At 42.4% G+C, this 70,882-nt stretch overlaps 4 protein-coding genes across 14 annotated transcripts in view; all 4 read left to right on the forward strand.

The window, feature by feature from the left end:
* Positions 1–3,660: 3,660 nt before the first annotated feature.
* Positions 3,661–18,107, forward strand: LOC120800402. The gene is made up of 19 exons (XM_040146484.1): positions 3,661–3,732; positions 3,835–3,909; positions 5,809–6,105; positions 6,184–6,417; positions 6,852–6,956; positions 8,983–9,201; positions 10,255–10,605; positions 11,188–11,445; positions 11,561–11,654; positions 12,677–12,693; positions 14,457–14,759; positions 14,839–15,072; positions 15,187–15,291; positions 15,649–15,870; positions 16,141–16,482; positions 17,283–17,540; positions 17,718–17,811; positions 17,936–17,986; positions 18,068–18,107. Exons 2-19 carry the CDS (start codon positions 3,855–3,857, stop codon positions 18,105–18,107), a joined length of 3,279 nt encoding a protein of 1,092 aa, XP_040002418.1. The 5' UTR covers positions 3,661–3,732; positions 3,835–3,854.
* A 6,826-nt stretch (positions 18,108–24,933) lies between these two features.
* On the forward strand, positions 24,934–35,345 carry akap8l (A kinase (PRKA) anchor protein 8-like). The gene is made up of 13 exons (XM_040146844.1): positions 24,934–25,079; positions 25,943–25,981; positions 26,472–26,700; positions 28,183–28,786; positions 29,357–29,471; positions 29,583–29,632; positions 30,260–30,290; positions 30,443–30,548; positions 30,910–31,051; positions 31,838–31,943; positions 32,039–32,169; positions 32,817–32,912; positions 34,062–35,345. Exons 1-13 carry the CDS (start codon positions 25,055–25,057, stop codon positions 34,470–34,472), a joined length of 2,085 nt encoding a protein of 694 aa, XP_040002778.1. The 5' UTR covers positions 24,934–25,054; the 3' UTR covers positions 34,473–35,345.
* A 1,881-nt stretch (positions 35,346–37,226) lies between these two features.
* Positions 37,227–55,017, forward strand: LOC120800044 (bromodomain-containing protein 4-like). Of its 4 annotated transcripts, none has more exons than XM_040145812.1 (21): positions 37,227–37,313; positions 41,613–41,853; positions 41,948–42,040; positions 42,989–43,126; positions 43,297–43,429; positions 44,750–45,087; positions 45,176–45,547; positions 46,245–46,373; positions 47,069–47,290; positions 47,465–47,688; positions 47,772–47,872; positions 47,975–48,232; positions 48,877–48,975; positions 49,074–49,466; positions 50,125–50,730; positions 51,631–51,731; positions 51,833–51,953; positions 52,310–52,443; positions 52,594–52,784; positions 54,604–54,847; positions 54,941–55,009. In XM_040145812.1, exons 2-21 carry the CDS (start codon positions 41,725–41,727, stop codon positions 55,007–55,009), a joined length of 4,095 nt encoding a protein of 1,364 aa, XP_040001746.1. In that variant the 5' UTR covers positions 37,227–37,313; positions 41,613–41,724. The 4 variants fall into 4 exon arrangements, with proteins under 4 accessions (XP_040001746.1, XP_040001747.1, XP_040001748.1 ...); XM_040145813.1 differs by having other exon boundaries at positions 37,236–37,313; positions 41,553–41,853; XM_040145814.1 differs by lacking the exon at positions 37,227–37,313 and adding an exon at positions 39,450–39,601.
* Positions 55,018–67,095: 12,078 nt separating this feature from the next.
* lpar2b (lysophosphatidic acid receptor 2b) overlaps positions 67,096–70,882 on the forward strand; it is a 19,141-nt gene continuing 15,354 nt past the window's right edge. For 5 of the 8 annotated variants that reach the window (XR_005708969.1, XR_005708970.1, XM_040146409.1 and 2 more), the window contains exon 1: positions 68,942–69,061. The gene's annotated coding sequence lies outside the window, so the exon portion shown is untranslated. Of the gene's footprint in view, positions 67,170–68,941; positions 69,062–70,339; positions 70,391–70,882 lie in introns of those variants that run through there. The other 3 variants (XM_040146406.1, XM_040146405.1, XM_040146407.1) reach the window with 3 other exon arrangements.

The raw sequence follows: 70,882 nt of genomic DNA on the forward strand, positions 1-70,882 counted from the left end.
CCGAAGAAGAATGATTCAGCAGAACACACGTTCGCACTTCCAGAAAGATAGCAGAGGCTCAAAACAGTCTGCTTTTGCGGGAGTGACTCGTCACAGGTAAGTCTTCAGAATAAAGGGTCGGTTCACCGAAATTAGATTAAACATATTTACTCGGGCTCAGGTTCGCTGTCATTTCCGCACGTGCGCCCGACAAACCGCATGTCGTTCCTCGTGGATCGAACAGACACACAAACACCACACAGTCTTGAGGGGAAAAGTGAGCACTCTTACTTTGGCAGCAACAGCTTGGACGTAAATGAGGTCCATTGTACTTTCTCCCGCTGTAGCAAACCTTACACTTGGGCGGAATTTTGGCAAAACGGTCCCTTAAATTTGCGTGATACCAGCGATGGCGGAAGTTCAGCCAGGGTGCGCTGTTTGTTGGTGGCTGATGTCACCACAGCTCTCCCGGGTAGACTGCTATGGTAACAACAGTGCTTCCCTTCCTTGACCAGCGGATGTCATGCATGTTTCCTGTTATTTCCTAAAACTGTTGGCTGTAAAGTGTTTTGATGAGTGGCAGTTGACCGCAAGTCTGTTTTAGCCAATAGGCAAAAGAAATGTTAGGCAATTTACTACTTAACTGACCTGCAGAACATATCTCAGGCCTGAAAGTGAAAGTGACAGAGAGTCCCACTCACCTGCAGCACCAGCCGTCCTCTGACTGACGACGCGACCTTCTTTTGGAGCGGTCGACCTCTGACCCCGCCAGGGAACCGCAACAGACGCCTGGTCAGCGGTCAGCATGCAGGAAGCTCCTCCTGTGCTGCTGAGACCCAGAACATCAGTGCTCCTGAAGAGGTTCTCACTGTTGAGCGGGGTGAGTGTGGCTTTTAAATTTCAATTCAATAAATGCATGTATTAAAATATGAAACGTACCACAGAATGGAGCCCAAGATTCGTAGTGCAGAAAAAAAGGTGGAAATCTTTACATAGAATTTTGGATATTTGGGGGAACACGCGGTCAAGATGCGTTCATCGCGGGAGCAATAGGACTTTCAATATGGGCTTTCAGAATGAAAGGAGTGGGGCGTTACATGCCTTCAAAGTAATCTGATTAATTAATTGTCAGAAAAGTAGAATCATTTCAGGTGTCCTGTATGCTGAACAGTAAGAGCAGTGTAAATCAGATTAAGATGGAGAGCCTTTAATTTAGCCGGCATGAATCCTCCACTTTTATTCTGAAGGGCCAGACGCTCACCGTACTGTGTGACGTATTGTCTCGCGTCAGGAAAGATTCCTCTGATACGTCATTAAGCAGTGCTCTCACTTCAGCATTGTGCACACAGGGATTAATAAACCACTACACACTGGTATTCACACATTTTTTAATTTTTAATTTAATTTTTTTTTTTTTTAAGTCCCCGCGTTGACATGTTTACATAATTATTGACGGTGGTCAGATTTACATCATTCATAAGCTCTTCATCTGACATTTATCGATTTTTTTTTTTACCCTCACGTTGCGTCGAACACACCGTCTTCCAACTGACCTTCTTAGGGCAAAATATCCTTCTGGTGAAGCAGTAGGAAGCTGTGACTTAACCCATCCTCTGATGACACTTCCTGTGCAATTAGTAGAAGGACAACATGGACTCAGTAGAGAGAGAGCAGGCAGTCAGTTCAGTCGTGAGCATTGTGCAGACTATGTGTGCATGATGTATTCTTTTTCTATTCCTTTGAAAACTGCCAAACCAGTAACACAAACCTCATATCCACCTCTTTCCTTCCCTAGGAAAATCTATTCTATCGATTAATGCAATAAGACTGGGAGTTTGCGCTGCTGATCCCAGTTCCCCTACTTCTCTTCCCCCAGTCGAATGACGTAAAAACCCTTCGCTTGTTTTGGTGCATTCACGTGTTCTGATGGAGGACATGGGTTTGCCTGTAACAACAACAATACGAGTTGTCCGACCGACAAAATACAGGAAGAAGAAAACTCACGACCTCAGACCACAGAACACACTGAAACATGGGAGGCTGAAGAGGTGAATACTAAATCTATGAGCTACAAACTGCTGTGTGTGTGTGTGTGTGTGTGTGTGTTTTCCTTGGTCATCCTCTCTGTTTTGCTGGCCTGCAGACTAAGATTTGACTAAGAACAGGCAGTAGTTTGCACACGTGTTAGCCATACCCCTATAAGTACACCATATAATATGTCAGGGCTAAGGTTTAGTAATGCCGTTGTGGAGCTTATCTCCCCCTGAGTGGCCACAGGAATAATAATGTAGCTTAAATATTGTGCTCTAAGGTTGACTGTATATCTGCTGTATGAATACTGTGTTAAAAATGTTTGGCTGGATTGCCAATGTGGACCAGATTAAAACAATAAAAAAGAAAAAAAAATTATTTTATTACGTCATTTTTTTGTATTATTGTTTTTGTTCCTGTTTCTTTTACAGTTGTGTGAAAGCTTTCTTTGTGTGTGAAGGAAAACGCTTTTTCATTCTCTCTCATCGAGTAGGCGAACGAATCGGGAGTTATGACTGGTTTCCTGGTCAGGGTAATTCCAACACATATAAAGTACATTGACATGTCAGTGTACAGCATAACTGTTTCCCCCTGGAGGGTCGGGTGAGCAAACGCCGCTGAATGTTTTAAATCTCTTCCCGAGAACTATTTGATTTCAAGGGCATGTTATTGATGCTTCATTGCCTTTTTTTTTTCTTTTTTTTTCTCCATTGGACAGATGCTTTTATACAAAGCGACGTACAAATGAGGTACAATCAAGCCACAGCAGATCAAGGAGAATTCATCGAGAATAAGCACCACAACACTCTTTTACATGACAAAAAAAAAACACACAAACAAAAGTAACATACAGATATCATCACATTTAGTCTTGTATAACACATGTTGAACACATTCATGTGCAGTTTTAATATTATAAGGAATGTGATATTCTGTTGATACGCGAGTTTAAATGGAGCAGCTGCAACAGTGGCCAGGAAATGAAATACACCATGTCCACATCTGGGGATGGGGGTGGAGGTCTGAAGTTTGAATCAGGAAATCAAGCAGTTGGGGTGTTTTCTAAAAAAATTTGACGTTAGAAATATATAAGTCTGAAATCATGTACACAGGTATGGAAAGTATAACTGTTTGTTTAATTTTTGTGCTGTTGTCAGTTAAGTATAATGTGCATTCAATAGCTCCTCATATTTCCATTTTTGTTGTACAAATTTATACCAGATCATTATCATCATCATTATTTTATGTGACTGATTCGGGTTCGATTTGTTTATTTCATCTATGGACTGAAAAGACCCTGAAAATTCACCCAAATGTGGTTGAATTACAGTCACTGAGGTTATGTCAAACTTTCCTTTTTACATTTTTTTTTTTCCTACCATAAACCAGCAACGCTTGCTTAACACATTCTGCAGAATTTTGGGGTTAAAAGTGCCACGTTTTTGCATTGAAAGCCAATACACTATGTAAAAATCTCAAAAATTGTCATCAAGTGTTTTGTAATAAAACATAATGATTCCTGCCTGTAGATAGTATCAAGATGTTAAATGTAAAAATGGTATATTAATCAGCTCTTAGATAATTAGATGACCGCTTAAAGAGGAAGGAAGTGAAGTTTTAATGTCATAGCTGCAGGCTGTCTATCCATTTCCCACACACCAACCAGTAGTCCATTCTTTCATCTTCAGCCTTTGAACCATAAAACCAGTGCTGTTGTGACAGGTGAGTTTTAGTTTAATTTCCTTTTTATTTAACTGACTGTAGTCATTCTGAAGACGTCAATACAAATACCGTTACTCAGTGGTGGTTTTTTTCTGATTACAGGTTTAGAGACTTAGACAGCCATGTGTCTGGCAGAAGCTGGGTGTTTTGTCCTGGTCTTCATCCTGCACATCTCAGGTATGAATGATTGTTCATTCCCTTTTATACCATGTGATATTGTTAACGTGATACTTGACATGCACTAATGAGCCAAAACATTATGACCACATCTGCGTAATATGCTGTTGGTCCTTTGCGTGCCACCAAAATAGCTCTGAAGGTGAAAGAGATTTCTGAAGGTGCCCTGTCGTATCAGGCACCAAGACATTGGCAGAAGATCTCTGAAATTAGGTTTGTCCTGTCGTTGTTTGTCCCTCCAGTGTCGGTAGGTACTCACCACTGCTGACTGGGCAGCAGCCCGCTAGCTTTGCCGTTTCATCTGGCCGTAACAATGTGGCCCTTGTCAGAGTCTCTCGGGTCTTTACACCTGCTCATTTCTTCCGCATCCACTTTGCTGACTACGAGAACTAACTGCCCCCCCCCCGTTTAAAATATCCCAGACCTTGACATCAGCCGTTGCTAAGAGATAATCAACATTATTCGCTTCATCTGTCAGTGGTCTCATCAGTGTTTGGTTGTTAAAGATGCACGCCACCAATTGCACACATAAACTTCAATTTATTCCTAAAAAGAAGTACTGCTCACCCTGAAATAAAACTGTGTATTGTCCTCTGTGGTTTTCTGGGGAGCATGAAATTTGAAACCAGACGTGAGCAGAGTAGCCGCTCCAGTGCTCCATGTTTGCCTACACGTGAGGTGTTTAGGCACAGTACTGAGCTTTAGGCCCAATAACACAGTCACTGTAGTTACAAAAGCAAAACACAGGAAAACAGAGTTGGAGCGTTAAAAATACACTGAGATTCACATTTAAGGGCGTGTAGCGCAAGTAAAACGGCAGCCGTTTCATGGCCTGTGTAGATAGCTTGATTGATTAAAATACGAGCGTATCCGTTTGGTCAGCCGCTGACTTAAAAACACTGCTGAAAAGCTCTCTGTGTAGACACGACATAGTAGTCTATAGCCATGCTAGTGGCTCTATGAAGCCGTAGCTACTTAGGCACAATATGGCTTTGAGCCGAGTGTTAATTTCGGCATGCTAACATGCTCACAATGAAAATGCTATGCGGATGCTAAAAGGGGGTTAGGTTTACCATTAGCGTCAATAATTTTGCAGGTATGTAGTCATAAATCGAAGTACCGGATAAAAAGAAATTTTGACCGGATGGTGGCACTGGATGAAAAGTGAAGGCATGAGGGGTCCCTCTGAGGGGACCATGAATGTCTGTACCAAATGTCATGGCAATCCACCCAATGGTGGTTGAGATATATCACTTAAAGACGCAAATGTCAACCTAAGGGTTGCACTAGAGAAGGAATCGGGGATCACCAAAGACATTAGGATTCATCCTCTGGGGACCTTGAATGCCTGTGTAAAATTTCGTTGCAATTCATCCAATAGGTGTTGTAATGTTTAACTCTGGACCAAACGGGGTTGTAGGTGTGGAGTTTGATAGATGTGGTATTTTTCAGGCAGGTAGGGACCAAAGAAAGACACCGGTGGGTTGCATTATGAGAAATGTATATGTAGGATTCTGCGCTTTTGTAGCATGACCGATACTAAAGAATAAAAGTCAGAACATCTCTGTCTCCTCTGCTTCGGTTTTGATCATTCTTTTTTTTTTTTTTAGTGTGTCTCGTGTGACTCTCCCAGTGGCATGGAAGCGCAATGCTGGATCACTGCAGTACCCCTTTAACTGTAATCTGTCAAGTGTGGTTCGGTTGTGGAAAAAAAAATAATACTAGTGATCTGCACACAGATTTATAAGAAATACAAAAAAAGTCAAGAAAAACTTCATGTCATCTCTCGAGGAAGTCACACAAACTGTTAGCAATATCTCACCCTTTCATTGCTACAAACAGTGATTTGATAGATATCAGTCCAGTTGTTCTGTTTGCTAATGAAAGCTTCTTTCAAAGGGGTTCATGGACAAGCCAATAGTATCTGTGCTTTAAAAGGCTCATCAGTGGAACTGCCCTGCACGGATATATATTCCTCTTCAAGCAAGAAATTGTACACTCTACACTTGAATAACTCCAGATACATTCTGAAAAACTTCAGTGGAGATGAAAATCGCACATTGTACAACATGTCTAAAGGGGGTAATTTAATCATCAACGATCTAAGAGAGAGCGATGAAAACACCTACTGCTGCGGAAGCATAGCTGACATCCCAGGACGCTGCTGGTTCCACAGAACTGAGCTCCAGGTTGCAGGTACAGCGGCTGACAGTTATTTCTTACTTTTGAATTACGTCGCTACATGAATTCTCAATTTGTTGCCCGTCACCTCAGACCTGCAGGTAAAGGTGATCCCCACCACAGAGGGGCAGACGGTGACGCTGATGTGTAGCACCGGCTGTCCTCTGACCGAAAACCCCGCAGCCTACATCTGGTACAAGAACGGAGAGTTTCTCTATCAGGACCGGTCTCCCTGGTACCAACATCTGGTCGGCAGTGATGAAGCGGTCACATATTCCTGTGCTATCAAAGGCTACGAGGATATCAGAGCCCCCGAAGTCTCAGTGGGTGAGTGCAAAGGATTAGCTCCTACTTATATGATTAAGGCGTCTGGGTAAATATGGTCTTTCAGTTGAAGCTTTCAGATATATCTTTCAGATATATATCTTAAAGGATGCATGATAGGATTTATTTTTTCATGTCTATCTTAATGCAACACACATGTCGTACGTACATAGCACAAGTTATCGGCCTATGTGATTATTCCCCCTGTCCATACCGGCCATGAAGTGTTGTCGGAGGGGGGCCCTGGATTACACCTGTACGCCAAGGTGAAAAGTTAAACCACTGGAAGTCAGAAAAGGCAAAACTTTCAGGGGGTGTTAAGTTACTCTAAATAACTCACTGCAACCTTAAATTGCGAGGCGTTTGAATTGCTGTGTCTAAGTTCACCACGAATGTCGTAAATGTAAAATCACGAATGTCATTTCTGTGTGTCTCAGATTCTCTCACATCGACCTGCTTTAACGTGACCTATGCCAGAGGGAGAATGTGCTCTTATAACCAGTTATCAGTGGACGAGCCCTGCTCCATCACATACCCCAGAGGTTAAGTTGCCCCGAACCTCCACAAGCACACACACACACACACACACACGCACAAATCTCCCATCACCACAACCTTTAAAGCATAACTACAACCTCCAAATCTGCTACAACTCCGTCTCCCAGTATATTTGAAAAGTTCCAGCAGAAGACAGGGAGGCAACCAACCCTAGGAGGTGCGGCCTTGTGGCTTTTGCAGTCTGTGACACAGGGCGGGTCAGTGGACAGTGGGGGACCCTGACCAACCACCGCTCAGTGTGGCACGGACAGCAACGTAACAGCTACGGGAGAAATTTCTTTCATATAGATACAACTAAACTGCAACAGCAAAGATGTTTTGCGGATTCACAATGAGGTAGTTTGGATGGATGGCAGGCATACACTGCCCATAAACTGTCACACCAGAGACCGGGGTTCGCATCCAGAGTCCTGTCTGCGGTTGGGGCCTCAGGCGACAGAGGCGCTGTGGTCAAGGTTAGGGAAATATGGTGGTTTGGGTTAAATGTAAGTACCTTTTCTCTATTAAATGAGACCACAGATTTTCACTAACCTTAACCAAGTGCCGTGAGAGCCGGAACATAACCATAGAAGAGTTTGATAAGGCTGTAGTCACCAGATGTGGATATTGTTCTGCAAGATCAGACATTTTCCTCATTACATTAATAGAAAACACAATCCGGTCACAATTATGTTTCCTACAAAATGTATTTGCTGTTGCAGTTTAGTTATATATGTAACTCAGAGTATTATTAGACACCTACAACTACTAGACGAGGATGGAGACACAGGAGCTTCGATAAAGAGGCCGCAACAGTTAGCGTGGGTTTCATTTTAATTTTAATTAAGAACAAGAGGTCAAGTCGTGAAAAGAAGAGAGGATAGACAGTCGGACCATGGCCAGGAAACCCAACCAGTATCCTACCTGTGCTAAAAGGATCGAACAAACCAAAGCCACTGAATCAAGAAAACACCGGAGAAATATGCCACCACCGAACAAATAACTTCAAAGGTGAGTCAACTCCCAGTACAGCGACCACACCCGTGGATGGAGGCCGCCCTAAGCTACAGAACCAGAAACAAAGAGAAACAGAGTTCAAATGCTAACCTATCTAAAAGCAACCTAAAAACGGAATCCTAAAAACAACAATACAATAAACAGTGTTAAAATAAGCCTAACCCTAATAAACAGCAGTTGCATTTGCAGTATTTCAGTTAAAAAATAATAATAAAACATAGCTTGCACCATGTGATAATGTTGCTTAGCTTATTGTCCTGTAAAAGTTATGGCAGACCCTCTTGGAAGTTTTTAATATAGGTTTAAAATACAAAACACATCAGGGTATTTGTTCCCCCACCTTTACCTTTCAAATTAAAACAATGTAAAACAAGAGGTTTGGCTTACCCAGGCCACTCCAGAGTGAAACACCTGTCCCCCCCCTTCAGACTAATCGTCAGTGTGCTGCTCTTCGATTGGCCACCGCCCTGGCACGGGTCCTGGTGCCGCTACATGTATAAAGGCAGTTTGGGAGGCAGGGTTGGTCAGACTCTCTGCTCCTCCAGTGGTAGGGGGGGGAGTCTGGTGGCGCTTTGACAGTCGCCGGAAGCACATCTGTGGCCCTTACTGCGTGGGTACCGGCGCTGGCGCTCGGCTGGCGGCTCCCTGGAGAATTCAGCTGAACCAAGCTGATTCTGAGCAGTAGGAGCAGCCTACACACCATGTCCTTTCTTGAAAAAAAATCACCTGTATCAACATCATATGCCAACGAGGACCCTTGTGATTATGTGTAAATTAGTTCCGAGTTGCTGTTTAAGTCCCTTAAATTCCTTTAAACGATATCATTCTTATGTTCACAAAGTTCCTTTATTGAAAAAAAAAATAAATACATAAAGCTTTACTTTGTTGCTAGCGGAGAGACAGCAGTTTCACACATTGTCTCTTAATAATCTTAAGAATTACTGTATTTGATTTATTAATATTTCTAATTTACCATGGCACAGTAACCTAAGTGTATTTATCATCTCCTTACAGAAGTGTATGTTCAAAGGACGCCTGTAGATGAGGAATATGTCAGACTGACCTGTACCCCCAGCTGTCCCCTAACTGACCCTCACGCTGCCTATAGATGGTACAGGGACGAACACCTTTACAAATTCACCGAGAGTCAAAACTTGACGGTTCCTAGAAATGTTGGGGAAAACTATTTATGTGCCGTAAGAGGCCACGAGGATCTGCACAGTGCCCAAGTCTGTGAGTATGAAGCAGCTAATGGTCCGATGTGACTTGTGAAACGGGAGCTTTTGTGTCACCAGCCCGCGTGCTTGAAAGGTAATGGTAAAGGTAATTTATATAACGTTTGAACATCACGCGGGAGCAACACAAACACCAGTACCACTTTCTAGGTGGGCAACCTTTGCATAGGGTTTATAAGCTTTGACTGATGCGTTTCCCAATGGCTGTGAAAAGTCCGTACTTCTGCTGATGGGTTGTAAGAAAGTGGAAAACTCTTGAGCCGTTATGTATGACTTTATTAACATTATTACAGTCCTGGAAAGTTAGAGCAATTACCCTTTATTAGCGACCGGCTTCATGACTATTTTTTACATTTATAACTGTCTTATTTACCAAATAGAAACCCGCGGCCGCATTATTACTGAAATATTGTATTAAAACACAGCATGTTTATTATTCATTATTCACATAAAATTTAGAATTCTTGCAAAATGCACCTAAGTATGAAAAGTAAACTTTTATTTAAATTATGTAGAATGGTCTCTTTATATGAGTGTTATATTTATAAATATTTTATAATGGCCTTATTTTCAAATATTATCATCATTACCATGAATTGCGGTGGATCTAATTTGGATTACTCTATATGTAATTTTGTGTAGTTTATTCTGTTACGCTGCATCAAATTTTAAAAGCTTATCATATACTTTGCAGGTAAATCTGTAAAAATAAACACAGAATAAAGCTGTCAAATAAATGTAGCGCAGGAAAAAGTATGATATTTCCATACGGAACGCAGCAGAGAGGAAATATGAACTGGCATAAAATGGAAATACTCAAAAATTACAAATATAAATACCTCAAGATCTTTACTGAAGTGCAGCACAAACAAATTCAACCTCATCTTCTCTATTGGTTATTACATGAATTTATGAATAATTTATCGTTGTGTTGTTGTTATTATTTTTAATATTATTGTTGTTGTTGTTGTTGTTGTTGTTGTTGTTGTTGTTATTGCAGGTTTAAGCACTGATTTAAAGTGAAACTCTAAGGCTTTCATCTATATTTCAGGTTCTGCGGGTAAGATCTGCCTGAGTTTGAAGTATGCCAGCAGGAGAATCTGTGCTCTGGAGGGTTCTTCAGTGAACATCTCAGTGGAATTGACGAATGCTGACATCCCCCAGCCCAACCTTAAATTTTGGTACAAGATAACGAGAAGAGCCAAGGAGATTAGTCAAGAGCTGATCGAGGCTGCGGGTCGTGTGGAGTATCGTGAAAGCATGAAGAATCGCCACATCCTGAGAATAAATGATCTGAAGAGGAATGACTCTGCGGAATACACGTTCGAACATAGAAGAAATCATAGGGGTTCCATAGTATGGAAACACTCTTATTTCCCTGGAGTGACTTTGGTTGTCTCGGGTAATTTTTCAGATTAAATGCTTGGATATCTTTTATGCTTTACTTCTCTCTTACCACCTACTAGCAGCAGCAACTCCACTCTATCTGTACACGAAAGGCTGGTTTTGACTTAATGTGGTAATTACCGCAGCACTTGGCCAACCTGATGTAACACTTGGTAAGATTTGCACCATTGGGGTTGCACACAAATTTGCGTGTCCCCTTAAACTCATTGCATGCGGTTCCACGGAGGCTTAGTCAAGGTTTGTTTGAAAACCAAGGAACAAAACTTGAGTAAAAGCATTTGGGTTTGTTCAGGCCACAATTTTGATTCCGCTCCACCTAAAACTGCTGAACCATTTGAGGACCCAGTTCGAGAATTTTGCCTACGTTGGTGTGAATGCCCCTCGTGCTTCTCAGGGCAATTGTCCACCCATCAGGCCAATCATCAAGTCCCAAAACACGTCATCACTATCACCATCAAAATATGACCCCTCACCTAGGAGCTGTCACCTTTCCAATTCAGCAAGTCAATATACCCAATAGGCACAGTCACGTTTCAAAGACAACATATCTCATTTACCCGATCTGACCGTCTTTCAGGCCTGAAAGTGACGATGACTCCCGCTGCGTCGGTGACGGAGGCCCAGGGGGTCACACTCACCTGCAGTACCAGCTGCCCTCTGACCGACAACACAACCTACACCTGGTACTTGAACGGTCAACCTCTGACCCTGCCAGGGAACCACAACAAACGCCTGGTTCTAGACCCGGTCAGCAGGCAGCAGGCGGGAAACTACTCCTGCGCTGTCAACACCCACAGCGACATCAGATCGCCTGAGGAGACTCTCACTGTTCAAGGTGGGTAAGGATTTTTGGTACTCCGTATGGAGACTTTTTGGAATTATCATATGCACATCCTTGTGTATGGTCGATTGGAACCAGTAACACAAATCTCACATGTATCTCTCTCCAGCTCTTGGGAATTCAATAGTAACAATTAATGTGGTGAGACTGACCATTGTGCCACTGATCCCGGTTCCTCTACTTCTCTTCTACCTGTGGATGAGGTAAAAGACTGGATACTAGAAAGTGCTGCGGCCGTGCGCGCGTTTCCCACCGTCACCTTCTCTGTTTTCTCGCCCTGTAGATGGAAGTAGCGAAGCGAGAACATCTGTCTCATCACCACGAATCCTGCAGCACTGAGAGAACCAGGAGAGGAGAAGAAAGACAGCGTGTAATGCAGGACGCTTCGCGCAGTGTGCAAAAACTGCCCGTCCTTTTCATTTAGGTCCAAGTTGGCAAGAGAGGATCTGAACAGTGGAAGAGGCACTTGTGAACTCAGAGTCACTGAAATGCTCAGCACATATTTGAATTGTAATTTTTAAGGGTTATATTTTGATTTTGATCAAGTGAACAGAACCATGACTACAATGCAAAACGTCTCTTTTGAATTCAAATAAACGAAGAGAATCGTTATTATTGAAATACTACTGAAATTATTTAAGCCAATTCCCTGGTGTCCTTTGGGCACTGTAAAGCTGGGCAGACACTGTGCGTTTTAATCAGTCTTCTACATTGTGTTAACTCGCACTGCGCTTTTTAGTTGACCTTTCTGTTCAGCCAGAACCTGCGACTTTACATAGGCAGGCGTTTCTATTATTTTGTCCACCCCATTTATATCAATGAGGGCAGGCGAAACAACAGAAACACCTCTCTGTATAATGCAATGCAGTTCGACAGCACCACAAACTACAGCCTCCAAATGATCGCACAGTTGAATCAGCGCCTCTCTAAAACAATTTATAAGAAAAACGGAACATTTTAACTTTCATGAAGGGAGGACGTATTGCAGGACGGTTATTTTAGACTGCATTAGTTTTAGTTCTGTAAATGTAATAAACTGCCAACTGAGTTAGGAAACAGCTGACGTCAGCGACTAGACACGAGTATTGGCTGGGAGTTCCCAACCGGATGCTCTTCCAGGTGTGAGCTACTCCCAGTTCCAGGACCGGCACCCTGGAGAGTGCTGTGGCACACAGCCCTGGCAGGCCCCCTTTTCTCGGCTTTCAACACCATCTCCTTCTCTCAGACAAGAACTTGAGAAAAGTTAGGGAAGTGCACCTTTGAGCGTACATGGTTGTTATTGTTGTTGTTACTGCTGTGATTTTTATTATTCTCTGAAAAAGTTCCCGTTCAGCGAGCGATGACTTCCTCATCATCGGTGTTGGCATTCATTTCTTCAAGCGAATAACCCGAGGAACTCTGCACGTTTCCTTCTGCACCTTTCCTTCTTTTTTGTGCACGGAGAAAAAAGGGTCTTTCTCTTTATCATTATGTCAACGAGTCCTCCAGCTTAAACGACCACACAGGTCGATTCTCTCTACCCTCCTCAGCCGTGTGTTTAATATTGTTACCGTGACAATGAAGCTCTGGTTCGCCTCCCACTGGTATGGGTCGTATCTGGGGGTTGGGGAGAATCGACCTATATGGTTGTTTAAGTTGGAGAACTCGTTGAAATAATCATTAAGAAAAACACATCGTTTTTGTGTGTGAAACAGAAACTACTTGGTTTCTGGAAAAAAATCGTGGTTTGGGTTAAAAAAAATACGTACTTCCTTAAGGTTAGAGGACTTTTGTCTTCATGGTTACGGTAATAAACACGCAGGTAAGTCGTGGAGAGGTCACGGGTAAAAGAAACACCGTTGACTGTTGTGATACCACACAGGAAACAAACAGCGGTAGTGGTGCTACGTCACCTGGCGTGCTCCTTTGCCCCCGTCGTAACTGCTACGGCCACTAGAGGCCGCCCACCGATGAAACGCACCCGTTGGCCGTGTATACAGGAGGTTGGTCTCCATCATGTAGGTTTGCGCGTTTGCCTTTTTGTCTTTAACATGACGCCCAAATAAGTCTCAAAACGTTTTGTTTCGGGAATGAGCGAACGGCAAACATTGCATTGTTCCGAACAACTTGCTTCAAAAACTTTGATGATTTCATTGTTGGTCATACAGCGGCACTGTATGTTGCCGTGCGTGCTCAGAAAGCGGCCTCCAACTGATAATTAAACTTGGTTTACAGAGTTCCTATTTCGTCTTAGTGATTTTAAATGTGTAGTAACGTTCAGTGGCAGAATATTTTCCATATTCTGATCAGAGTGTGTCTGCAACGCCTAAGCCCCAGCCTCGTCACTTGGTTTGGCGTGTTAGCGGGTTAACATTTAAACACAAAGTACAGCTGCGGCGGACGCAGTGAACACAGTGTATGGAGTCTTAAAATAAACCTGTCTCTCCTTACTCAGAAAAATAATGATGTCAAGCGGAAGGAAGTGAGGTTCAGGGCTGCATGTTGTTTGTTCACCTCCAGTGATGAACAGTCCCTTCTTTCCTCTTCAGCCTGCATTCTAAGTAGACTCTTGTTGATTTTGACCAAAGGTTATCATTTTGTAATAATAACGTGATACATTTGGTGTTCTGACTAGAGGCTGAGTGACTACAACAGCCATGTTGTTGACTGTAGGTAGACATACATTCATTGGTTTCACCCTGTACATCTCAGGTATGATTGTCTGTTAATTTTATATCCATTATATATTGCTACGGACAGTAAATTGTAAGCAGGATATATGTTATATGTGGGAAATGTGATAAGTAACTATCTACTGTAGAAAAAAAAAAAAAAAAGGTGGAAAATGAACACTTTTTCACTGAAGGTTAGAAATGAATTTGTTAATATGTAAACAGTATCATCATCTTACCTGTTGAAAAAAAGCTGTGGAAATATCCTTCATTTATATTATTGTTATGCAGTGATTAATATAGAAAGCCATGTGTTTGTCCGAATGTTTTTTCTAATGAAACCTTCTGTTACAGGACTTTGGGCACAAGCAAACAGCACCTGTGCCTTACGAGGCTCATCAGTGGATCTGCCCTGCTCGGCCAAACGTCCCATTTCAGCCATGAAATGGTACACTTTACACTGGGTTGACTATGACCCTGTTCAGAGCGAGATCATTGCAGATGGAAATCACGTAAGGTACAACATGTCCGAAGGGAGTGACTTCCCGCTCACGATCAACGATCTGAGAGAGGGTGATGAAAATATCTACTGCTGCAGAGAGACTACAGATACACTGGAACACTGCTGGTCCGGCCGAACTGAGCTCCGAGTTGCAGGTACGCTGGCAGTCAGTTATTCATTACTTTACAAGTAACATCAGTATACGAACACTAACTTTATAAACCGTCACCTCAGACCTGCAGGTAAAGGTGATCCCCACCACAGAGGAGCAGACGGTGACGCTGATGTGTAGCAGCAGCTGTCCTCTGACCGAAAACCCCGCAGCCTACATCTGGTACAAGAACGGAGAGTTTCTCTATCAGGACCGGTCTCCCTGGTACCAACATCTGGTCGGCAGTGATGAAGGGGTCACATACTCCTGTGCTATCAAAGGCTACGAGGATCTCAGAGCCCCCGAAGTCTCAGTGGGTGAGTGACAACGATTAGCTCCTCATTGTGTTACAGAAACGCTTGGCTAAACTGGTGAAAAGCTGTTACCATGGTCTCCGATAAAAACGCTAAATGTCACTTCTGTTTGTCCAGATTCTCTCACACCAACCTGCCTCAGTGTGACCTATGCCGGAGGGAGAATGTGCTCTTATCAGAATAAGTCGGAGGATGAGCCCTGCTCCAACGTATACCCAAGAGGTTTAGTGTCCTACACACTCCGCAAACACACCTCCTGCAGCCTCCTCCCCCGACACCCTCCAACGATGTACTCGTCCGAAATCGACAATCAAGCACGACTACTTCGTGCAGCAACTGTGATAATAGCTATTCCTTTCAAAGATCACACCTAGTTGATCACGTGGGGTTACATACAGTGTACAAAGAATCAGAAAGCTAGCTCATGCATTAATTATTATCATTACTACTACTACTACATTAAGTTTTCATGTTTGGTTTGCTTTCTTAAAAAAAAAAAACATCTGAAAGATTTTTTTTCCTCACTCCTGGCACCATTACTCATATACGCATTCTGCTCTTCCAATCATCTCTCAACAGAAGTGCACGTTCAAAGGACACCTGCAGGGAGTCGCATGTATGTCTCAGCGAAGTGTGCCACCAGCTGTCCTCTGACCGAGTCTCCGACCGCCTACAGGTGGTACCAAGGCGGATACTTACTCATGCACTCTGAGAGTCAGCAGTTTGCAGTTTCCCGCCTCTCTTATAAAACATTGTCCTGTGCTGTGAAGGGCCACACGGATCTGCTCTCTGCTGAAGTCTGTGAGTATGAACTAAAGGTCTGCTCCGTCTTGGGCGATTCTGACATTCGTGTCAGCGTGTCAGTTCAGACTACTGCAGAAGCTCAGATGTTTTTTCACATCTGTTCAGAGCACGTTATCCCTTCATATCCACTCAAAGTATTCGTATTTGTCCGTAAAAACAAAATCGCTTGGTTCACGGTCCGTGTTGTCAGCTAATAATCATATTCAACTCTTAACCTTAATCAACTCCTTATGAATTTTTTTTTTTTTTTTTAAATCTGTATTTCAGGTGTTCAGGATGAGAACTGCAGGAGGGTGAATTACGTCAGCAGGAGGATCTGTGCCCTGCAAGGCTCGTCAGTGAACATCTCAAGTAAATACTCGTATCCCCGCAACCAGCAGCCTAAGTTTAAACTTTGGTATAAACTCACGCAAAGTGGTAAGGGGGATGCAGAAACTGTGACCCAGGCCGCAGGTCGTGTGGAGTATCATGACGACATGAGGGACCAACACATCCTGATAATTAAAACGCTGAGGGAGAGTGACTCGGCAGAATACGTATTCAGACTCCTGACAGAATACGGGGGACAAAAACAGCCGGATTTGCCTGGAGTGACTTTGGTTATCACAGGTAATTCTTAAGAATAAATACTTTTATATCATTAGTAGACAATTTGTTGGTCCTTTACCTTGTACTAGCAGCAGTGGCAATAAATGCAACACAATATACACATTGTCAAAACGATGTGACGGTGGCTAAAATGAATTTCCACACTGGGTTTGCGCACAAGGTCGCTCATCGACTGAAATTCCATATCCTATGTTGGAAACTCAAAACTGCTGGACATTTCAGAAGCCAGTTGGTCAGCCGCTCCACCACCTTGGTCCGGACTGAAATGTCTCGACAACTAGTGGAAGGCCAAGTTTTATTTTTGGTCTGCCATCAAGTAACCCATCACATTCACGACAGCTGACATAACAGGTGAAAGCGACAGTCAGTGCCGGCTACACATGAGAGGCTGCTACCTGAGGCTCTTCGTCACAGTGCTCTTAGCAAATAAGATAGAGAGAGAGAGAGAGAGAGAGAGAGAGAGGAAGACAACAGATGTGTTGTTTTTTCACACGCACTTATTTTCATGCGCACATGGAGCAAAATGCTGCACTGCAGAGCCTCTGCTGTCATTAAGCAGGATGCAGGATGCTGCAACACTAGCAGACGGAGGCAGGTTTTATTTTAGCCAATATCAAACCCCTTAAATGCCCAGACTGGCCCCCAGTACTGATCCTTAGGATAAGCTTGAGATTTCTCTAATTAAAACGCCCGCCTGACTGCAGGCCAGTTTACTCAGTTGACACAGAAAAGTTTCACAGCTTCGAACTTCCTATAATGTGTCTCTCTTACACCTGGTAAGCGATCTGACCGTCTTTCAGGCCTGAAAGTGACGATGACTCCCTCTGCGGTGGTGACGGAGGGCCAGACGGTCACACTCACCTGCAGCACCAGCTGCCCTCTGAGCGACAACACAACCTACACCTGGTACTTGAACGATCGACCTCTGACCCTTCCAGGGATCCGAAACAAACAACTGGTTCTAGACCCGGTCGGCAGACAGCATGCGGGAAACTACTCCTGCGCTGTCAACACCCATCAAGACATCAGCTCGTATGAGAAGACCCTCACTGTTCAGGGTGGGCATGGCTTATAATATTAACTGAAAAGCTTTTAGGTATTAGAAGTAGTTGTGCATATGAAACCGGCATTTAAACAGGAAGTAGGACATACTGTAGGCAAATCCCCATCTCCTTTTGTATTCTTTTAAAGTTTGTCAAACCAGCAGCACACGTTTTATATCCATCTGCCTCCAGCTCTCTGGAATTCAATGGTCCTCATCAGTGCAGTAAGACTGGCTGGTGCATTACTGATCCCGATTCCTCTACTTCTTTTCCACCTGTGGATGAGGTAAGAGTCTTGACAGTCTTCAATTTACATCCTTTTACTTCCTGTAATCAGCTCCTTATTACTGACGTTGTGGGTTTGTTTTTTAACAATAGTTATTTGCATTTTCTGACCAAAATGTATCTAGGAAAAAGAAAACTCGGACCTCCACCGCTGAGCCTGATGACAAAGGTGTAAGGTGAGTGCGGAATCTAAAAGCTACAAAGCGAGTGTGTTTTTGTGTTTTCCTGTGTCAGTTTCTATCTAATCTACTCTGCAGATCGACGGGTAATTTGAGAGCGTATCAGTCCCGGTCATGAATCCTTCAACCGCAGCACAGAGGCAACCAGAGCATCGGGAAGACACTATGTAATGTCTACTCGGGATCTGGGAACCTCCACATGGCATTTTACACAGTCCCTCGTCTTCATTTACGTCCCTTAGGGCAAGGAGTGTTTTGAGCACTCAGGCAGGGAATCCTTTAAAGCACATGCTGTTGGATGAGTGAATAAATTCTGACAGCTTTCAAACAGCTAGTCAAGTTTGTAAGTTTGAGCAGTGTTACCTTTTCCTACCTAACTTTCTGTTTTCTTGGCAAAGGTTTTGAACATGAATATTACATTTACATTTATGAGGTGGACAGAAATAGGTGGACTGAATGCTAACACCTTTTCGTGTCTGCTGGATGTGTACATAGGCAATTAATTACTCAAATGTTGGCCATAACAGCTTTTTAAGACTATTATACATCTTCTTCCCCCAAGTGGCCAGAAAAAAGAATGCAGCATTAATACTTTACAGTTTTCGTATAGTTTGCGTCGCTGTTGCCACTGTACCAGCCCTATTATAAAAATGTAACATAAATACATTTCATGGGGCAGTTAGCAGGAAGGAGAGTCAGCACCTCCACATCTGAGGCCATGTTGCTCTGCTGGAAAAGGGAGGATTGCTCCCCTGTAGTTGGGAGTGGGCTGCTGCCGTGAGCGAAGGAGTTCGAGGATCTTTGGGGACTTGTTCATGAGTGAGAGTAGGACTGAACCTGAGCTCAACAGGCTGCTTAGGCTCTAACAGACTTCGGGAGAAGAGGGAGCTGAGCATGAAGGCAAAGCTCTCAATAGAAAGCTCTCAATAGATCTCAGTTGCCCATGAGCTTCGGGTAAGGACCAGGAGAAAGAAATACGTTTCCTTCACAAGGCGACCGGGCATCTGGAAGGAGTTCACTGTAGTACTACTGCTTTTTTTGGATGAAAGGTTTCAGCTGAGGTGGTTCAGATGGACAGATGGTCAGATGGACATGTATCTACTGTATAAATCAAATGACTCAAGTTCTACACATTCTGGCTAACTGGACTATGCATATGCTACACTCAACAGTTAATGTAAGTGATTTATTAATCAGCCTATTTCAACAAGTCATAGTAATTGATGAAAAGTGTATAACATCTTCCCACGGATGTATATGTTCAGTGGACACATGCAAGGAGCCACGTCACACTGACCTCTGACCGACGTTCAAACTGCCAATAGATGGTACAGGGACAAACACGTTTAACGATACTCTGACAGTCAACTGTTTTTAGTTTCCAGCCCCACAGTTTGAAAGCTTCTCCTGTGCTGTAAAGGGCTTTGAGGATGAGCACTCTGCCGAGGTCTGTGAGTATGGACCGACCCAACCAGCGCCCACCAGGAGTACCGGCATGTTAGATTTCTGCGCAACAGAGTTGCGTCACTTATTACTCAGCAATGCCACTTTGGGATGAATGTTGGTACTCCGTGGTGTGTGTCTTCATGAATTTTTACACTTTTCCTCTTGCTTCATTAAATAGATTTTGTTTTTATAACTGACGCACATTAGGCAGAAACTGGTTCTTCCTGTGTTTTTGGCACCTTCCATTACGTATTCTTGAAACCTCACGTGTATTATTGCTCATTCCTCAGATATAACTCACATGTGTCGCTGTTTTTGTGATTTTTTTGTGAACTGCTGAAGAAACCTCTGCCCCTGGAAGGTTCTGCCAGGAAGGCAGCCCAAGTCTAAATTCTGGTATGAAATAAAGAGAATGGGTAAGGAAGATGCTGAAAAAGTGACTGAGGATGTGGGTTTTGTGGTGTATCATGAAAACCAGAACTACAAAATCCTGTGGCTCAAAAAACCTGAAGAAGAATGACTCATTCACACTGCTATATCAATATTTCAAGTGAAAATGCTTTTATCAAGGGATGTTTTGTTTGCAAGTCAATTTACCCAATATACACAAAAAACATTTTATCCTTTGTCTTTCTAAAGAAAGTGAAAGTGACTCCCTCCGCGGTGCTACCAAACCTAGATTTGGTACTTGAACAGTCGACCTCTTTACCAGCCTGTCTCAATAAATTAGCTTTTGTTTATTCTTTTCATATACTAAAAATTCCATTATGATTTCTTTTGTCCTCTGCTTGTTTTCTAAGGTGAGTGTTCTTTCTACAGGATTCCGATCGGTTGTGTCATGCATGAGTGTTTTTATTTAGTTAAACCTCACTGAAATAAACTCTCTTTTCCATCTCTTTTACAGCTGACGCTTGCAGCAAAATATTAAATAATACACTGTGAAATTCTGGTCAAAACAGAATGATAATACACAATCTACAGATGGGTGACAACTTAACAGCAGCAAAACAGTGTCCTGGTTAGGTTGTGGGTCACCATGTGTCAGGGCTGGTGGTAGCAGCACAGGCAGGGGGGACCCAGGCGCAGACCCACAGCGCAGGCAGGTGCAGTGAAGGAACTTCGATAGAAAAAAATTCAGAGGACCAGACTTAGAGACAGATGGATGGATGTATGGATAAGCAGGTAGGCAGGCAGGCAGGGAAGCTCAGGTGACTGAGCACAGGAGTCAGGGTGAGCAGGTGGGTCTGGCAGTCAGGTTGTTGGGATAGGAAGGGATGTCTGAGGACCTCTGCTGTGCGGATGGAGAGTGGCAGGAGAGGGAGGCCAAAATAAACAGGGCTGAGGCACGAATCGTAACAGTGGGGAGGAGGAGGGAACAGGAGAGCCCAAAGACAAATCGTGACACCACGGGCCACAAGAAAGTCTTCGGTGTGTCTTTTGGCAGCATTTATTGCTGTCGGGTACATTATAAGGACAAACATGGGATACATCTTACTGTATTCTGAATACTTTGATGTGGATTGTTGTGGTCCTGATCTGGACCATTCAGAATATGATCCTTTAAACCTCACCCTGATCTTCCTCGCATCCCTACGAGCTGCTCCGCAAAGCGTCATGGATTCTGGCCACTGTGGCGACGACAAGCCTGGTTTAACATAGGATGGCCACATCCATGTGCAGCTCGGATATGAACTGGATAGCTGATGACTGAACTGCAACCAGTTGCAAGCTAGTGACCTATGTGTGCGGATTTTAGATATCCATGCAGGGCACTGTGCAGAGTGCAGATAAAATATCCGTCTTGTTCATATAGATTCAAGTTAGCGAGACGTTATTTGAGCACTGCGAACAGTACTTGCTAAACCATACACCAAGCGTAGAGATCATAAAACGCAGGGTAACATTTACCCCTATCCTCTGTGATATCTATTGACCTAAGCAACCACTAGGCGTTGGTTGCGAGGATCTTATCTACAGTTGATTCGCACATCCGGTTATGAAGGCCTACTTCAAATTTATAATGCTGATATTAGGTCAACTTTGTCAGATGCTCTTGTTAACTTCCTAAAAGCAGTGAATTGCTGTGTACAGCTGCCAACATCAGAAAACAAATCTGCTGGGTTTTGCATTATAACAGTTTTCAGGATATGATTAAACCTTTTTCTTGTTATATTTCACATGGTTTAATTTCATATTTATCTTGTTATTACTTAATATTCTTGTTTGTTTAGTCTGTTTTGTTTGTTAATAATGTCAAATATAATTACAGTAGATAAAATATTTTTTTATACACTGGGGATAACTTTGTACGAGCCTCTTTGCTTCCTTCTTCCCTTGTACATATTCATGTATTATTTTTAGTGTATGTCTTTTACCATGATGTTTTGATTGTGCCAATAGATAAAAAACTAAATTGCAAAAGACAGATTTCGCAGGGAAAATTAAAATAGCTCAAGGAAATTAAAAGAATGGCAAAAAAAAAATGAACAGAACTTATGATTTAGATTAGGGCAAAGTGAATAATTAACATATTTTTAAGTGCAAACTTTATTGATTGACCCCTTGAATTTAAGCCAATTTTAATTTTAATTTACACATTTACATAATTATGTACTTATTTTCTATTTTTGTGTAAAGGTGATCATAAGGTTAAATAAGGTCCTAGTAAAAAATAAATAAATAAATAAATAAAAAAAAAAAAAAAAAAAAAAAAAAAAAAAAAAAAAAAAAAAAAAAAAGCCTGATGGAGATCAATTGATTACCAAAAAGCAAAATTAAAAAGAAAAGAATTTGTTGTCAGATAATTAGCAAGAAGATAATAGAAACAAGCAGAAAACAGACAAAAAAAGCAAACTTCTTCTCTTCTTCATTGCACTGCACTTTTTAGCGTTTGTGATCCACAAACTTTTTGTTAGGTGCCCAAGAAGAGACAAGACAAGACACAACAACACACAACATGCAACAACACTGAAGTGCTCAAGTGCTCAATCTCTCAAATGTCAAGTGGTAAAAATGTCAGCATAAATTACAGATGTTAACTATAAAAAAAAAAAGACACCCTGAAAAATCAAAAGAAAATCAATTATTCCACTTTTGTAATTATTATAGGGCTGCAATTAACAGTTAACAGTTATATATAGATGAAGTGAATCTGCCAATTTAAATAATCATTTCATTTCTAATGCCAATGCCAGAAATAAAATGAAAAATGTCTGTTCCTGAAGCCCAAGGCTATGTCATCAAAGTGCCTGTTTCATTCAACGAACAATCCAAACTATAAAAAATTTTGAATTTACTATCCGAGAGGCAAATTTTTGCAAATGACAAGCTGCTACTGGGGAATGTTTGACATTTTTACTTTAAAAATTACTTAAACCAGTAATCTATTATCAAAATTGTTGCAGGTTATTTTCTTGTCGATCGACTAACCAATTAAATGGCTAATCCGTAAAGTATTGTAAAAACAGCCAACTCGCAGTAAAGTTGAGCGTTTATTCATCCTTGAACTTAGAAAAAATAGTTTGACAAATTAATCTTTACTCTGGGTACTAGCTTTTCTGGAGATCAACCACATCTGACAGTCGTAGAGTCTTACAGCCATGGAATGTGTTTGAAAGCTCTGGAGAAAGCTGATGTTAGTAAGTGGATATTGAGTGAAGACTGTTTTGTCAAAATACAGTAAACTGGCATTAGCATCTTGTGTGAATTCCTGAAAGCGTACATGATCATTCAATTTGAACTTTCTTTTACTGTAAGTTAGCAGTTTACAATAGGTTTACTGTTTTACCTGCACTGGCAAACTAAGATTAGCTAATGTTACATTTCTAGCTAGCTAAAAGAGGAAGCTGAGTTGAGTGACATTGGTGTGCTAGTGTTAGCTTGCTACAAAAGACAAACTGCAGAAAAAAGCTAAAAGCAATTTTCTGTGTTTCAGAATATTTACCAGAACAACAAATACATGTCCAAATAGCTATTTTAGATCAAAAATGCTGACGTCCGTTGAATAATTCTTGGAGCAGTGAAGCTTTTGACTGTGAGTGAGTGCTGTCTGTGCCTGTGGTTGGGTAAGAGTTTTAAATTCATCCCATGAATCAAACAGGTGAAACACATATTGACTCCGACACGACACGGGATCGATCCCAAACCTAGATCGCATCTGGGTAGACTGGGGACAGGCCAGCGATGCTAAATTTCTGTCCGAGGGTATGTAGTGGAATCGAACAAGCTGACATTTCCATCAGCGTGTTTATCAGTGGTTAATAAGTCATTTACAACACTTTATAGATCGGTTGTAAAACAAAAACAACTTTTGGGGTGCCTGGTTGTGAAAAGAAACCCTTCCTCCGGCATGACATGGCAATTTGCTTGGTTCTTAAATTCAATACGGAGACCCCTCCAAGGATTCTACGATAATCCATCAAGTCTGCAGTTGAAAGTCCTGTAGTCTTTGTCAAGAAGGAGTGAGTCTCCCTAAAGAATTAAAGAGCTTGCTGGAAAGACAAACAGTGTCACGCATGAGAAGGATTATCCGCAAACTGGCAACACAAAAGCTGTTCTTTTTAAGGGCTTATATCTCTTCTATAAAGCATAATTAATAGATGTATTTATCATTAATGAAGCCATCAGTTAAACCCTTTATAATTGGTGCCTTATCAGGAAGTGGAACCAGAATTTTTACTGGAGCACCTGATGATTGGCTCTGAGATTTCCATTTAGTTTATTTGCTGCACTTTCAATCCCTTAATCTAGGCTAATCGTTTAAACATTGGATTTAGTCTTTGTTCACAGACTGATTAACACTGTGTAAACTATATCTGTGAGTCTGATTCACTATCTGTCCCTATGTTTTGGGGCATGTGTGTGTATTAACACATACAAAAATGTTTTACAAACCAAATATCAAAGATGACAGCATGTTTCATTATGTGGTCTCATACTTTAATGCACCATTAAAGTATGAGAGAAATTTCAGATTTGCTTCAAAGTAATTCAGTTGTAGTGGTAGAATATATATCTGGCCTAGGTCAGGATGTTGGTGGCGAGGTTCCTCTGCACCCTCATCATCTAAAATTTCTACTGTTCCTGTTTTTATGATGCAGGCCAATCTCAGACCCTCTCCATGCAAAATATGCTGCCATATGCATTTACCTCCAACAAAGTATCTGCAGGTCTTGAAAATCTTAAAGATAATTGATTTCACTTTCTTAAAAAAAAAAAAAAAAAAAGAAGATAAATAAAATAGGCATGGGAAGGTATGTGATGAGACATTACACCCTTATAAACTAAAAGTGGGAGAATAATAAAAAGCAAGGGAGAATAACAATGCAGAGGACACATGTGAATGAATGAACGAATGAATGCAATTATTATATTATATTACATTACATTACATTACATTACATTACATTACATTACATTTACTACAGTTACAGTTACAACGAGGTGTGGGCGGAATACGTAACCAAATACGTGTGACGTAACGAGGCCTTGGAGTCAATACGTCCCGCCGCTTTGGAGGAACGACGCACTGCTTCTGGCGTAACCGCCGCTGGGTCCCTCGCTGCATGTATACCGTCATTGGTGTCGCTCGTATTGTCTGAACAGCGCGTTAAAAATATCATGGACGGCAGAGGCTACGGATCTGGTAAATACACACTAGCCAGAAGACGTCGCGTCGGCGTTGTATGGCCAGATACATTTCCTAAGCCCACAGTTGTAAATGAGTTTTCCGGTTAGCCGCATGCTTTGTTGCCGTGTAACATTGTCTCGGTGTGTTAGCTTTTAGCTAGTTAACATTTCGAGCTTGCCGGCAACAACAGCCAACCAGTAGTCTGTCGTAGCTTATAACAAAGACGCGTTAGCCAACTATGAAGTAATATTTCCCGTCTCTGTTGAGGTGATAACCGGATTAACAAATTCATTTTAGAGGAAAGAAAAGAGCGGGCCCGTTCGCCAACATTGACGAAACATAGCTAGCTGGCTAGCCAGTTCGCCATCAGGCTGTTTATTTGCTAGTATGCTAACATAGAGCGTTGTGTGGCCCATTGTTGGGTGGTTGTAGGGCGTATTAGATGCTTTGCTAAAGTTAGCTGGCTAATTCTGTTAAAATGGAGTCAGTGTAGGAATAATAGACTTTCAACGGCTAGTTAAGAAAATGGCCGCCTCAACAAAAATGCTTCCAAAACGTACGTTGTATTAATATTACCGTCGCTAATACTGTTGTGTTCTTACGAATGCGAATTTCCCGTTTGACTGCGCCACTAAAACAGAAAGCTGTCAGATTAATTGTCTAATTAAAGAAGAGAGAGAGAGAAATCGACTTGCGGCTGAAGAGCTGAGTCCAGTCCATTTTGAATTGTATTCTAATCAATAATTTACTACTTAGATGACTGAAATGAATCTACACTGCCATGTGGTCTCGTTGGTGACAAAATGTCTTGGCAGAAACGTCAACATTTATTACTATTACTCAGTTTGCTAATACCAACGTATTGTCTTATTTTGTAGGTTACTCCAGTTGGGGAGGTGGCGGGTCAGGCAGCAGAGGTAAGGAAGTGTGTGAATACACTCCTGCACTGTATGAGAGCACAAAGACACTCAGTAAGAGTTTGTCCTGCTGTAGGGCTGCCCAACATCAAGTTTTTGTTTAAGCTACACTAGGCGATATTGACAAAAATCAGATGTCAGTTATTTTGACTGAATGCCCCTATTGATCTTGTATCTGTTTGTAGTATGATTACAAATTTTTATCAGCTTGTGATCAGTCAATTGATAATGCAATAATTTGTTTAGTAGCATCTGAATAGGTGCTTTTCCATCAGCTGGATTTTGATTATATGAATCCGAAATGAATCTACACTGCCATATGGTCTCGTTGGTGACCAAATGTCTTGGCAGAAACGTCAGCATTTATTACTTTACTCAGTTTGCTAATACCAACGTATTGTCTTATTTTGTAGGTTACCACAGATTTATTATTATAGTAAGGGAAGTGATAGTGGTCACATTAATGGTTTTCAATTCTTCACTATATTAGGTTCTGGTGGCTTTGACCTGTATGGGGGAGGTTATAAGGACTCAATGTCTGGGCTCGGGGGCTACGGAGGAGGAGGAGGAGGAGGCGGCCACATGAAGAGAGGTCTCTCTGGAGCATCCCTGCTCTCATCCACAGGCACACATGCGGATGCAGTCATTGCCAAAATTAACCAGCGTCTGGACATGCTCACTCAGTTGGAGGGGGGTCTGAAAGGGTCTCGGGGTGACAGGTAATAACTTTATTCCTTATTTCCATATCGTATTCATCTGTCAGACACCACTACTGCAAATCCATGCCAGTAAGAGTATCAAATTTCCCACTAGTGTCTTTCATGTTTGAAGTTAAATAACAGCACAAGTCATAATTTGGCATCTCGTTGGTTGAGAATGTTGTATCTGAATGTTACGTTATGTTTGGATTATCTAGCCAGTTAAGCGTTGCTTGTTTTTGGATTCATCCGAAAAAGGATCTCAGGAAATGTCTTCACATTTTGCTGTGGTGTAAAAAGATGCTTAGGCCTTCTAATGCTATTGGTAATATAAAAGTCAAACAGTCTTGTCCTAGTTTCGGGCCTGTAGTGGAACAGAGATTTGTAAAATCGGTGAAAAAAACAAAGGCCATGTCAATGTGGTTGGAAAACTTAGTTGTTATTGTTATAGAATGGTATGGTTGTTCCAGTAAATCGGGCTGTTTAGCCTTTTAAAGAATTTACTTACATTTCACTCTAATCTTGGTGAAAATACGTATGCTTCAATTCCCGTTTGTGAAGAAAGTGGTGTGAGTTGCTCACAGGTTGCATTTGAATGCCTCAGCATCTGTGGAAGCTTCCATTGCTCCCCATTTGCTATGTTGTGGTTTGTCTGATTGCTGGGAAGAAATGGTGTGATGCCTCAAAACCTTAGATGCTGTGAAAATGCATGGCCACTCTTTGGAGGTGCAATTACAGACCAGCTTTAAGATTGTAACCGATTGGAGCCAGTCCATCTTTAAGTAGCACTCCTTGAACATTGCTTTTGTCTTGACTTTGTGTTTATTTGTTCATAATTATGTTCATACATCACTTTGTTTCTCTCATCCTCCATGTGACCTAACCCTGTGTTCCGGCTTTAGGTTGCACAAGAGAGATGAGTTTTCAGTTGTTAGCTTGAGATTACTTTGTCAAGCTGAAATGTTTATTGAAGGTTGCCTGCTGTATTTACAATAATGCCCTTAATCCTGGGGGGGAAGCCCAGTTTATATTTCATCCCTTTCACTGAGTATTCACTATAATCCAGTCACTTTCCAGGATATTTCACCTCTTGCACCTGTCTCAGGGCATCAGTGGTTCTGACGGACCATGTTCATGCCTGTTCAAGGATTCACAGCCTATCCTTTAACAAGGAATTGAAGAAAGAAACTGCATTTCCCTAATCTGCAGGATACTGTTTGACCTCCAACAGAAAATGTGGTTGGATGAAACAAAACTAAATAATGAGAGAAAATTCATTAATATATTATAAAAGACCACATGCAGTGTTAACTTTTTTTGGATCATTAATTTCTGATCTAATGTGGTTTATGAAATAAAGGTGGGAGTGGCAAGAAAAACAAATGGAGAAAGCAAGACCATGGAGGAGAAGGAATAGCAGGTGGAGAAATCCAAACCTGACTGCCCTCCCTGCCTCCCTTGCTCTCTGCTTTTCTCTATCAATCCTCTCCCTCCCTCCTGCAGGTTTGACCAGTACGAGTCATTCGACTCGCGCACCTCCGCTCTCACCTCCTCCCGAGATCTCTACAGATCTGGCGGCGGTAGCTATGGTTATGGCGATGGCCGTGGGGACAATCTGCTGTTGGGTCAGCGAGGAGGCTCGGGCTTCGGAGGGGGAATGGGGCTAGGGGGAGGAGGAGGCTTTGACAGCCCCTCCTCTTCCTATGGAGTCGCTAAAATGCGACAGAATATGAGGGAGTCCTTCACCAGTGGCCAGGGAGGAGGTTCTGGAGGAGGAGGAGGATGGGCTGGAGCAGGCCGACGTTCCCCCAGAAGGGGTGGAAGTGCCGGGGGTCGAGGAGCTGGAGGAGGGTTTGGAAGCCGCAGGTCTGATCCCACTCCATTAGGCGGTGGGAGGGGAGGTGGTAGTGGTGGCCAGTCCCACCATGGCCACTCTCCAGGAGGTGGTAGAGGCAAGCTCCCATCCCTCCTGTCCAACCGCATGTACCCTGAGAGTGGGGGCTTCCATCAGGGTTCCACTCAAGGGCCTCACGACTTTCCTGGGAGGCATTTTGGAGGGGGCCCACGGGCTGGCCGCCAGCGAGGCCGCAAGAGACCCCTCAACAAAGTAAGTACCCCCAGCCAAATAAGACCTCCTCAGACACTGGGCAAAAGTTAAGCCCTTTCTGATTCCCTCCTTTTTGTATCCTCAACCAACTGGCAAGTCAGCCTAAAGTGCTAGTACCTGCTATGTGCCATCTAAAGCAATTTGTCACAAATAACCCCCGACACACATTTGACATGTCACTTGCTCACATAAACTCCGGCCAGCCCTTATTTAGTGTGGTCAGAAATGCTTCATGGAACTGCCCTTTTTGTACAGTAAAGGCAAGTGACACTTCTCTCTGTCCAGTTCTTTCTCTTGTTTACCTGCGGGGATGTTGATTTCGATTTGTAGATTTTATTTTAATTTTTTTCTCTTTTCTTTTGCCCCAATCCTGGTTAGTCTTAAGATATGGCTAAACAGCATTGATGAGGAAATGCTCAGAGAAGGAAGACGAATCAAGTGTGCTAATTGGCCCTGACTAGCATTAAGTCTAGATTTCATCGATGTGTTGATGAGTTCTGGTTGTATTTTCTATATGATATTGGTCAGAAAATAAATTTGTGAGTGCAAATTGATTTTTGTCGACTGTAGCAGGTGAAGCCACAGCGTGATGTCCAGAAGAAGAGAAAGCAGACACTTACTGCTGCTGATGAGCCAGAGTCGAAGATAAACAAGACGGAGAGTGCAGCTTCAGAGGCTACCCAAGGTACCTCCTGAAATAAATTCGTGGTATACTCAAAATAAACAACCTCATTACTTGGCAGATAACATTTCTATTTCTGACTTGGTCTAATGTTTATGTGCTCCGTTTTCATAGAGCAAGCTGAGAAAAATGGTGATGACAGTGAACCAAAGACTGCAGTTGAGGTGAATAGATTTAGGTTATTTGACAGGAACTCTGACTCTTTTTGATGTCCAAATTGTGACCTGTGCGCTTATTGTGCAACATCAGCCCTATGCATGTATTTATGTTCCCATATGAATAAAGCTCTGAACCACTTGATTTAAATGAACAACAATGTAACTCTTCAAATTTAATTAATTGGTGTTATTTAACACAAGTGCTATTGAGAAAGAGATTATATTGTTCTATAACAGCAACAGTTCATTGCATAAAAGCCTCACTAACACAGCACTGCCAAAGAAGGCTGAAATAAACACCCTTTTCTCTCTATTCTTTAAAAGGGCCCTATTCATTATCTGTAATTCACTGGCACAGATTTGAGTGGAACACAATGACTTTTATTGCAAGTGGAGGTGCGGACTTTGTCTATAGTCAAGGTTAATTGCATAATATGACAACTTTATGACTAGCTATATCACAGGGGTGTCCTAAATAGGGATTGTTACACAGGCAATGAAGCAAGGGCAGAAGAATCGAAACAAACAATTTGTAAAGATAAAACAATTCACTTCTAAACCAGTCAAAAAAAATGAACCTTGTTAGAAGTTATCTGTGCCTTATTATAAACAATGGTATACTTTTCTTTACAGGAGACAAAACCTGCTGAAGATGGAGATAAAGGTGAGCTTAACTAGAGTTTGTTCTCACCGATTAATTTTTTTTCACGTCGTGCTTTGTCGGTCTACATCATCTACTTGGTGGAAAAATGGAAACTGTAGCCTCTCATGGAAAAATTTGGCATGTCTAACTTCTGCTCTTGTGCTCATGATTAGCTGCAGCCAAACAGGACGAGAAGAAAAAGCCACAGGGCAAGCAGACCCCAGCCCAAGGACAGGATAAGCACCCAAAAATGAGAAAGAGAAGGGGCTTCCTGGAGAGGTGAGGGAACAAACTAATACCCCGAATGCTTGCATTAGAATCTACTACATCATTCTCTTTTGTCTCGTTTCCTTTCTTTCACATCTTTTGTTCGTTTTCCTGTTCCTTTTCACCTCTGTGCATCAACACTGAAAACTTTATCTACATAGTAGTTATTTTGCTGATGGTAAAAATAAAATAAAAAAAATACTGTTTATAATATGCATCTGAAATGAATCCTTTTTCCAAAATTTTTTTGTAACTTATTTATTTGGACGTAGCACTAACTCATGATTTTGCCATGCCCTCAAATAATAGCTCATAATTTGGAATTCATTTGGATTATATTAGGGATAAGGTTCTAAATTTTTTTTTTTTACAGGGTGATGTTTGCGTGCTCTGTTTGCAAGTTCCGTTCGTTCTACAAGGAGGAAATGGAAACTCATCTTGAAAGTCGCTTCCACAAGGACCACTTTAAATTCCTTTCCAGCCAACTGTCCAAGCCCACAACAGACTTCCTACAGGTGACTGAGATTTTTCATGCATCACATTCACACTGACAGTCATAAGCTTTTGGACACTTTTTATTTTAGCATCATGGCTTGAATTTCAAAGGATTTGCGTATTGTAAATGCACCAAAATACGATTATGGTGAAATAATGTAGTACATGGAATGGGGCTGATCCCAAATCATAATCTAACTAGTCAAATCTCGCCCGCCATTCAAATGTTCAGGGTGCAAATTTACTTTCCATATTGTGCAGTTCTACATGTGTATCTCAGCAAATGACATACATTTCACAAAGGTGATTTTCATTTCTTGTTTATTGCATTACAGTATATTTACAGTTTTGGCTGGTATTTTTTGATTTAAGGAATGTGTCATCTAAGCCCTACTTAAAGTGAACCCTTCGTTTTCTAATATAATTCATTATTACAAGATCTACGAGTTGGCAAAACAATCTCACCACAAGATTCACTGTGTTTTAAAACAGCCTCATTTGTGGTAAGATTGTTTCGCCAATTACTTTTTCTAAATTTAAGAAGAACTTTCACACTCAGGATATAAGAGGACTGGAACTACACATACATAGAACTATTGGTTTGAGCGGTTTATACATATAGAGTTTAGGAGTCATGGTTATTTTAAGTCCAAGCATAGGCTAACTGGACAGGAAAGTCAAGTGTATACATATATATCTTTGATACATTTTGCTCAACTTGCAACAGAGTCACCTGAGTCACTGATGAATATGAAAAGTTACACGAGTTGTAAACCGATCAAAACTTTATTGCTTTGTTTTTGTAGGAGTACTTACAGAACAAGTTTAAGAAGACGGAGCAGAGGGTCAGCCAGTTGGAAAACCATAGTGCTGCAATCTGCCAAGTGTACAAAGAGCAGGACCTCACTAGGGGTAAGCAGCAGGTGTGTGTGTTTGTGTTTCTTTATTCACACAAGAGAAAAAGGCAAAGCGATTGCTCATTGCAGATCTTTCTCATTTATCTGTAGAGCTTGGTATGGAGCATTTCATGAGGAAGGTGGAAGCTGCTCACTGTGCAGCATGTGACCTCTTTATTCCCATGCAGCCCCACCTGATACAGAAACATATCAAGTCTCCTGACCATAACTACAACCGCAAGGTATGGTAGATCATCCCCAGGTGGACATTTTTCTGTAGAAAACTAATTAAATGTACCTTTCTTGAACTAACTAATTTGGGGAGAAACCTTGGGAAGACCTTTTTTTTTTTTTTTTTAAAAGAAAAAAAAAAAAAAAAGCAACTGCATAATTTTCAGATTTTTTTTTTTTTTTTTTTTTTTTCAAGAACACATTTTTGATGATTTTTGTTACAAACGGATGCTGTTTAAGACTGCTGAAACAGATTTCTCAAATTGATGAGTTCTACATTAACGAGGGCTCGTGGGCTATAATCTGTCCTGTTAGAATGAAGGCACACATACATTTGTAATTTAATGCTCTCAGAAGAAGAACTTCAGCTTGTGTTTTTATAACATTGCTTGAATTCGGTATAAAAACTGCCCACACAGTTTTTGTTCAATCTGCTACTCTTTGTGCAGTTACGTTAGGATTAACCCTTAAAGCCATAATGTTCCCAAACCAGATGGTACGGGAGGGTGCTCTAGGGAGTACTCTACCAGAGTCCTGTACTGACTTGACCGGTAAAAATGCTGTTGCGAACCTATGCTGTACTGTAGTGATGGCTGTTCTTTCTAATTTTGTGCTCTGTCCCATGTGTGACTTGGGACTTTCCTTTCTTTTATTCAAGGGTATGATGGAGCAGTCCAAGAGGGCCAGTCTGTCCGTCGCTCGTAGCATCCTTAACCACAAACTCATTGGCAAGAAGCTGGAGAGTTACCTCAAGGTATGTACGGTGTCATGTGCCTGGGCAGGGGCTGTTAATCAAAATGCACTGTATAAATACTTAACAAAAGCACTAAATTTATTGTTTTTCTTTTGTGTTTTTTGCTTTGCAAATAGGAATAAGGATAGTTTGTGGTCAAAGGTGTTATTGCATGTTTCAAACCACAGTACAAGTGAGAGCAGTATTCAGAATACAACAAAACTGAGTACACCGCTGTGCAGTATCAAATGCTAAATGATTCAAAATTGTATCATCTTACAATAATTGCATTGTTATTAAGTTAAAGTGTAGTGAAATGAATACTGAATGAAAAGATGACTCCCAGTCTCAAGAAGCTTGGCAGGGGAGGAATTTTCCAACACGGCACTGTTCCCAAACTGCAAAAGCCACACATGTTTTTAACAAAGAAAAAAGTGAAAACCATGACCTGGCCAAGCATGACCCCTGACTTGAATACAATAGAACACCCTCGGAGTATTTTAAAGCGTATGCTAGAGCAAGAAAACCTCTCCAGCAAAGAGCAGCCGAAAAGAGCCATCTGCAAAGAATGGCATAACTTTGGTGTGTACTGTACGTCCCTCACTAGTTTCATGAGTTCACGTTTTGATTTTTGTGCTCTTACTTACTTTTTATGTATTGTAAAACAAAGAGTCTGAGCCCAAGATAATTAAATGTTAATAATGATAATAATAATATGAATCATTTGAGTACTTTAACACTATTGTTGAACCAAAATTACCAAAGGAGATCACTTGTAACATATAGGGCGTATTTTGTTAATTCATGCTTTGAAAAGGAAAATATGAGAAATGCACATAAATGGAGTGCAGTTTTACTACAGAACATACTATGCATGCACAGATTAAACTAGCTCCATGTTTTTACTGAGTGCCTATGGATCATCTAGCTGCAGGTGAAAGATTAGCTTTTTTGGATTTATGCTCATTTTTTCGTTTTGTCGCTTATTGGAATTGCATTTGTAATTTGTTAGAGAGCAGCACCTTTAAAACTGAAGATCACCACACTGCAAAGCATATTGTTAAAGAAACCATCCCTGACATAAACATGTTTGAAGATTTAATCACACAGATTTAAATCTTGGCTATGAATGAATGCAGGGGCTCCTTATAAACGTTCTTTCATTGTCAGGGTGAAAACCCGTTCACTGGAAACCAGGATGACCAGGATCCAGAGGACTCCATGGTGATGGACGTGTCAGAGATGGAGTTAACCAGTGAGACGGCAGATGGTCAGACAGAGGCGGCACCAGTCAAAGATGAGCCGGTGGCGGAGGGAGAGACAGGCCAGGAAGCGGTTGAGGGGGAAGCAGCAGCAGAAGAGGAAAAGATGGAGGAGGAGCCAGGAACGGAGAAAGAGGAGGAGCAGGGGAACCAGGAAGAGGAGGAAGGTTTTGAAGTTGGAGAAGAGGAGGAGGAGGGATACGTGGTGCACGACGAGATCGGCGAAGAAGGATTACAGGGGGACCTGGAAGAGGAGGAGGAGGAGGATGAAGGAGTGGAGGCAGCAGAAGTTGAGGAGGAAGACAAGACTCAAGAATGACTTATGCACCCTGGGTGTGACTTCTCCACCTAAACGTCTGTCTGGACCATTCATTGACCCCCAATCTCCCAATCAACCCAATTTCATTGCCAGGCATATTGAGAAATATACATTAACTGCTCCCACCACTTTTTACTATCTAATGACTCTGAGCTTATATAATGTTATTTTTTTGTTAAAGGAATAGTTCCACATTTTTGAAAATACTCTTATTCACTTTCTTGCCAAGGGTTAGACGGTAAGATTATTTACACTACGTAACTTTCTTATGTATGCCAACCAACTGTCTTTAGAGGTGTTGGTGGACTTAATTTTGGACCTTGGGAGAGCAAGGTTAGTAGATTTCTCCCATTTCTCATTTGAACACTAATCTAATCACCTTGCCACTCTAGCTCCAAACTTAACGCAGACCAAGTTGTATCATCTTCTCACTTAACTCTCGGGGAAAAAAGTGAATAAGTGTATTTCCAAGAATGTCAAACTACTCCTCTTAATGCTTTTTCTTGTGCCTTTTTGTTAAAAATATTCTTAATTTAGATTAATTTGTTTAGGATTTGTTAAGAAGTCATGACTATTGTAAAGTTGAGATATTACATTCTTTTTTTTTTTTTTTTCTTATCAGAGTTGACACAACACCAAACCATTCTGTCTATTGCCAGTAATTGTGATGAATGGATGATTTTTCCCAACGTTTTGGTAAAATATAGAACAGGTTAGGCTTTTTCTTCCGCATCTGTGGTGACTGACGTAAATGACTGTGGACTGTCTGTAGAATAAGTAAGAGTAAGTATGGGATATTCAGAATGGGTACCAGGCATGTCATCAACAGTTTTGTTTCACTCTGAGTAAGAAATAAACTTGTTGAATAAATCACTATTTTGTACTGAAGATTTTAATGACGTGTCATTTGCCTAATGAAGTCATGTTAAGAAAGTTTAAACGGTGACAGGACTGACCCCCTATGTCGATTCAATGCCAGATTGTCAACAAACAACAAAAGCAAAAGTTCATCAGTCAGTTTGATAATCTAATGTAAAATGAATTTCAGTGTTCAACAGGGTGATCAGTTTTTTAAACCTTACAAAGTATAAATTCCACACCATGCATAACATTTAAGCTTGCAGTTGGCAGTCATGGCCTGTATTTATTGTATCAAAAGTGAAGGGTGACAACTTCAGTTTTTTTGGTTGCTACCCAAAATGGTGTTTAGTTTACATTGATTTAGCAGTAACTGTAGTGCATACTGTACATTTGGTCCCTCATCAGTGGGCGGCAAACTCATTTCCTTGAACTGGAAAGGTTTTCACGGTAATATTCCATGGCAGAAAGTTTGGCTGTTGCCTCAAAAATGCCTCGTTATGCCGATGAGGTCAAGGAAGTGTCCATTACACTTACAACAAAAAAATGTATTTTGTTATTTCTGGACCGTGCTTTCTAAACCTGTGCCACATCTTTTTTGACATCGCTTCTAAACTGAGATGTTGGCATGAGGTGTTTTCAAGTTTCTAACTGATTTTTTTGCTTCAGTTTATGAACATGTACTTTTTCGGTTTCAAAGTAATAACAGACAAATTCAGAGGCGAACGTGCAGTACATTCTCAACCTTATAGAAACAGTTGTATCAAATGTTTGGGCACCCTTGGGCGAAATACAAATTTTGTTTATTTTTGAAGTGAAAATAGGTAAATAGAGCCCCTGCAGCAAATTTAAAATATAAAAAAATGAGCCTTTTTTTCAAAAGCACTGTCACTATTTATTTATGAATTTAAAAATTAAAAAAAACTAATTGTGGCATGTGCAACACACCCAGGAACTGACTTTGTAGGGTGTCAAAACTTTTCACATGCTAAAAATGATTCTCGATTTTTTTTTTTTTTTTTTTTTAGATCTTTTATAAGCTCGTGAAATAAAACTCTGTTTAATTATTTACAAAATATATCATTTGCACGGGGTTCCCAAACTTTTGCACACAACTGTATCTTAGCTACTAAAAAAAAAAAAAAAAAAAAAAATGCGTGTAAATTCACCGACAAAAAGCCCCTTTCTTCTGTCTTCCAGATAGTTGGAGCAGTAACTGAAGACTTACATTGTGCAGTATTATAAGAAAAAGCTGTTTAGACGGTGGAACAACACACTGGGTTTAATATTTGCTGTTTTGATTTTGTATCATCAGTTTATAATTTTAATCTTTTCTTTTGTGCTCGCTTGTTTCAACATTCTTCCTGTTTGGTCTACCGTGCCTGCCCCTAAAGGTCAGGGCTGCCCCGGGACCAGAGCCCGCGTTAACATTTCTTCACGGGAAGTCGGTCCAAGAACTACAGCGACTCCCGGGAGGCTACTGTGCAAACAACGGCGAGACACAACAAGACCGCAAAAGAGAAAGAAGAGGGGCTGCAAAGCGATGCGAAACCCGCCACAAAACCACAACAAAACGACCTCTTTGAATATTATCAGAATTTAAGAGGAAAAGGAAAAGGCTCCCAAGAAAACGCTGAACCACCTTGTGGCACAGTTTTGTGGTGAAAACTCGCGTAGCGAGGGGATTTTACCAGCGTCATTTTCTTCTGGCATCTTTAGTTATGGAAATGTATCAGATACATAATCAGTATGACAGAAACCGACCTGTGTTATGGTCAATATTATTGCAGGGTATTGCATGATGTTGGGGGGGGAGGTTGTGTGTTTGGGAAGGGGGGGGGGCGGGGGGGTCTCAGGTGACATTTCGGCTGACAAACGCTCGGCCTGCCCCTGTGCGTCTGACGTCATTGACGTCAAACGGGACTGTTTGTTCTGGATTTGGGGCGAGGAAGGTCTACGAACGCTGACAACCGACTGAAGAAGGTAAAAAATAGCATTTTGTGCCTTCGTGCGGATGGCGTTGGTATATCAAACGAAAGCAGAGAACCCCGGGAATGCGGTGAACGGTTTACAGCGGGCATCGGTGGCGTATTTCGCGGGCTGTCAGTGTAGCGCCTCGGCAAGCGGAGCATGAGCTGTCTTCGCAGGCCTTGCACCGGTTCGGGCACACGAGATAGACGAATTTTTGTCTTTTAAATTAGCCGGATTTGGTGCTATTGTGAATATTCTGTGTTGTATCTTTCTTCTCTCAATGCTAGTGTTAAGGTCGTTTACGTGGCGTAAGACACTCCGTGTTGTCAGTGTGCAGGTTAGCTGCAGGCCGGTAACATGCTAGCCAGTTAGCTGCTAGGCTGTTTGTTTGTAGCCCCGTAGGCCGTATTCATGACAAACGTTACGTCCCTTCTGCGGCGTAGTTTACGCGCGATGGCGCAGGAGCTCGTTTGAAGTGCGACGTACATCATTTCGAGAATATCAAATCCAAGTCCAAGTTGTATTCCGAAAGGCCGTTTACGTGCGGAGCTGTCACTTGCTCACGGCGGGGCGGAATGGTAATGGTAATGTACGGAAGGTTAGCGAGGCGAAGGCGTAGGGCAAAAGGTGTTTTGGAATAAAACGTGTCTTCGTGTTAACTGTTGGCGATAAGTAACGTAATTCGTGACACCCAGTGTCGTTACCGTCTTCGCTTCTCTCAGATAACGTTACCGGTAGTACGTACGTGTTACGAAATAGTAGCGAAATGGCTGATAAATTTGGTAGAGTAATTGATTACTTGACTTTCCGGACGTGTTGTCTTTTTTTTCCCTCAAATTAGCGTCGACACCTAATGTACTGTCTACATTGTGTGAATGCGGTCGCAGAGTGGCAGGACCGACTCGATTGCGTTTATATGTTCAATCGAATCGAATTTAAGACACATACTCTAGATTCTTGTCGTACGGATTAATGTCTTGAAGTTTGGTGACAACGACTTCGTTACGTAGTATCACCGTGTTTTGTTTAGTTGTCTTTTAACACTTTTATATGGGCCTATAGCAAAGGACAGGCATTGGTCTTACAACACTAGCAACCGTTTTATTTATGTATTTAATACACGTGAGCTTGGATAAGTCAATAAACCTTTTTTTTAATATAGAGATTTGTGTCTTTTTAGTGTGTGAAATTCAGCTGTCAGCTCAGGAAAGACTAACGACGAGCTGTTGTCTTTTGTACCCGCAGCGACAGAGAAATTCCAAAAAAAACAAAAAAAAAGTACCTTTAAGCACTGTCTTATACACTATGAAAAATCATCTGGAAACTGTCAAGGGTCAGGGTTGAGTGCATACAATAAATCATGGAAATTGCAGTATTCACATTCTTGTCCGCTTGCTTGATTTACTGTCACACACGATAAGCTGAAGCACAAAACACTATAAAATAATACGTTTTTCTACTACCACATAATGAAAGGCTCCAAATAAAAAATTATAAAAGAACCGTCAGAGTACTCAGAATATTCTTCTTACAAACCAGTCAGTCTACTTTTTAATTCTTTGCGGAATTAAGAAGAGAACATACCAATAGATTTTCTATACATGGTCTGTAACTTGTGCATGTGGTCCCTTTTGTCCTTAACTTGGCAGAGTCCTGAAAGACGTAGATTGGCAGCATAATCAAAAGACACATTCATGAGGGTCTCTGGCTTTTAAAGCAGTAGGGTGGCTGCGCTAAAGGGGCGCAGAAACGTCCGACGGGAAGTAAGGTGAAGGGTTAGGACAGCTCAGAAACCCCTATTAAGACATCAGAGTTCGGTCAGAGTTGTACTGCACGTATTGTGTAATTGTGCAAGTCTCAGTTCATTTGAACAGTTGCAGTCGGATCAAGCTCCCTTCCAGGAAAATTTCCTAAACATTCCTTAACTGACTGTGGGTGGATCAGTTTTCAATATTGTACAGGAGGTACGAACGAAAAAGGTGCCATCACACACGAACTAAGTGCCTCTAATATGGGCTCCGATCACAGCATGATCAGACCTTTTACCCGGTAGTGTATTTTAATGTTAGTTGGAAAAAACCCACATGTGATGTGTCGACTTCAGTTTCAATCGGACGACCCTCATTTCTCTGTCTCTCTCACAGGTGTGACACTCTGCCCTCTATCACTGTGTTGTGGTTTCCTTGCCCCCGCAGCGTGTCGCTGGCAAACCTCCCACGTTACCTCAGGAAATCGCTGCCTCACCAACTGAGATATGATCACACAATTGGATTAGACCACAGCTGCACGGCAACAAACATGCAAGTCCCTAGAATATAATTGGCCGCCTTCTTAAAACTGATGTAAGCAGATGCAAGGCCATTTAAGGCCTTGAGAATAGAAATGTTGAGCTCATTAGTGGCAAATTTTGTCATCTTTGTACTTTTTAACCACAGGTTCTAATGTAAAAAGTTGTCATTAATTTAAAAAAAGACATCATTTCCATGCATCTGCTTACACCATATAAGGCCAAAATGAATGACATCTGCCAAGGTCTTTTTTGAGAAAAAAAAAAAACTATGTTTGTCAGTATATATAGATACACTGTATAGATGCACTTATTACATTATCATGCTAAATTATTTTGTCCTTTTTAATGGTTTTGATTGCTCAACATCTGATTTCTTATTGAAAATTTCCCCGGACATTCTACTCATACAGACGCAATACACGACATTAACTGTACATTGTAAAACTCTAATACAGTTATATTAGATAGATTCTTCTTGCTGCTTGCATCATATAACTGACCTGAGTAATAAAAATCAAAGGTTTTAGCCAACACGTTAATTGCATGTTAATGTGTGCTTGATGACTGATTCGGCTACTCACCAGTTGCCACCGGTAGCAGACTTTTCACTGCATTACTACCTACAGCCCAGTTCTGCCTTCTGTCCAGTCCACAAAATAAAACTGGCTCCAATTCCCGACTAAAGACAGTGAAATTCCAAACATGGAATGAATTGTCACTGCCAGACAGACAGCCTGCCAGTACTACTAACATTGTACTTACTTCTAAAAAAAAAAAAACTGCTTCTTTCCTTTCATGGTATATGTTGAGCTGCCTTGGAGTTGGTGTTAAAGTGTTTTAACCAATACATAGCTAATGTCCTATTTCAGATGTTTATCTGGCAACTGTAAGAGTTGGATGATTGTCTAAAAGAGAGCTGGACATTTTTAACTGAACATTCTTTTCTCTTGCTCCAGTCTCTGCTTTTTACCCTGTCGACCATTATACCATATTTCCATTATAAATGAGAATATCTGAGCGTTGGTTACTTTATGAATATGAAGTTATACCTCATTTTTCTGCATCGTTGTCCATTATTGAGTCAGTTAGAAGATTTGGAAAAGTACTGGTATACTTATGATATTACTGTTGTTTTATCTTTTGATTTAATAACAAACGCAGGCATCCAGGGCACATCAAAATGAACACCAACCATAAAGAATCAGAACTCAGAGGGTATTTCTTTCTTTACCCTAAAGTTGTGATGAGGATTTATATGCATTAGTATCATTTTTATTATAACATGCACTGTTATTTCTTTTAGCTGCTTCAGACTACCGTTGCAATTTGAGTCAACTAGTGCAATACAATTCGACGATCTTTGTGAGCCAGAATCCTGAAAGCGTTATTGCATTTTGAAAGCTTCCTACTGCACCTAATGTCTTACATTTTAAGTAACGACTGGGTAGTGCTACTAGTAGTGTAGAAATCTGTAATGTGTTTACATTTTCCAATTCCACTTCTACAAGATGGGCCAGAAATGCGAAAGGTGACCAGTTTTTATTTGATGTTAAGTCATGAATAAATACTTATTCTTAGAGTTTGACATCCAACAGGTTGTGGTTGGTCTGGAATGCATGTATTTGTTCGTGCACTTAAGCAGAAGCCTCTTTGATGCACGATCCCTGTTTTAACGCAAACTACAATACATGCATTACGATATATTGTATTTCTGTCAGAGCAGTTACAGTGCCAAAGATTAGGTGGTTTGTGTCTGCCTTGCCAAGTTGTCTCCCTCTCGCATACTAATGCCATTGAAGCTGAAGTTGTCGAGCAATGCAGACACTGTTGACTGACAATGAGACTGTAAGATAATTGAAAGGAGAGAGTGAAGGAAACTGCTCGATAATGAGTCGATGTGATAGAGGGTTTGTTTCAGCTTTGAGGTGTGGAACGATGCCGACTGTGCTTTGTATCCTCAGAAAGTTGAGTTAGAGATGTAGCGGCAGCGGTGATCGTGCTTTTGTTGATCGTCCTTCCAGAGAGTCGAGTGAGGCGTGTAATGGCCTGAGGGGGGTCCCCCCAGTTCCACCTGCCCCTGCCAGGTCCAGTCTGCCTAAACTGTCTGCTCAGCCACTGCGACCCACCACTGCGATGGGAGACGGACTGGAGGCAGGCAGCAGCCAGAACCCTCCCTCTGCCCCACCACCTCTCCCCTTTAACCCTCCACCACCTGAAACATGGAACCCCTCCAGACCAAAACGACAGACCAACCAGCTACAGGTAGAAATATTTCTGTTGGTCTTTTTAAACAAGTAAAATATTTGGACTTGAGTTTGATTGATATATTTTTTTTTATGATTTTGCTCTTTTTCAGTACCTGCTTAAAGTGGTGTTGAATACATTATGGAAGCACCACTTTGCATGGCCCTTCCAAGCTCCTGTAGATGCCATCAAACTCAATTTGCCTGTGAGTCGCGTATTTATGTGTGTGCTTGTGTGCTTATAATCAACGGTAGAGTCCAAAGCATACAGATAGCATTGCAACAGCCGCCAAATTCATTTTATATGCAAAGCGACACACAGTGGTGCAGGCGCACAAGCCACCCAGCAGTAGAATATGTTGTCGTCCTGCTTTTGTGCCTTGGTTTTCCAGAAAACCAGCATTTCTTTCAGACTCGCTTCGTCAGTTGGTACATTGTGACAACTGACTTCACTTCTCCGTTTCATTTAAAACACTTTTTCTTCTGTGGTCCCTCTAGTTGTCAACAAGAATAAATCGACAGTAGTACCAGCAATCTCAGCTTCAGAAAGATAAAAAAAATAATAACATTTGCTGTCGCTGCAAGAATGATTTTCATTAAGGCTCTGACCAAATCTGACGGATATATTCTCTGTCAATCAGTTAATCGTTTGGCCTATAATACATTAAAAAAAAAATAAACATATTAAGGTTAACTCTAATGTATGACAGGGAATAGTAGCAAATCCTCATATTTAAGAAGCTTTAACCAGCAATTGTTTGGCATTTTTACTTGAAAAATGATTTCAATGATTAAGCAATTAGAATATTTTCCAGTTAGTTTTTCTGTCATTTGACTAACCCATTAAATGACTTTGGTCCAGAGAAAAATCCATAGCAGCACCTCAGATTTGCTTTATGTACTATACAATGTGCCTTGGGATCCTATTAATGTGGCCGTCTGCAGTGCCTCGAACACACGCTACAGGTGACAAATAACAAGGTTCATATGAATTGCACCTGCGCTCAGGCGGCAGTGTGTTTTGGACTAAAGAAAGAGGGTGAAAGTTTCAAACAGATGTAAACATGCATTTTCTTTTTGTTTTCTCACATTCTTCATTTACTTTCATCCAGTCAAGACGGTAATTTAATATTCTCCACCTACTATTCTTCAAGGACTACTATAAGATCATCAAGACTCCTATGGACATGGGCACGATAAAAAAACGCCTGGAGAACAACTACTACTGGAATGCTCAGGAGTGTATCCAAGACTTCAACACAATGTTCACGAACTGCTACATCTACAACAAGGTCAGCCACGTTAGAGGTTCTGATCACATGTGACACGAATCGTGTAACATGTAGCTCTGATGAAATCGAGACGCTGTCCGCCTCAACTTATTTTATCACTCGGATAAAGAGAGAAGGACTCTGTTCGGAGCTTGTGCCTTCTAAACATCTTTGTGTGTTTGTTTGTTCAGCCTGGGGATGATATTGTCCTGATGGCGGAGGCCCTGGAAAAGCTCTTTCTCCAGAGGATCACAGAGATGCCGCAGGAGGAGACGGAGATTGCTGTGGTCAGCAAGGGACGCCGCGGGGGCAGACGGGATTCAGGTATGACTTTAGGATGTAGTATGGACTTAAAAATTTCAGTATAATACTGTGGGGGTTTTTTTTGGCCACGAGAGCCTCCCTGTTCAATCAATAGAAAAGGTATCATGGCATTACGACAGAGGTTTTTGATTGTGTTTGTGTTTATTCTTCGTATACTCTGAAGAATTTGATGATGAGTTTCAATGAGTAAATTGCAATGACAAGTAAACTAACCTAACCAGCCAAGCTTGTATGTACAGTACTTAACATTGTCTGTACTGGTTCCCTCTCTTCATCAACCGCACCTAGCATGAAACTTGTATTGTTACAATAAGTTTTGATTGATTCGTGGCACATTACATAACAATGTTGAACATTTCTTCACCTGTCTAACGGGTTTAAACCACAGTCCTGGTCAAACGTATTGGCACCATTGGCATTTTAACTACAGAGAGCTGTCTGACGGCATCTGAAATGCTGTTATCACAAAACATAACAATTCCAAATGCTACCAGGCAATCGCCAAAATGCTCTAAACCCCTGTTTCAACAATTCGTAATGTTACCAAGAAGTTTCACAGTCATAAAACTGTTAAGATGCTTCCAGGACTTGGCGCTAAGAAGAAAATCAATGAGATAAGTCTGCGAAGGTTGACGCAGATTGTGAAAAAAACACCAAGCAGGACATCTGAAGAGCTTCAGACTGACATGGAGCAGTCTGGAGTGGTTGTTTCAACCTGTACCATACGCTGCACATTAAACCAAGTAGGGCTCCATTAGCAAAGGCCAAGGAGGACACCACTGTTGGAAGACAGGTTTGAAAAAACTTTCATAGCTAAGCCACAGTCTTTCTGGGATAATGTTCTATGGACAGATGAAACGAAAGTACAGCTCTTTGGGAACGCAGCGCATCGGTTTGCTTATTCGCGACAAAATGAAGCCCATAAGGAAAAGAACACCCTACCTACAGTAAAACATGGTGAAGGTTCTATCATGCTGTGGTGCTGCTTAGCTGCCTCTGGTACTGGAGGCATTGAATGTAGCAAAGGAATAATGAAATCAGAAGATTACCAAGGCCTTTTAGAGTGAAATGTGTGACCCAGTGTCATTAAATTAGGTTTGAGGCGAAGGTCTTGGGTCTTTTCAGCAGGACAACGATGCAGCAGCTCAAAAGAATGGTGGACTGCAATGAGTCCTTTCTGAAGATATTCTAAATTCTATACTTAAAATTCAGGGGTATCAATAATTTTGACCAGGACTGTAGGTCCGGGCCAGAAGGGTTGGTGTTCTTATCCTTGATTTAATTTTTGTGATCTTCCTGCTTTTATATTCGTCTCTCCAGCTCTGATCACAAAGTCAGATTCAGGCCAAGACTCATCGTCCCCCTCCACCACCCCCCATACACGAGGCTTTTCATCCCCGTCGACCACCCCGCACACCCGTCCTGCACCCGCCTCTCAAGGCCTTCCTACTCTGCCTCTGCCCCAGCCTCAGCCTCAGCCTCAGCCTCCCCCACGCGTGCCTCCTACGCCCACCTCCCACGCCCATCTGGGACCCCAGTTCCCCATCTCGACTCCAGACGTCCTGGCCCAAGGCATGACCTCTGTTCCCCCGCCAGCCCCGACACACCCAGGACTCCATCCCGCCCCGATGCTGCAGAGCTCCCCCGCCCTCATCAAGGTAAGGAGATGGAGGAGAATGAACTGCATTTCGTACACCAGCAGATTTGATGTCATTTTCTTACCTCTGATCTCTGGTGCTCCAACAGCAAAGGAAGAGCCAGAAGAGGAAAGCAGACACCACCACACCCACAGCCAACGACCAGCTCAGTGAATCATCTCCTGTCTCTGCTGAGGCTCGGCCGCGCCGAGAGAGCAGTCGTCCATCAAAGCAACCCAAAAGAGACGCGTCGCAGCCGGACTCTCAACATCACCTGGGGGCTGGTTTGGAGACAGGAGGGACTGTAACGCCGAAACGTCAGGACCAGTTGCGTTCCTGCGCACGCCTTGTCAGAGAGATGCTTTCCAAGAAACACGTGGCATACGCCTGGCCTTTTTACAAGCCTGTTGATGTAAAAGCTCTTGGTCTCCACGACTACCACGACATTATCAAGCACCCCATGGATCTCAGCACCATCAAGGTGATTTTAGTGGGATTATCAATAAGTAGATAAAGTCTTGTAATTAATTAGTCTACATGTTAAAAAAATAAATAAGGTTATTGCAAACAAGTTTACAATAAATTAATGTATTCGTAATTCTAGGAATGATGAAGGCTCTCTAAACATTGGTATTGAATTAGAAAAATAAACTTGTCAATCGAAAAATATCTATTTTCCTCTTCACATTTTTGCCTTTTTAAGATTAATATTATCGATTATCCCATTGGTATCAACTGCAACACACAGTTAATTATCAGTGTTGGTTATCTGCCCTGAAATTCCATCTCGGCTTAATAGTTTTTAAAATAAACGTCTGTTTTATAGTGAGGAAGTCCTCATACTAGGGCTTAAAGCCCCATTTTTAATTCAACAGAATCACCAGTTTAAAAATGTCGACTAAAATTAAGGTATACAATAAAGTGATGAATGAAATCAGGTAATATGTAATGGAATATGTAATAAAATGATAAGTAAAGAATAACAAGAATCTGATCAAGCATCCTGTTTTATGGATTGTTTTGCAGTTGGTTTCTCCAAGTATTGAGCTTTCATACCCAGCCCTACCTCATCAATCCACAGCTTTTATTTGGTCTCAAAAAACAGGACAATTTTCAGAACATAGGAATTAGGATCGGTTTAGATAGTGACGACGCATCTGTTTGTTTGTCTCCCTCAGAAAAAGCTGGACAACAAACAGTACAGAGAAGCTCAAGAATTTGCAGCAGACGTCAGGTTGATGTTCTCTAACTGTTACAAGTACAATCCTCCAGACCATGATGTTGTTGCCATGGCACGCAAATTACAGGTAAGCAACGCATATCACATACTGTTAAGTAAACCATAATAAACAGTATATACACCAAATGCGGCCAGGCTCAAAAATCTTGTGGAAATCCTTCAACGGAGAATGGAAGCAGCAGATAAGGAGTGAGATGCTCAACTGTCATAGTATGTAGTGGTTAGGTGTCCACCTTCATTTGGCCATATATGGTTGGGTACTGTTACCTGGTTGCGTTCTAGATCCAGTTTCAAATTAGTAAAATACCTGGGTTTGTTATTTTATGAGTTGAACACATCAACCTGTTGAATCCCCCAACGGTGACGCTGTCATACACTTTCCAGCGTATTCGTTAACGTGACTAGTCAAAGAAAACATTTAAGAAGGTTGCCACACCTAAATGTTCACTTCAACAAATGCAAAGCACAATTTCAAGAACAATACATTGAAATTGCAATGCAATGTGTGATTAAAAAGAAATGGACAAATTAGTTTAGTGCCTTTTATTGGGCCCCCCGAAAACATACCGTACAAAATGTTGTGTGTAAGAGCTCAGGTTTAATGAGCAGATTTGATGTTGTTATATTATAGTTATATAGCAGATATTATGACATGTCAAAGCTATCCATGTACATGCATAATATTTTTACATTGTCATTTTTTTCTATTACGGAAAAAAATTTCAAGTTAACAGTTTGTCCTGCCCTTGTGTCTCCTAATAGGACGTGTTTGAGATGCGTTTCGCCAAAATGCCTGATGAGCCAGAGGAGCCCACCCCTGTTCCCACCCCGTCAACGGCCCTCCACCCTGCCCCCTCCACTCGACAAGTCCCGCCTCCTTCTGCCGTCTCAGAAGACGACAGCTCCAGTTCCTCCGAATCAGAGTCCTCGGGAGGAGACTCAGAACAAGAAAGGCAACAGCGATTGGCTGAGTTACAGGAACAGGTTAGAGGATGGAAAATGAAGGGGGAGGGAGGCTTATGAGACACAACAGGTGGGTGGGCCATGCAGAACAGCTTTACCGAATCTGGGTAATTGCTGAAACTCGAGGAAACAAGTGTGCAGGCTGCTGTCTTTTCATCTCTTAAGACCATGATTGTGTGTTGTTGTGTCCTCTAGCTTAAAGCTGTCCACGAACAGCTGGCAGCGCTCTCCCAGCCGCAGGCCAGCAAGCCCAAGAAGAAAGAGAGGGAGAAGAAGGAGAAGAAGAAAGAAAAGCACAAGAAGAAGATGGGAGCAGAGGAAACCGTGGAGGCCCCTCCGTCTGCGATGCTTCAGCCTCCCAAGAAAAGCAAGAGCAGCAAGGAGCCACTCGTTGTGAAGAAGGAAAGGAAAAAGCCTGGGTAGGTTTTACAGAGGTAATGAGATAAGAGATGTTATTCTAGCTGTGTTACCTGGAGCTAATCAAATCATTTGTCAATCTCAGTAAGAAAGAAGGAGTTAAAAACAGCCGCCCAGCTGTGCCCCCTCAGCCTGGGCCAACCCCACTCGTCCCCTCAGCCTCTCTTGAAGCAGAGGATGACATAGGTGTGTATGTGAGAGCTAAGTTGAGCATGATTTTGTGTTTGAAAGTGTGTGCGTCTTTAACAAGGGCCCGCTATCAACCTGCTGTTGTGCCTTCCTCTCCAGATGTATTTGGGAGCATGTCCGCCGAAAGATGCAAGCCGATGTCGTACGAGGAGAAGCGCCAGCTGAGCCTGGACATCAACAAGTTGCCCGGTGACAAACTGGGCCGCGTTGTGCACATAATCCAAACGCGCGAGCCTTCGCTGAAGAACTCAAACCCGGACGAGATTGAGATCGACTTCGAGACGCTGAAGCCTTCTACGCTGAGAGAGCTGGAGAAATACGTCTCCAGCTGCCTTAGGAAGAAGAAAAAACCGTCAGGTAGGCTGTTTGTGTTTGTGTTCAGCGCTTATTTTAAAGGACTCTCATATGACTTTTGTCATTCCAACAATTCTCAACTGAGTCACAGCACTTTCGCATTCAGGTCTGGTCAGATTCTAAGCAAATTGTAATTAAAAACTAACATAATCTGTAGTTTTAGCCTCTGTTTTACACATTTGCTGTGAATAACAGTGGAACACTGTTGATTTTAATTGAACATCAGTTTGATAACATGGCATGCAATTTAGTACGTTTACCATATTGTGAAATACATTTGTTTGCTTCTTCACGCAGACAAAAAGCAAATAAATGTGAGAACATTGATATTATTCTCATACCTGCCTGTTAAGTAAAAGGCTACAGCCAGCAGCCGGTTAGCTTAGCCTTGTATTTATGGGACAGATATCACAGTATGATAAGTCTTCTCATCTAACTCCGTGTTTTAAGCCGTCTATGCCATTGCATTGTGAAGTAGTGTAGCTCACTGAAATTACTTAAATGTTTAAACTCCCCAAACAAGAATTCTTTTTTCCGTATTTTTTTTTTTGGTCTTCACACTGGCTGAATGTCTTGTGTTTTCACAAGTGAGATTAAAAGCCGTCAGTCCGTCCATTTCTGAATGTCGTGGGTGCTTTTTCTTGCAGTAGAGAAACCTCTGGAAATGACAAATGTGACAAAGATGAAGACAGGATCGTCATCTTCGGGCAGCAGCGACTCCTCTGATAGTGAAGACTCTGAGAATGGTAATGTCTCTCTCTCGGCGTGTCTTATTTTGAATTCCTCTCGCGTATCAGCGTTCCGCTTATTTCCTCAAAATGTGTCATATATCTCTGTCTCCTAGGGCTGGTTCCCAAACAGCAGAAGAAGACCTTGACTAACAAAGACACCAAGAGACCACACCACCTGTCCCTCAGTAGTGGAGTTGGCCCAGTCCCTCCTCAGTCTCAGACTCAGCCTCAAGTCGTCCAGTCCAAACCGCCATTCGTTGCCCCTCCCTCGGTCCCTGTCTCTGTCCCATCTCTGGACACCTCCCAGCTGTTGGCCTCGGGATTTGATCCTCTGGCCCACTTCATGAACCCACACTTGACGCAGTCAAACACGGAGCCGAATCCAACCATCACTACTGCTGGAGCCCCCGTCACCTCTGGCCTGCTCAACACAAACACACCCGGCAGCCAGGCGCCCGCTGAGACGCACCCTTTCCTAAACCAACATCCCATCATACCCTCACCAGGTGCGTACACTTCAGTGCCACTTTGCTCTTAGTTCATTTTCAAAATAGTCACAAATGTGGGATTGTTAATGGCTGCAAATAATAGTTATTATGATTATTAATTAATTTGTTAACTAGTTTTCCAGTTAAACAATTACTCTTTTGGTCTACATTGACAAACATCTAAAGAAGCAGCTAATCCTCACAATATAGAAGCTGGAACCAGCAAATATTTTGCATTTCTGGTTGATAGTTTACAATTTTCATCACATGAAACGCAATTTCTGATACTATGTATGGCTGGCATTTAGCTGCTATAGCCGTTAAATATATTTACACTCGGTCGTTACCTCTCTGTGTAGTATTTTGCCTGCTCAGTGGCAGAGTGTGCCATTCTTGCACTGGCTTCATAGGGCATGCGCGCGTGCAAGGAGTTCGCAGGAGGTGATGCATGCACATGCTGGACAGAATTCGGAAGACGAGCCAGTGTGCGTACTGCATGTAATTTGTGCTTATGCGCATATGTCAAGTAATTAGATAATCCCGAAGATCGGAACAGCTGGTCTTTTTTTTTGTGTTGGTACAAGTACAGCTGCAGCGATTTATAAGGAGATATGTCGTCTTCAATATGTGGATTTCTGTTCTTTTCCCATCATTGTCTTCTCTTCCCACTTTGCAGCGATCCACAATGCTCTTCCCCAGCAACCATCAAGACCTAGCAACCGCGCAGCGCCGCTTCCTCCCAAACCCCCACAGCCACCCCCGTCCTCACTCCCCTCCCTGGCTCCAACCACCTCACCCCAGCTTCAGCCCTCGCTTCCCCTCACCCTTCCCCAGCCTGTCCCCCGTCCTCGTGTCCCTTCACCCCCATCACATGGCATCTTGGGTACCCTCTCGGCACAACCTCCTCAAGCCCTGCTGGAGGACGACGAAGAGCCGACGCCCACCAGTTCTGAAACCCCCCCCCTCAGCCAGGTGCACACCTTCCTGCAGTCTCTCCAGACTCGACCCACCACGCAGGCCCAGCCGATGCACACGCACTCGCCCGTGCAGGGCGCTCCCCAGCTGGTGCCGTCAATGCACACGCAGGCCATGACCACATCCACCCCCGCCCTGACGCAGAGACACAACTCAGGCCACGCGCACATGCAGCAGCCGTTCCCGCATACACACACGTCAGCGTCGCAGCAGCAGAAGGGGTTGACCCTGCAGCAGAAGGTACAACAGATGCAGCAACATCAACAACAGCCATCACCACGAAGTAAAGCAGAGCCTTTCTCAACAGGTGAGATACATATCTATACTCAAGACAATGGTTCCCAAACTGAGAGTTCTGGACCCCCCAAGAGGTCCTAAAATAAAGACGATGGGTCACAAGATGATCAAAGGGATAAAATGGAAAGACATATCATTCTGTTACATAAATGTTCCTATTTCCTGACTTTTCTTTTCTTCTTTTTCATACCGGACCCTTTCACTTCTTTGAGGGCTCTAAAAATCCTTCAAATGTAACAATCTGGGAGGGAAAATCATGTCCCCACTAAGGCCATTACCTGCCACAAGGGGTCACAAGTAGACAGTACTTAAATCTAAGGGGTCGGAAGGCAAAGAAGGTGGGAAGCACTGGTTTAAGACTCGTGCTTGAAGAGACGCTTTTGTTAAAATGTGTCACAGTCCTCAAGAGTTGAGCTTAAGACCTTTAACACAAAAACAGAAATAAACAGTTACAGTTAATGTTTGAAAACCCACCAGCCAAAAAAACAAAAATTAAGAGCTTAATTTAGAAGCTAAACAAGCTTTGTCCTTCTTTGACTTCAGTTTAAGTAAAAATCTGTGTCATACCTGCATTTGGCCACGATGTGGTGCTAGCGAGCTTCCCCTCAAAATATCACATAGACCTGCAAGACGAGGGTCTTCTTACTAGTGGGCACAGCTGAAGAGGCTTCTCTTTGGGAGCTTTGCTAATTAGGTTTCTCATATTGCATATTGAGGCTTTGCAAAACACTCGTAGTACATAAATGGTACTTCAGACTAAGACTCCTTGTGTTGTAAATTGCAACATTTGGGCTTGGAAACCACTGCACGTAACCATTTTGTAGATGTCACTGCACATTTGTTTAAATTCGGCATTGATTTAAAAAAAAAAATTTTTTTTAAAAGTGTTTGCATTTTGCACGTTTTTTAGGTTGCCTGCGCGAGAGCCCCTCTCCCCTGATGATGCATTCTCCTCCGATGCCTCAGTTCCACACCATGGGACAGCAGTCACCGTCACAGACCAAGAAACATGTGAGTGAAATGTTAAAAGGAAAAGGTATCAATTTTAGTACGTTTTTGTTTTTGATTCTTGTTAACAGAGCTTTGTATGTCAACGTCTTGTCTTTCTGTAGGAGCAGAGGTCCAACCTGGTGGTGGTCAAAGAAGAGAAGCCTTCCCACTCCCCAGTGCTGCCCCCCTCGCCCTTCAGCCCTGCCATGCGTCAGGACACACACAAACCCGACAACAAACACAGTGAGTGCAAGAGACTATTGTGACTACTTTACAGTCCACCTCGTCTAAAGCTAAAGTAGGTAACATTCACTTAGAAGTAGCAAAAATAAATTGCCCAGATTTCGGTGGCCAAAACTGAGCCAGGTGACAGAATCTTAAAAAGTATTAAAATAAGTAAAGTAACTATTAAAAAGTAATGTGTGGAAAAGCTACCTGCAGTTATACACCAGTCATTACTTTTATTCTTTTGAATTAAGAAAGATTTTGTACGTTTCCTTCCAAACAGCCACTTTACAGCAGCATTATTGCTTATGAGCCGCTCTTCATTGAGTTAAAGTGCCGTGTTATAGTTGATCACCATCTTGTGTCTCCCTCAGGATTAGATCTGAAGCCACTGGATGGTTCTCGTCCTGGTTCTCGCCTACCAGACTCCCCAGCACTGCCCTGCGCCCAGCAAGACAACAAAATCAAGCAAGAACCCAAAACCCCCATCGCTCCTAAGAAGACACAGGTGTGTATGAGTATGTGAGATGAGAAAATAACGTCAAAAGCCCTATGAAAGTAGACTCCATCATTAGGTTTCTCTGTTTTCTCTCCCTCATTTAACCTGATACTTTAAACACCCACCGTCCTGCTTGTCTTTATTCTTCTCTTTTCCCAGGACGTGAAGCTGAAGAACATGGGCTCTTGGGCCAGCCTGGCTCAGAGGTCCCAGTCCACGCCGGCCTCCTCCGTTCGCTCCTCCAGCGACAGCTTCGAACAGTTCAGACGGGCCGCAAGGGAGAAGGAGGAGAGAGAGCGACAGCTGAAAGCACAGGCTGAACAGGCCAGGAGAGAGCAAGGAAAGCTACGGTAGGTGGGAGGAGGATGGAGAGGTGCCTCATATGGAAAGCAGAAAACCTGCACCGGCATGAGTTGCTATCTTAGACGGAATCATAGAGTCCCATAGATTTTTAAAATCTAAAAAAACCTATCGCCTACCTCCCAGGCAGCCACTGCCTCCTGTTATTTTCAGTTTCAATATACATTATTTCCCTACTCAATATACAGTCTACTTGGAGACGTGAATGTTGAGACAGGAAATCATCTCAGCGAACATCTTATCCAGCTTTTCACTGAAGTGTCTTTGCATGTTGATTGAAAATGCCGTCGGGGCACTCTTGGCACCTGAATCTTGACTTGACTAACAAACGGCAATTTTTGATGCAAGAAACTGCGAAATGGAAAAAATCATAATGTCAGTCTTGCCATCGTTTGTGCCGGTTGGTTGTTTAATTCCCAACAGCATATAGAAGCTCTCGAGTGCCGAGGTTGTCAAATGTCAGCGACGCCCACCAGCACATCTGCTCGCACCATACAAGTCGACTGCGGAAATCCCACTCTCATCCGCAGCTTTCAAATTGAGTTTCTCGATTTTCAGATCTACTGGCCCAGAGTCTCAGGCTGTTGAAAAGCAATAACTTCAAAAACCTAAACTATTGTATGCTTTGGTAGATGGATAGCATCACTGATTCATAGTACATGTGACTCACAGTAAATTGACTAACATAAAAACAACTCTTAACACGTTCGACACTACATCTAGTACTGTCTAATGTGTGTAGTTAAATGTGTAATGTGATATTCGATTTTATTTAGTCTTGCTTCTATGATTACAGCCCGAGTTGGCGCTCTCTCCTGGGCAACCGGAGTCAGTCTTTATAAATCGGGATTTTACGTATTCGCTAGTGATTTGTTACGTGTTTTATCCGGTCAGTATTTTCAAGTTCAAAAAAAAGGACACGGCTGTATGTCTGGCGCGTTGTCACGCCACGGAATGAGTTTGGGACCAATCACACGCCTCCCTGATGGTACTGCGTGCAGAGTTGGGCAAGTTACGTGAAAACTGTAATCAGTTACTCATTACACATCACTCTTTGTAAAATTAATGACACTACTTTACTCATTTAGCCGCAGCAAAAGTAATGAATTACATTACTCGTTACTTAACTTTCGTTACTTAGCCCAGCTCCGTCAGTTGGACAGTCCTCCACACCCACACATCACGTCATTTTTCTTTAACTCGTTTTCGAAATTGAAAACCAGACACTGACAGCCCTGCAATTTGGAGGGATTTACTGACCATCCAGCAGCTAGCTCAGTCTTGCTGACTGCACGCAGCCCTCCCCAAGAGCTGGGTCTCAGCCAGGTGGTTCACATACCCTCCAACTCTCTAAACGTGGCTCCCGAATGTAGATGCACCCATGGCTTACGTTAGCAAACCACAGCACGTGAATAAGACAACTCGGGAATTACGGGGAGGCACATTTCTCCGTGTTTGGTAGAGGCTAACTTCCTGCCCCCACCTCAAGCCCCCGACCCAAGTTGTGTATCGCGTCCTCGGACCCATTCGTCCACTGAAGGTGGAGAGAGACAAAAATGTGTCAGTGTTACTGACACTGCACTGCACTGATTGCATTTAAGAATTGAAGCATCCAAAGTGCCTAAAACTTTTGCACAGTGTTGTATATAAAATCAGATTTTATTCTCAAATAATATTCGGTGTTGGTCTGAAAAATCCTGCATTGGTTGGGTCCTAATTAACTTTCATTATCATGCAAGTCACTGAGAAATGTCTGACTGACTACAGACCAGCCGCAGCCAGCCGTCTTACTTGTATTTTATGCTGTAGCCGTGACGACGAGGACACGATGGAGCAAGCTCGTCGAGCGCAAGAAGACGCCCGCCGTCGCCAGGAGCAGCAGTCGCCGCTTGCTCCCACTCCTCCGGCTTCTACCCCCCCCACTCACTCCCCGCAGGCTCCACCCCCACAGCCACAGGCCCCGCCCCCATCCGCCTCAGCTGCACAGAACGCGCTCGACCAGCAGAGGGAGATGGCGCGCCGCCGTGAGCAGGAGAGGCGCAGGAGAGAAGCGGTACGGACAGAACTGTAAGGAAGAAAAACGCTGAGTTTTGATCTTTAAGGACGGCCATTAATGCCTCTTGTGGTTCTCTCGTCTCTTCTGCAGATGGCTGACACCATTGACATCAACTTCCAGAGCGACCTGATGGCCATTTTCGAAGAGAACCTGTTCTGAGAGAGGGGAAAAAAAAAAAAAGAGAGAGAGAGAGCGGTGGGAGTGAGAGAAGGACCTATAGACACACATAAGCGAAATTTACAAAATGCATATAGACCACAATGTTGTGATACACACGGTCGCTGCTCATACAAACCCACACTTACTAGTAACTGTCCCTTTCTCTCAGTAGTTGAAACAGCTGGCTTGTGTCATGTGAATGAGAGGGGGGAAGTGAAACTGAAAGAAGCAGCCCTCTTTTCCTCCAGCCTCAGATACGTTTTGGTGTCTGACTTGGTGTTTATGGTTGTTAGTCTCCTGGGTCTCCAGGGACGACACGTCGAAAACAGACACTGAAATAATCGGATAGTCAGCTCCTTCCAGGAAAATAGGAATGGTAGAATGAAGAGGAGGGGACTTAACTTTTACATTTAAAAAAAAAAAAAAAAAAAAAAAAATTATGGCGGCGATGAGTAGGATTTAATTTAAGTGAAAATTAAGAAAATCTTATTCTCTAATGTCTGAGAGGAGAGAAAGAGGTTTAAAATGACAGATGGACAGATCACTTTGTTCTCGTTTTTTTTTCCCTCTCTCCTAATCTTGTCTCTATTATTTCATTAAGTTTGAATTTAAAATGGGAAGGTTGGGCTGTTGTGGTCGAGTCAGGCTCGGCGGCCATCTGAGAGTCGGTTGTTTTCTCAGGACACGGTGGAAGTGAAACACCCCGGCCACGATCGCACACTTTTCTAACACATCCTTCCTCCCTTCACTCCCTGCTACTGCTCCTTCTTCAGTCATGAATTCGAAGAGGTGGAGGTTTCAGCGATGCTCGGCCTGTGTACAAATTCGACGAGAGAGGTATGGGGAAGGAACGATGGCATTTTAAAGGTTTCAGAGGGTGTCCTTTGCCTTAGCGCTATGGCCTGTAAACTAACGATCACACCCTACAAATTATACATATTATATATAAATAGATACATGAATATATATTATATACGACGAAAAGTCAACGAAAAAGAACATGAGAGGGATTTGGATTGCGGGGAGCAAAGCTCATCTCTGTGTTCATCTCTAAGCTCTGGTTTTGATTTTGTAGAATTTACTGTAAAGAAGAAGAAAAAAACTTTTTTATGATTCTATTGAGAGGATTGTTTCGTCTGTCTTATTCTCTCTCCTCCCTTTACTGTTTTGTTTTTTTCTTGACTCTATGCCAAAACCAATCTATTGAGTGCTGAAAGTTCATTCACTTTTTTTTTTTTTTTCTTTTTTTTTTTAACATGTAAAATGCATCATCTTTTCACTTTATATTAAAGGCTACGTTTTTATTGCTATTTAATTTTCCTTTATCCCCTTTTAAATCCAAATTATGCAGCAGTTTGCTCTGTAATAGTTTGAAGAAGCGGTTTCCAAAATCATTGCTAGGCCCCATCATTCTGTAGTTGTCCGACAAATCTGCACTTAAGTGTTTCATTACTTAAATCTCCTCTTTCTTTTTTTTTTTCATTATTTCTTCTCATCATGTGCGTTTTTTTTTTTTCTTTCTTAGCCGTCTTGCCCACCACTATCTTCCTCACAACTTCTAAAGTCTGTATCATAGGTTCTTGTTTGTCATCCTGTCTTTTAGTTTTTATTTTTGAAATGTTTTTATCGTCCACGGTAACAGTTTTGGGATGTCGTGTGCCATTGTGTTTTTTCTGGAAGTGAGAGGTTTTCCTGGCTTCTGTAGGTTGGCCCAGAGATCTGTGAGTGTTTTCAGTTCTATAATCATTTTTAAAAAAAACGTTTCCTCCATTTCTTTACTCTTTTCACAATTGATAGCTCTGAGTTTATTTTGTTTTGTTTTCCCTTTGCTAATTTCTTTTGATTTATTTTACCCAGGACAACCTGTTGGTATGTTGGTGAGTGAGGCATTGAGGTCAATAGATTCATCTTGTTCAGTAAAACATCTTTTTTAAAAAAAAAAAAGTATTAAAATAATATTTAAAAAAAACCTTAATTTTGGTGCTTAGGTTTTTTTTTTGTCTTCTCCACTGTGAGAGTTATTCACACATGGTACTGAGTTTATGTGATACAGACAGTGAGCTCTGCTTTAATTATCCGGTGTCGGCCAGCCGGGGGCGCTATAGACAGGTATTTGATATACACTCTATGGTCAAAAGTATGTGGACACAGCTGGCTGTTTTTCACGGTTTTGACTCGGGTCTTCCGTTCCGATTTAGGCTAATCTTAAAGCTGCCGCATACAGTGATAGACCTAGACATGGTGTATCGTCATCATAATATCGGAATGTTTCACAGTTGCATAATAACCTATATGATCAAAGATGGCAGTAGCAGTACATATAACCCTAAACGTTGACCAGTAAATGTGTGTGAAATATGAATTACTGTAAATAACTATAAATAAAATCACATGCAATTATATTAAATTATGTATATGGTTGGGAAATTGTGAAAACAACAGCAGCAACGATGGGAAGAAATCAAAGATTTTCTCATTTAGTTCCAGACAAAATCTGACATGTTGTATTTTATGACTTTATTAGAATATTGTCAATAAACGAGACCAAAAAAAAAAATCTTTGATATTGGTTTTGGAAGTGTGAAAAATTAAAGTCAGTTATTCATTTCAATTCAAAAAACTCTTTTTCTTCGTCCTTCGAGGGACGAAGTGAAATAGAGGAGCCGAAATACGTAAGAGTTAATGGCAGTGGCCAATCCGTAGCTGACCAACAATGCCAAACACAACGGAGGCACATAATCTCAAAAAAAGGCCCGATATGCCAAAAAGAAACATGTCGGAAAGCGCAAGTGCATTTATTATAAAACAATTGGAACGCAGCTATTCACAAGTCTAACGGCTTCTGGAGTAAAACCAAAGAGAATTTCCTTCTGTTTGTTTTACATTCAGGCAGTCTAAATCATATTCCTGGTGGCATCAGTTTAAAGCAGTCATAGAGGATGTGTGTGGCGTCATTGATAATCCTTTATGCTTTTTTTTTTTTTTGCTTTTTTTTTTTTTTTTTTTTTGAGGACTTGCTGAGTATTAAGCTGTGGAGAACATTTCTGTGTTTAGCCAGTCACTTTAGAGCTGAGGTTAACAACTTTTTGTCCATTTGACAGAAACAAAAGTTCAAATACTTCTAATAAAAGAGGAATAAAATGTCAAAATACATACAATATTCTGCAAATTAAACATTTATTGCCTCAGTTTACTGCTCTTTATTTTATTTTTGCCTATGAGACAGTGATTGTGAACATGAAGCTTACTGAGGGTACTGGAGGTTGCTGCCACATTGTTAGAAAAAGGCTCATTACAACTGACTTCCATAAGATACAATGCACATTTTTTATTAATTATCAAATGTAAACAAAGAGAGGGTGATTGTTTTGACCTCCCAGTCATAGATCACACTGTGATAACAATGGGAAACGTACAAACAGAAAGGAAATTTAAAAAAAACAAAAGCCAAAAGAGGACAATGGAGGACACATGGGTTCAGGAGACTTTACGGTGTTAAAAGGACTCGGTCTGTAATGCGATCACTGTTCAGGATGTACTTTTACATCAGAGCAATAGAGGATGTTGTGGTTGAGACCAGTTCAAACCAGACACAAGTTGGAGAGAAGGAGCAGGAAGGTTCGAACACTGTCAGTGTCATGGTTTTAACAGATCCAACGCAAGTTTAGAATTACTGCTCGGCATTTTCAGGCGAGCCTTGAACCCCGAAGTATCTCACATCTGAAGGCTTGACACGCACGCTTGTAATAATACTGTACAGACGCTGTTGTTTACGCTGCGTCCCAAACTGTGTCTCCTGTGGCCTTGAGCAGGCTGATAATGCGCTTTCTTCCACTGATAAACCTGCTGCTGTGAGGATCGGTTCTGTTCAGCATTTTTTTTTTTTTTTTTCCCGTTCAGCAAGCGGGAAAGCTTTGTCTGCTCATCGTCTTTGACTTTCAAATGAGTGCCTTTGTGGTTTTGCATAGATTTTAACTTGTTAAAGTCCAATCCAGGGCGTGACAGAAACCACACTTCGTTTCCAAAACCCCCACTTGGAGGGGAGGTCAGTGAAACTAAATGTGGGAAAACTGCCAAACAGGCCCCTGAATTTATCAGGTGAGAGGATGAGCAAAGGCCGACATAAAGATAACGGATGCTGGCGATATTCTACACTTTCATCTTCCCTGTCTAGGTAAGAATGACTTCGATTTACAGGAGAAAGAAAGCATACTTAAAACAGTCTGGGAATGTGTAGGTAGTAAAGACTCACAATTTGCGGTAAAGCTTGTTGGCAGCTACCTGGAAGTGAGATTTAGAAATGCACGAGGGAGAAGAGAAACTGGGAGCATTAGTGGTTTAATGAATGGAGAAGTGAAATATGTGCCAAGACGCTCAGAGAATATGACAGGCAGCGGGATGATGAGAGGTGAATGAATAGCAGAAAAGGAATGAGAAACATTAGTTACTGCTGCATGTGGCAATAGATGCTAGAGAGTTGGCTCGGTCGTGCGAGCCGTGCGAGTTCACGGAGCAGTCGTGATCCTCTCGTAGAAGCAGAGAAGCACAGCTCTTTGCGTTCTCGACCTCTTGTTCAGGTGCAAATCTACCGTCATAGGAAAAAACTTAAGCACATTTAATTCATATTTATATCTAATTTCCTTTAGTTCTGTTTTGTGAGTCTTAATACTTTATTCTATACATTCGAGAGGCAATACTGCATTTTACTCCACTACATTTATAAGGCAGCTGCACTTTACAGCAGCAGATCCCAACCTATGCCCAATGCTTGTGACCAGTTCAACCAAAAAGTCATTTTTGTATTGTTTTATTTGGATATTTTTAGAGGCCCGGAGATGTAAAACTATCCACTCATTTTCAAGAAAAAGACTCTAATAATCCAGAAAAGTCTGCGAACATGAACCTAAATTTGTGTACCAAAATATTTATTTATTTATTTTTTTGTCTGTGTGCCTACACTGTTAATCTTGCGACCATTCAGATGAATCTTGTGACCTTTTTTTGCAGGGTCCTGACCCCAGGTTGGGAACCAGGATGAGAAACAACAAAAAGGGAGTGTATTTCTCTGAGAGCAATTGGTTGTTTTTCCAGGAACAGACACCGTCACGCCAGTAAGCTTCCTATGTACAACCGCAGCCTGATCTTTTGGCCGCTGGAGGTGGTGGTTAAGTGTCTTGCTCAATGGCACATCCGCGGCAGTATTGAGGGAGGGGATAAGTGCTGCTCTTTAATTTTTCCCACCGGCTTGATCCCTCTGGGCAAAGAATCGAGTCTGCAACCAATCCCAAACCCACTTCTCTAACCTTGAGGCCACCACTTCCCATATACATCTTTTCCTTATTTGTAAAAATACAAGGAATATTCTGGGTTCAACCGACTCAGCAGTGCAGAACACGGTATAGAATGTTATATTTAGATCAGTGGTTTCCAAACCCGTTAAGTTAGCGGCCCCTCAAAATAATGCTATGTCTGCTTCCAGCCTCTCATCGCAGGTTGCATTATGTCTGTGAGCAGTTCAGCTGAAGAGTGATATCTTCAGCGCAGGGCAACAAAATATAAAAACACCGACATATTATCACCTTATAAAGTTGGTATGGTGAACTTGTTAGCAGGCAGTTTGCCTTTTCACAAATTCAGCAGAAACAGAGTAACATTAGTGTTCATCTAGAGTTTTTGGCCAGCTCTAAATCCAATATTCACGCTCCTTTTAGCTCTGTTTTGGTCTCCTCCCAAGGGAAATATCTGGCTCTTCAGCTGCTAACTGCTCCACTCTGTTCCCCTGCTGGCCTCCAACCGCTTCTGTCTGCTATTCGCTGCTGGTCAGGGGTTGTTCAGTGGGTTTATCAGAGCTTTTTCACTAAAAGCCACTGCATGCTGCATCTGGAAACGACGCTGATGAGAGCGTAAAGTTGCGATGAGCTGAAAGACGCTAAAATGCTCCGTAGAGATGAGGGGAACTGCGGATCCGGAATTTTCGATTGTTAATATAAAAATAATGTTTAGTGAGGGGGTAAGTAAAAGTTTGAATGCGGGACTTTTATTGTATTATTCCCACTACTAATTTTACTAAAGAAAACGTTTTCAATCTCTGCCCCCACTGACAAGTAGCACAAACAGCTGAAGAAGTTTAATTTTCATCCAATTTATGTTCATATCGAGGGCTTTTGTCTCTGCTACAGCAAATGAAACCAAAAATCCAAATTGTTTTTTCAGGCACGACGACACCGAGGACTGTATCTACTCAAGAGTTACATCTTTTGGGAACTGTGATGACATCGTTTAAGAGGGAAAAAATGTGAACATCTGTGTTTTGGGGGTCGGATAGGATTTACAAACGTAAAGCACCACGGGCCGGCAGCTTGTGCTGTACGCTCAGATTGAGTCAAATCTGCTGTAGTCTTCCTGTTAATGGCATTAAAGGGCGGTGAGGGGTGGAAATCTGTGATGAAGGCAATCAATGGGACATCAAGGCCCTCCTGAAATGGAAACCAGATGACAATAAGCAACTCCATATGTGATTTATGCACACGCAAACACATACAGTCACAATTCAGACCTGAAGGCTCTTCAAAAGACCCCACGTGATTCTGACAAAACACACGCCCACACAGACACACTTGCTGACACATTCTGATGCTCATACGCAACTTGCTCTCATGCTCTGGATCCTGCTGTTTTATGGTGCACATGGTCGCCTGTGGAGAGTGATCTGGCTGTCATTCAGTTGTTGACCAGGCCTGTAGTCTCTCCTCTGCTGTTTCCCCAACGCTGCATGAAAATGTTCACGCCCTCCTCGATAAATCACTCTGAAGCACTTCAGCTTTTCCTCCCTTGTTGTCTTGGGATCCACGCAACCTTTCCCTTCCCCTCCTTTTCTCTTTCCTGTTCTAAAATAAAACTTCCTTTTGTCTGTTTTGACTTTTTTAGGAACCAAGGACTCTTTTTTTGAAAGAATCTTTTGGCTTTGTTTTTGCATTGTTATTTTATTACTACTTTATGAGTCCTTGGTTACATAAATAGTACCAGCACATTATGTTTATCGAGCTCCCAAACATAGGACTTCTCACAATGGATGGCAAGTTAAATTGAAGGCTTGCTGTTTAACGTAATAGTAGGAGGGGCAAAAAAATCATTCTCAACCTTGGAAACACTAGTTTACAAAACAAACTCACCAAAAGGTCCATTTAGTAGCTGTTCTGGAGCTTTCTGTTATATCACGCATTCTCAACACAGAGTTTGATTTAAAAAAAGCTCCAGAACAGCTTTAGTTTGTGTTATTAAAAATTTTACGTATATTTGATTTACAACATATAATACTACGTGACAAAAATACACAACACAGACAATTACTCACCCTCACATACATAAATAAAAGGCCAGGTGATAAGTGGAGGTCTACCAACATTAAACGTTTGCGCAAAGCATTACGGCAATTAATTCTACAAACTATAGCAAGCAAAAGCAAACATAATACCATAGATACACGTGGGGCTTAGTTGCCTGGGCCATAAAGTCAACAAAGGCAAAGAAAGACTGAACACCAAAAAAACAAAGACACTGTAAACAGGATCAGACGGGCTCATTATTCAGAAAAAGACCTTATGAAGTCTAGGGTCCCTCCAGCCCCTCTCCACGGTCTTGTAGGACGGTGACTGCTCCCTCCTTTTCCCTTCTTTAGACACCAACAGTTGATGCCTTTAGGCCTCTACAACAACTATCCACATGAAACGGTCTGAGACTGAAAAATTCTCTCCTAGGTTGAAGTGCTCCTGGCCAACCTGTGATGATGGGATGAAGTGTTTTGCAAGTAGCCTTTGCTTTGCTTTGATTGGTCGCAAGCCAGAACAGCTGGGAACCACTGATGCAGAGTTGGCATTTCACGTTTATTAATTGTTCACAAAGCAGCTCCTGTTGGGCGTTTTAAAAGGGAAAGTTCGAAACTTTCTGGGAAGTATGCACTCACTTTCTTTTCGGGGGGATGAGGAAATTGACACCACTGTCATCTCTATGGTGGATATGCAGCTACAGCTAGCAGCCGCTTAGCATAAAGACCGGAAGCACCGGGAAACAGCTAGCCTGGTTCTGTCCACACCGCAGCCAAGCTGTATTGCGTTTTGCAAGCTTGCACATTTTTCGAAGTTCTGCAACGGCTGATTCACATGACTGTCACAAAATATAGCAGAAAAGCTCTGATATCGTTGTTGGAGTTCAGACATTATTGCAGCGACTTATGTCGAACAAAAAGGAAGTTTTATGAAACAGCTCATGACCCAAGCCACGGCTACAACCCACGGAAAGAGGAAGTGAGTACAACTATAACATATGAAGTAGGGGAGAGAGTATGGCATTCTGAAAAATACCGATTTAATCTTTGAAATATTTTAGTTAACCTTAATATGAACCATTACATAACTGTTTATGAAGAAACTCTACTACCTGAATTATTTGCAACATACTTCCTTTTTTTTATTAGAAAATATTATATAAATTAATATTTCCCATATACAGTTCTTATGGCCTTGGACAGGTTGTCACCGCTTGTAGGGTGACTTCAGGTTAAGTGCAACGGTTTCTGGCAAATTGCAATTTTTTTCTACGAAATGTTTGTCCATTCCCAGTAAAGTGACGTTTTTTTTCATCAACATTCCTGAAAATGTTATCAACATAAACTCCAAAGTGGGACACTTACTTTAAAAATTAACACTTATCATGCATGTGAGCAAGCAGCCATGTTTAATCCACATTTTATCCATACATTCATTTAGCTGAGTCATGGTATTCAGTAGGTCAACATACCGTAGTGGTTAGATGGAAATGGATCGTAACCTGTAAAAATGGATTCAATTTAATTGAATTCAAATCTGGGATTTTGTTGTTTGATTAAGAAAAATACCGAGACAACAACTTCTTCTTGCCTCAATAATATATCTTTGGACAGTGGTTTGGGACAGTGCCCCTTTTATGGTGTTAAAACAGTCTCAGTACTATTCACAAACGCACGTCAAGTTACGTTACTCTTCAAACACAATGCACAAATAAATATTCATTTGTATCCGTAAATTTGAATCTGTGCCGGTAACTTACGGCTCCTGCATCATCTATGGTGCATCAACTTAGCATTTTTCGATTTTTTTCGTCACCCGATTTGTGTGGAGTCCTTCTGAGAATGTTCCACCAAAAACCCCTAAGTGCGTGAACTGAATTGAGGAAGGGTGAATTTTATTTAAGAATTAACAAATTTCAGTTTTTCATTTGAAAGAGGAAGAAAGCGTTCTTCATTATTTTGAAATGTACGCAGTCTGACTTTAATCCACCACCCCACCCAACCTGACAGGGTGAAATAAAGTGGGACGGGTGATTGCAGTTTGAGCGGCACAGCACTTTCAAGCATAATATCTGTTCAAATCAGTGAATTAAAATGCAAAAGTAGTAACGATCGGTCAATCTATATTAAATAATAAATGATTTAAATCTATAACTATGTACAAAAATATGACGTTGCAGTGGTAGTTAGTATTTAATTAGCTAAGAGGAAATGGTGAGCACAATGCTAGGAAGAGAGGAGAGATTAAAATAAAATAAAACAATAGGGAAGCAGAGTAAAGGCAAGAGGGAGAAAATAATATATCCGTGGATGAAAGACAATAACAAGAGCTGTAAAAGTAGGAGGGCAAAAGTATGGTGCGAAAGCAGTCTCAGTACTATTCACAAACAAGCTTAGGAACTCCTAAAACACAACGCACAGATAAGTGCAGGGTGATTGGTGTCTGTAAACGCAGGTCTTTCGATGCTACAGTCGACGGATCGGACCAGCAGCTCACGGTCAGGCCACTGTGCGCGGTATCCCCAGATTACTGAACCAGCTCCCCGACCTCATGACCCTTCTTTTTACCCTATGATACTGTTACGCTATGTGTCAGTACTTATCATCATGCGGCCACTGCTGCTGAGGAAGTAATTACAGTCTCACTTTCAATCCGATTTTTTCTTTTTTTTAATCATAAGGGGTTTTTCGACCATACACGCTGTTTTGATATGTTGTAAGACATTAACAATAGGAGGATTGTTTAGACGTAGAATTGAGATGATCATTTATTCATTGTTTTAACGTCAGCCTTATCAGCATGCTCAACGTGAGGTTCGGGGGGGGAGGTTTGATGGGCATTTTTAAAACGGGACCCCGTGACCATAACTGTGACCTCCCGCCAATCGAGACCTCGGTTTATTGTCCAATACGCATCCGGCACTAACGCGAGAGCAGCTGTGATTTTCCATGTAGTTGTACTCCCCCCCCCCCAAAAAAAAATAAACTGGTAACGTGGATTATTTGTTTGTTTCCCTGATTGAAAGCTAAAAAAAGCTTGTAATCCTCGGAGAAAATCGACACTAACTAACACAGCAGCCGGTAAGATTTAGCCGAGGCCACTGAGTTCTTGAGCAACTATTTCTCTCTCTTCCGGTCGTGTTTCCAGCGCACGGCTAGTTGGTGAACCACTGTGGCCAGTGAGGCTGCGGCCGACATGGCAGCCGGCCGGCTTCTCCACTGCGTCGTTTGCTCGGAGATTCCATTTTATACCATGAAGAGTCACTGAAGTGGGGGGACGGCCCCTCCGAGCTAGGGAGCCTGCTGACTGCCTGGTCAGTGAGCTCCCATGACTGACCGGAAAAACGGCGGGGAAGCTAACGCTTCGGCGGATGGAACTGGATGACACAACACAGCCGATAAACATAGATAAGTTCCCCCCCCGGCTCTCTGCTCCCTCGAAGGTCAGCACTGTCGGCGGCGCGAAGTTTGGCTAAAGTCGGCGGGAACACTTGTAGTGGATTTACCTTGGATTTGTAAAGTTAAGGCCAGGGCGGGTCTCAGCGAGTGAACAACGTCGACTGACTCACAGGGAACTTATCTGAAGTGAGCCTCTCTCGCTCCTGGAGGAAACCGGTCATCTGTTTACTTTATGGCCTGTTCACTCACGCAGGCGACTGTGTTACACGGGAGACGTGACAGAAGCTCAGCTGCCCGAGGTTTGCTTACAGGCACGTGAGCACAGCCACTGGATATGCCAGCGGCCTTGTAATTAATCGATTTTGCAGCAAAGTTTTGCCATTTTGATTCCTGGTGTGACTCGACCTTAATACCATCAGTTCAAACCCATAAATAATAAAATAAAACAGCAATTAATCCTTGAAAATCATCTAGGGTATTGTACGTTGTACATTGATCAAGGTGTAGGACTAACCCTGCTCCCTTGTCACTGTTTAATGTTCACTCGTACAGAGAAACGCGCCATAAAATACAATTCAAGGTGCAATAATATCACATTTCAAGCCATAAATTCAACAGTGTACTGCTCTGGCCTGCCGGTAGCCCTGGCCTGGTCGCTATTATGCCCCAACACGAGAGGCGTGTTCGGTCGTGTACAGTGTCAAACCGGCGTGGAAGGCACGGAGAGCAGTCAGCATCACCGCGAAGGCGTACGCAGGCTCCGGGCAGCTGTCGGCGACGCCGGGGAGGGGGGTGGGGACAAGAGAATGGAGAGGCCCCTACACAACAAAGTGGAAACTATGACGGCTGGAAGACGTCGGCCACACACTGCGACACGCAGCCGACCTAATAAGGAGAGCGGATTGCACATGTTGAACAAACATGGCTGTCACATCTCTCGCACGTTAACCTCCCCGCACTCGGCCGTTCGTGTAAACAGGAAAGCGTATGCGCTTTTTCCTCACCCTGCCTCTCTCATTCCATCTCTGTGTGCCTTGCAACCTTCCTGTTATTTCTTCCTTATCTCCCCCCAGCCCCCCGTCCTCCTCTCTGCTCCTTTTCTTTACGAGACCGTCTGCACTTCTGACAGGCCTCCGCAGTTCCCCAAACCTTACTGCGGCGAACCTCAAGTGCAAACAGCTCGTCCCAAGCTACAGGTTCAACCCCCCCCCGTGGTCCACTCCTAAACAATGAAGGGGGAAAAAAAACGAAGATAAGCACCCTCACTTTGTTTGCCCTCTCACTGGGGTCGCGAGCTGCGCTGCTTGCGGACCTCGTGCCCTCGACTTGTGAATAAAAGATGAGCCTGACAGCCCATTGTTGCTGTTTCTGTGGCCGTCTTTGTCATCGCTGTGCTGTGCTGGAGGCAGATTGGGTTGTGATGAGGACCAAGACAAGGTCAGTAGGCCCTGATGAAGGAAGAGGCTTCTGGAGTGAAAATGTTTTTTTGTTTTTTTTTAAATGATTCCTCACTGTCTGTCCTGAGGAATCAGGTATAAGTACTTCTACAGAAGGTAAGGTAATAATATCTATGTTCGGCAGCTGCGATTCCGACCAGATGAATGTACATGGTCATCATTTATATAGTATCTGAAATCCCAAGCGTCCGCCTCAGAACATGGACTGAGTATGACAGTGGGACCCTGGGCACAGGCATTTAAAAGTCTCCTCTCCCCTCCTCTAGAAGAGAGCAAGAGCAACAGATTCAAACGGACATCTTTGTAGTCATTTTGCATCTCCTTTTTAAAAAAATTTGTTTTCCATATCTTTAGTGTCTCAATTTGGTTATTCTGCATCACTTTGTGGTGGGTTTGTGTTTCTTTTTGGTAGTTTTGTGTCGTCTTGTAGTTGTGTTGTTTTGCTTTGCTTTGTGTTAGTTTTGTGTCTCTTTTAGGCCGTTTCGTATCTCTTTTTGGTCGTATTGTGTCTTTTAGCTTTGTGTTGTTTTGATTGTATTGCTTCTTTTTGGTCGTTTAGTGTCTCTTTTTGGTTATTCTGCATCACTTTGTGGTGGGTTTGTGTTTCTTTTTGGTAGTTTTGTGTCGTCTTGTAGTTGTGTTGCATTGCTTTGTGGTAGTTTCATGTCTCTTTTAAGTCGTTTTGTGTCTCTTTTTGATCGTATTGCTTCTTTTTGGTCGTTTCGTGTCTTTCTGTAGTCCTTTAAAGAGTCTCTGTAGCCATTTGATTGACTTACCAAAAAGAAATGTCAACTGTCACTTCCCAGGGGCCTGCGAAAATGCACAGACACAGAAATAGCGAAGTAGCAGTCCTTTACGGTTAGTTGATCAGTTCAGTCTCTGACTATGAGGAGTTGTTTGGTGAGTCCCTTGAACAGTCGGAATTTGTTTCGGTTTTTTTGTTTTTCAAATCTTTATTAAATAAATTAAATTTTTATAAGCTTTGAAAATGATTGTTTGCGCAATAACGCACCCTGTTTATAACTCCTGAATAAATATGTCTGTTGATAATGTTCAATGAAGATGAACATTTTTTAGTCTCTTTATGTTCCATAGTCTCAATGGAAATGTATTCAAAGGTCATATTCGTGTATTTTTGCCACAACACTCCCAACATTCCTCACCACAATAAACACAGTCCTTAGATCCGCCCAACCTGGACAATTTAAAAAAAACAAAACCTCTCCCACCACAATCAAAAGTCCCATAAACCCGCCCGAGCAACTTGCTGCCAATCACCCCTCGGCTCCGCTGCCATTGGCTGTTCCGCCTCCCCGTCGGCCAACAGAGGGGCCGCTGGGGCGGGTACCGAGCGCTCAGGTTGGCAGCAGCGGCAGCCTCACCGAAGAGCTCCAGCCCGCTCCTTTGTGACGGAGACTCATCAAGAGCTGCAGCGGAGGGGGGAACCGTGCCGCACCCTTTCTACGCCCCCCCCCCCTCCCCTCCCGCTCCCGCTCCCCCTCCCCCACGGGACTCGCACAGCGCGGATCGCTGCGCACAGGTAACAACCGCTCAGACTACCGGAAGCGAGGCAGAAGTCGCGACGCAGGTGACGGAGACTCTTCACCGAGTTTGGGTTTGTGGGACGAAAAGAAGAACCGGGATTGGATCCTGCATAGAAGCAGAAAAGAACAGCTGCTTTTTATTTCTCGTCGCTCCGTTGCGCTTTTTCGGGGTTTTTTTGGGGTTTTTTTTTTTTTTCCACCTTGCGGGCGGAGAGCGTTGAAAGTGTGACCTCAGGTACGACGGCGCATTGTTTCACAACTCGACGACAACTCTGAACTGGATATACTTGATAAACGACTTCACACACACACACGCACACGAGGAAAGGTGAGTTCAGATTTTTCTCTCCTCTTACGTTTTGTGCGTGTGTGTGTGTGTGTGTGTGTACACGTGCGCGTGCGCGTTACACGGTTGCTCCCCCCGCGAGGGTTAGGCGGGTGCCCCCGTGAGAGGAGACGGAGCCGGGGTCATTTCGTGTTCCCCGGTCGTTCCCCTGCCCGCAGGGTCCGGGGTCCCGTCAACACGCGAAGGCATCCGCGCCGCCCCAGAGCGCTGTGGAGGGAGTCTGGAGTTCACTTACATCTCGAACATCCCCAGCGCTGTCAGCCCTGACCATGCCCTTTTTCTGAGAAATGATCACGTCTCGTCCAGGCAACGTTTGCCCAATGCTCTCTTATCTTTCTTCCCCTTAAGATAAAATATATCTGTTTTTTTTTTTTCTCCCTACTTTCGTTTTTTGTACCTTCCTTTTGCTGGGTGTAACTATGGCACACATCCGGCAGCACACGGAAGGTGTAAATGCTTCACCTATGCGTCCAGCTTTGGAGCAAGACGCAAAAATGGCCTTTTCATAGCTCACATTTCACGGTGCAGGTGTTACCAGTTCAGTTCTTTGTGATGCAGCCGCCCTTAAATAAATCTTGCCACAGTGGAGGTTAGATTGTTCAGGTTTCTGTTGAAACTGTGTCACACAGTGTCGACTCGCCTCTGTGGCAGTATGTGTTTACCTGCAGCAAATCACCAAGTGTATGGTTACAACCCCCCCTCGTCCATTTGAATCCATGCAGACTATAAAGTAATAAAATGGTGAACAATGCCTCATCGTAGTTTTCCATGACCCCACAGTGACTTCTTCTAATTTCTTTCTTTTTTTTTTTTGTCTGACCGAATTTTCTGTCATATAAAAATGGCCAAAGCCGCAGGTCTCACATTTTGAAAACCTGTAACCAGCAATTCTTCTGGCATTTGCGGTCACCTACCGAGTTAGACGAGGAACCCACTCTCAAAATAGTCGGCGGTTTAATGTTCTCGCCATAGACTAATCGATTAATTGACCAGTCGTTTCTGCCTCACATCTGTCCGTGTGGTGCAGTCCAAATTTAACATCACCACCTTGGGTATTTTTTCTTCGGGGCCGACTGAAATGTCTCTTTAGGACCCCGACTACCAAAAACTACAAAGAGTTGGCGCCGAACGTCAATGTCCAGTTGGGAAATCTCGCTGACACGTTCTACGATCCGATTTTTCCTGATTTTTAAATTCAAAAAAAAAATTGCCCAGTTTAACTCTGTTCTCGTTCAGGCTAAGTTGCGCGACATCTCTCTTTGTATCTAGACGACATTCAACACTGAGAACCTTGGCTTCTTTTGTTAAACGGTAAAAGATTTTTTTGTAGAAAAAAAACGTTTCCCCTGCTCAACGTATTCCTTGCTTCCATTGTTGGTGGCGTTGGCCCCGACGCAGAGGTATTTTACTGCCATTCATATTTAAAAATTTGAGTTGAACCATAGAAGTTGGGATTCTTGCCAGGTAGCTGACGCCGGGGATTAATTTGCTTATCAACATTGTTGATTTAATTCTCTGTCCAGCCACTAATTGTTTTAGCGATATTCCCAGGGATACCTTTTTGTGCTGGTGGACTATCTGGGCCAGTGGAGTTACCGTCGTGTCTCATGTTCGCCACAGCTGATTGTGCAAGTGAACAGCTGGATAGTTTTGTCGGACAGAGAGTTTAAGAGGCTAAAATGAGTTGCCTGTGAGTAAGTGAGGGGGGAAGTATTAGATTTTGTTCACCCACCGAAACCTGTTGTAATCTTCAAGTAAACGCAAGGTAAATGACAGATGGTGTCTCGTACTGAGAAGATTGAT

Source organism: Xiphias gladius, chromosome 15 (assembly GCF_016859285.1).
Source record: "Xiphias gladius isolate SHS-SW01 ecotype Sanya breed wild chromosome 15, ASM1685928v1, whole genome shotgun sequence".
Lineage (NCBI taxonomy): Eukaryota > Metazoa > Chordata > Actinopteri > Istiophoriformes > Xiphiidae > Xiphias > Xiphias gladius.

Excerpts from the sequence above, each read along its gene's own strand:
- LOC120800402 (XM_040146484.1), top strand. The coding sequence starts at position 3,855 with ATGTGTCTGGCAGAAGCTGGGTGTTTTGTCCTGGTCTTCATCCTGCAC. Across the intron at positions 9,202-10,254 it reads TCTGCACAGTGCCCAAGTCT|GTTCTGCGGGTAAGATCTGC; the intron begins GTGAGTATGAAG and ends TCTATATTTCAG. Across the intron at positions 15,292-15,648 it reads CTCCAACGTATACCCAAGAG|AAGTGCACGTTCAAAGGACA; the intron begins GTTTAGTGTCCT and ends ATCTCTCAACAG.
- akap8l (XM_040146844.1), top strand. The coding sequence starts at position 25,055 with ATGGACGGCAGAGGCTACGGATCTG. Across the intron at positions 29,472-29,582 it reads AGCTTCAGAGGCTACCCAAG|AGCAAGCTGAGAAAAATGGT; the intron begins GTACCTCCTGAA and ends CCGTTTTCATAG. Across the intron at positions 29,633-30,259 it reads AACCAAAGACTGCAGTTGAG|GAGACAAAACCTGCTGAAGA; the intron begins GTGAATAGATTT and ends TTTTCTTTACAG.
- LOC120800044 (XM_040145812.1), top strand. The coding sequence starts at position 41,725 with ATGGGAGACGGACTGGAGGCAGGCAGCAGCCAGAACCCTCCCTCTGCC. Across the intron at positions 43,430-44,749 it reads CGGGGGCAGACGGGATTCAG|CTCTGATCACAAAGTCAGAT; the intron begins GTATGACTTTAG and ends TCGTCTCTCCAG. Across the intron at positions 45,088-45,175 it reads GCTCCCCCGCCCTCATCAAG|CAAAGGAAGAGCCAGAAGAG; the intron begins GTAAGGAGATGG and ends GTGCTCCAACAG.